A 72,089-nucleotide genomic window follows, 5' to 3' on the forward strand; every position below is an offset into this window, starting at 1 on the left:
AGCAGGCACTCTACAGTTGGGGTGCCGAATTGGCTCTTTTTTCATCAACTTGATGTTATGTTCTGTGATATTCGTTCGTCCTGGCTCTGCTTTAAACAGGTTTACCGGTATCACCCGCTTTACTTGCTCCTGCTGCTTCCAACTGAGGTGTGACACGTCAGGGGTTGTACTGTCTTCAGACTTTGTTGGAAAATATTGCTCTATGACCTCTTCTTCCTCTTGGATCGCTCGGACCCAGAACTGTGTTGTAGATTGTCTCTCCTCATGCCACCTTCGGAGCATATTAATGTGAAAGGTTTGCAGCTTTTTCCTTCTTTCAGGCATCTCAATCTCATATGTGGTATGACCCAGCCTTCGTTGCACCACATATGGCCCTTGCCATTTCGCTAGAATCCCTGTGTCAGATGTCGGAAGCAATATGAGTACTTTCTCTCCTGGTTGCAACTCTCTGTGCCTTGCTGTTTGGTCATACCACTGCTTTTGTCGGGCTTGTGCCTTCTCCATGTTTACGTGAACAGTGTCTGTGAGTTGTTTTAACTTATCTCTCATCTTCAGTACGTGTGATAAGATGTTGAGCTTTCTGGGTGGATTTTCGCCTTCCCATGCTTCTTTCAGCTCATCGAGTGGGCCTCTGACCTGTCTTCCAAACACAAGTTCGAAAGGAGAGAAGCCTGAAGACGACTGCGGCACTTCCCTGTATGTGAAGAGCAGATACGGCAGCCACTGGTCCCAATCTGACCCTGTATCGGACACATACTTCTTCAACATTGATTTCAAAGTCTTATTGAAGCGTTCGACCATGCCATCAGTCTGTGGGTGGTAAGGTGTGGTTCTAATACCTTTAATTCCTAATAAAGTGTACACGCCCTTGAGCTGCCTAGAAGTAAAGTTTGTGCCCTGATCTGTAAGAATCTCCTTTGGTATGCCCACCCTTGAAATGAGCTGTACAAGTGCATTCACTATTTGACGTGCTTTACACTTCTTTAACGGAAATGCTTCTGGGTATCGTGTTGCATAGTCACAAATGACTAAAATGTACCTATTTCCAGCCCGACTCCCCGGCAAAGGACCAATCATGTCCATCGCGATACGAGAAAACGGCACGTCGATTATGGGTAGGTTCACCGAAGGCACTCTATCTACTTTCTTAAGCGGGGCTGTTAATTGGCACTCTGGGCATGTTTTACAAAACTCTATTATATCTAGATGTTGTCTTGGCCAGTAAAACCTCATTGCTATTCTATTATGGGTTTTTGCTTGTCCCAAGTGACCTGCCCATGGGTCATAATGACCCAAGCGCATTACTTCATCCCTCAAGCACTTAGGGACTATCAGCTGTTCTACTCCCCCTTTTACTCTATACAGCTTATTTTCTTTTATTACTATGTGATTGTGGTTTCTAGCAAACTCTTCGTTAACAGCAAGTTTTTCAAAAAACGGTTGAAGAGTTGGGTCATCTATTTGCAACTGCTCAATGTTAGCTGGCAATTTTTTAAAGTCAACTGGAGGAAGAGGTAATTGTTCATCTACCTGTGTACCCTTAATTTTTTCCTGCCTTCTCTCAGTTTTGGTTTTATTTCTTTTAGTCTCTCCACTGAAAGGCATTTCAGCTAACAGGTTTTGCGTTTCCTCTACAGCTTTAATGTTTTTGGACTGCATTCTAGTAGTGACCATCACTTCAGCTGTACTTAGCTCATCCTTTAACAGATCTATTAAGATGGGAACATCTCTACCCAGGATAATTGGATATGGAGAGTTTTGGATAACGCCCACATTCAGTAAATAATCTTGTCCCTCGATCTCAATGTTTACTTCGACCATGGGGTACACTTGCTCATCGCCGTGGATACACCTGACGCGAACTTTGCCTGTATGGTTACTATTGTAATCTGGTAAATATCGCTCTGCTACCAAAGTTTGACTTGCTCCCATATCAATCAGAGCTAAACAAATTTTGTCAGCTATTTTTACTTGGATTGTTGTATCTTTGTTATAGTCACGAGCTATACCACTATCATTTGCTCTAGGTACATAACAAAGGCTATTAGAGCTGGACGCGAGTTTAGGGCATTCCCTAATTATATGACCGCTTTGACCACAATTGAAGCACTTTAACGGAGCATTTTCTCCCTGGCGTCTGCTAGAGTATTGAGTGGCTTTGCCTCTTACATTATTATTATGCCAGCGCCCCTGTGTGTTCACCTTGCCTAACTGTGTACTAGGACCAACACCAAACTTAGCCCCAGACTTACCGGCGGCACTGTTGTGCTCAGCTCCGCTGTCGCTTCTTCGGTACACCACCTCAGACTGCCTCGCTGCAACAAACGCTTCTGCCATGTCAACTGCTTGGAGCACCGATGTTGGACTTCTTTCGATGATCCAGCTTCTCACCTCCGGCTCAAGAACTTTCAGGTATTGTTCCATGATGATTGTTTGCCCGATCTCCTCTTTTGTTTTGTTTTGCGGTTTCATCCACTTCTCATATAGTCCTTTTAATCGCGTGTAGATCTCGCAAGGTGTCTCGTCTGCATACACTTCTCCGTTTCGGAAGCACTGCCGGTAAGTTTCCACGTTTATTTCATATTTCTTAAAGACAGCGTCCTTCACTTTGTCATAGTCGCACACCTCGGCACAGTCCATAGCAACATAAGCGGCTCGTGCTTTTCCTTCTAGCAGGGAGGCTAAATGCAATGCCCAATCTTCTTTCGGCCAGCGCGCCGTATGGGCAATACACTCGAATGTAGTTAAATAGTGTTCAATATCATCACTTTCTTTGAGCTGTGGCATTCTTAATGCTGACCATGACGTGTGTTGAACCGCTCGTGATTCAGGTGCAACAATCTCTCGGTGTGTACTCACCGGTCTCAAAACTTGAACATTAGATGTTAGTCTGTCTTCAGCCTCTTCTGTAACAGTTTGCAGTGGTACATCTCTCTCCCTATGGACCATTTCCTGTAGCAGTCCAAATTGATGATGCATTGAACGCCACCTTTGTTCTTGCCTTGTTACTTCTTTATGCATCTTTTCATCCTTCTCATTCTGCTGCTTCACAAAGCTCTTGAACATTTCATACAGGTTCTCAATGCTCGCTGTTGTACTACTGGTTGTTGTGTGAGAAGTTGTAGGCTGATTTTGCAGGCTTTCATCATCGCTCTCTTGTATTTCCTCTGTGTGAGTACTTTGTTGGACTGGCACTTTCTTTGGAGCCATGCTGTTAACTTGCCTTTGTCCTCAGGTTGCTTCTGTTGTTCCTCTAGTAGATTCCTCTCTGCAAAGCTTTTCCTTGATGTTGTTCTTTCCGCTGCCACCATTTGTAACATGAATTGTAGTATGTTGAGCCAAGCATAGGAGACCAAAGAGGACAAAAGCTCAAGAGTCCCAGTTCCAACACCTTTATTTGTCCACACACACCAGGGATATTTATTATTTTATTATTTTAAAAGAAAAAAAACCACAGCTGGTTCACACCGTAACTCCAGGCAGTTACTGGTGTTCTACATTTTAGGCCTCACGCCATCCTTTCTTCCCCCCTCCCCCCTTACTTCCTCCTGTTTTATCCAAAAGGTCCCTCCCCTCTAGGACCTAGCAGCCAATCCAGCTACAGCTGAAACTGGAGGGAACATTCTCAACTCATACCATTCCTAACAATTCAGATAGCCTTATTTACAATTTATTCTATGCTTTCTCTCTATTCAGGCACCCTCTACCCGGCAACGCCACGCATCATCCCCGACACCAGGATCATCCTCACCACGACAGGTAAGTATTTATTTATTTATACTATTTACCACATTAACTGGGTTAGCCCCTTTCCCCATTCATTACAACCAGACTTAGTGATGTGTAAGGTATTCTTACATCCTTACATCATCACAAAGTACTTTACTTACATATTATAGTATTCACAAATATTTTATTCATTCTTGTGTTTTGCATTACTACAAGCCCGAATCAGAAAAAGTTGGGACAGTATGGAAAATGCAAATACAATAAAAATGCAGTGTTCCATTTACTTTGACTTTTATTTAATTGCAGACAGTTTGAACCCAAGATATTTCATGTTCCAGACAAAAGATAAAAAGGACCATCCAGACTGTAATCAGCAACAAGTCCAGAAGTCAAGGTCTGACATGTTATGGGGCTGTGTCACTGCCCTTGGGAAAGGATTTACACTTCTGTGATGGCAGCATTAATGCAGAAAAGTACATTGAGATCTTAGAGCAACATATGCTGCCTTCAAGACATCATCTTTTCCATGGATGTTTATGCAAGACAACGTAAAAACACATTACAAAGGCTTGGCTACAGAAGAAGGAAATATGGGTACTAGACTGGCCTGCCTGCAGTTCTAACCTGCCCCCTATAGAGAATGTGTAGAGAATTTTGAATAAAAAAATGCGACAACAACCCCATACTGTTGCACACCCTAAGAAGTGTTTTCAGAAAGAATAACACCTTCTTATTTCCAAAGAAATAACACCTCATGACTTCATCTCTTTGTATTCTTTGCTGCCAAAACATCTTTAGGTGTTGTGAGAAGGAATGGCAACATTACAAAGTGGGAAATGCATTGCTGTTTCAGCTTTTTGAATGGTTTGCAGGTCTGAAATGCATAATTGGATGTATATTACAGTTTTCTCTGTCATATTGGTCACATTTTTTTCAAATCAAGATGAATATTTCAACTTGTTTAAAATCCTTAATCAATGTCCGAGAAGTATTTGTCAGTGAAGATATTAGTGTCAGTAAAATGCCAAGTTCTTGTGGCATTGATTATAAAGAAGATATAAAATGCTTTAGCCATGTTTTTAACATATCAGTATACTCTGTAAGTTCACTGCACTTCTTCTGTATGTAGCATCTATTTCAACAGTACAAAGAATTCCTCCCGATTCCTTGAATGGTTTAATAATATTATGCACTATACAAGGAGAAATATGCAAATCCCTTCCAACCTTTCTTTGAGGTACATTGTTTTTAAAAATTGCAATCATTTTCTCACAAATTTGTTGACAAACTGGAGATCTTCTGGCCATATTTGCTCATCTAAGTCTCAGCCTTTCCTGGATGCTTCTTTTGAACCAAACCATGATTACAATCACCTGTTGACATCACCTGTTTGGAATCACATTATTATTTAGTTTGTTCACCTCATTACTAGTCCTAAATTGCCCCTGTAACAATTTTTTTTTGAATGTGTTGCAGGCCTGAAATGCAGGAATGGAGGTTTATCAATAAATGAAATGATGTTGAGCAAACAAAACCTGAAATATCTTGGGTTGAAACTGTCTGCAATTAAATAAAAGTCAAAGTAAATGGAACACTGCATTTTTATTGTATTTGCATTTTCCATACTGTCCCAACTTTTTCTGATTTGGGTTTGTAGTAATGCAAAACACAAGAATGAATAAAATATTTGTGAATACTATAATATGTAAGTAAAGTACTATAATATAAAGTTTTATAGTAAGTATACAGTATTACATTACAGAATACATTGTTGGATTAGACATGTTTTCTTTATGATTTGTTTTTTCTTTATAAAAAGACACAGTTGTTCTCCCAATATTCAACTGCCTCCTTTGAACAGCGTCAGCCAGTGTAAAACCATGATTGATTACATGGTCCACAATTGTAACATGAACATACCAACAGCCTCTTCTGCCTCTTCCATTTTTTTCCTACTTACCCTTCCATCACACATTTTTACCTCTTCTTCTTTCTGGCTGTCAACTCTGATTATATCTTTGTTCTTCCATTGTTCCACCAGAAATTGTTTACATGTTCATGTTTACATGTTCAGCATTTAGCAGACGCCTTTATCCAAAGCGAATTACATTACAGTTACAGTATACAACCTGAGCAATTGAGGGTTAAGGGCCTTGCTCAAGGGCCCAACAGCAGCAACCTGGCAGTGGTGAGGCTTGAACCAGCGACCTTTTGATTACTAGTCCAGTACCCTAACCACTAGGCTACGGCTTGCCCGGAAATCGAAATTGTAACACTGTGTGGTGCTAGTTCATGAGATAGACACCTCTAAGCTAATGGACTGGTTGAGCATTGGTTAATCTTAAGTCCTTTAACACTTTGGGACAACTGGTTTAACAATTAAATGTAGTGACTTATGTTATAAGCTAATGCCCTCAAGTTTTTGGAAGGAAGAACAGTTCCACAGAGAAAAAGTATTACACAATTTGATTTACATGACAAAAGTAATTGATAATGAGGGAAATAGAAGACAATTGCATTTTATTTATTTATTTATTCGTACTGTCCCAACCTTTTCTGATTTTGGGTTGTAATTCATTAGTGGAAATTAGTAAATCACATTAGTGAGAAAGGATCCAGATTTCTCTGCTGTAGTTTTAATTATTTGATAACTGCATTTGTATTTTGTTAGTCATTTACTTGAATGTTAAAATAAACCATATTACCATTACTTCAGTAGGCCCATCCTCCAAAAATGTGCTTAACAACTGCGCATGACAGTGAATGTTGTATTGATGGTAGTTACCCACAGTTCACATGCCGAGTACATAAAAAGACATGAAAGACATGAGTTACTTTGATGAGAGCTAAATCATTATAGCCTACAGACTGGATTAAAGTATCTCCAAAACAGCAAGGGGTGCTCACACACAGCTGTAGTGAGTACCAACCAAGCATGGTTTAAGAAGGGGCAAGCCATGAACAACCAACAGGTTTTTGAGTAACTAATACTCAGTAATGCTAAAGGTGAATGCATAAAGGCTATGGCATCTAGTAGTGGTCAACAAAAGGGCTACATTGGTTCAAATTACTGTAACGAATTAGGGCTAAACGGGACAAGAGGGGCGGACACACGCAGAGATGGGTTTTTTTATGATTTTTATTTTATTTTATTTTTTCCTTTTTCTCCCCCTTTAGCCCATCCAATTGTTACATTTGCATCGAGCTTCCTCTCTGTCTATGCCGAACCCTGTTCTGACCGAGGAGATCGAAGCTAACCCATATCCCCTTCGAAACATGGGCAGGAGCCGGATGCATTTTTGCCACCCACACATTGATGAGTTTGGCACCACCTAGCGTTGCATGCGGAGAGACACACCCTAAGGGCACTCTTCCTCATCTCTGTGCAGGCTCCTCTAATCAGCCGGCAGAGGTCGTAATCGGGGCCAGTGATAGCTCAGTGGTTAAGGGGCCAGTGATAGCACAGTGGTTAAGGTACTGGACTAGTAAACAAAAGGTTGCCGGTTCAAGCCCCACCACCACCAAGTTGCCACTGTTGGGTCCCTGAGCAAGACCCTTAACCCTCAATTGCTCATCGTGTTCAGCTCATTGTGTAAGTTGCTTTGGATAAAAGCGTCTGCTAAATGCTGAAAATGTAAAATGTAAAATGTAATCGCATTCTGACAGAGAGAGACCCACATACGGTTCTTTGTCCCACCCCCCAACTAAGCAACCAGCCAATTGTTGCTCATACAGCCACTCAGCCACGAACCGGTGAGGCAGAGCTGGATTCGATACGAGGTACTCAGAATCCAGCTCTGGTTGCAGCGTGTCTTTTTACTGCTGCGCCACCTGAGCGGCTACGCAGAGATGTTATAACAAAGTGTTTAATAATAAAAAAGACAAAACAAGTGTACACAAGACAAGACATACAAACACACGACCTATGCTAAAGCTAACCTCAATGATAATGCTAATCGCTAAGCTAAACACACATGAACTAAGCTAAATGCTAAACCTAAACTATGGCTAAACACACATGAACAAAGCTTAACATGAACTAGACTAAGACAAACAGAAACAAGACAAAACAAGGCATAAACAGTAACAAACAGACAGTAACAAACAGACAGTAACAAACAGACAGTAACAAACAGACAAAAGCTAGACAGACGTGCACATAACAGGTGCTAACAGAACCAAACCAACATGAGCAAGGAACAAACTGACTTGACAGCATCAAACCAAAATAATCTCCAAAGACTGGTCCACCACTGCCTGTTTAAATCCTCTTAGCCCAGACAAGGTTCAGCTGTGGTTGATTAGCCAGAGACCAATCACAAAAGGGGCACTGGCTCCAGCATGTGCTCCTGGAGAGAGGGGCGGGACACCTACACCAACAAACTCCACATGCTCTGGGAGCACAGAGGGGCTGGGCTTGTGACAATTACATATCATTTTAATGTTGGTGATGAGAGTCACTGATCAGTCAAATTGTCCATGCTAATTTCTGTCCATCATCAAAATCACCTACAATGCAAACACGGAAACTCAACAATGTAGCAATGAAAGAATGTTGACTGGTCCAGTGAATCCTGTTTTCTCTACCAGTCTTGTGTGCATTGTTTACCCATGAAGAAGATGGCAACATGATGTAGAAAAATTCACCTCACAATGTACAGAAGTCGAGGGACCTGTAGTTCCTTTAGCAGCCTTTAGCAGGACCCCATATGCCAGCAGATTAGAGCATGAGTCCAGTCATGAAATTTCCTCGCTACTAAATATTCCACAGTCAACTGTCAGTGGTATTATAACAAAGTGAAAGTGATTGGGAACGACAGCAACTCAGCCACGAAGTGGTCGGCCACGTAAAATGACAGAGCGGGGTCAGTGGATGCTGAGGCGTATATTGCGCAGAGGTCGCCAACTTTCTGCAGAGTCAATCACTACAGACCTCCAAACTTCATGTGGCCTTCAGATTAGCTCAAGAACAGTGCGTAGAGAGCTTCATGGAATGGGTTTCCATGGCCAAGCAGCTGCATCCAAGCCCTACATCACCAAGCACAATACAAAGCGTCGGATGCAGTGGTGTAAAGCACGCCGTCACTGGACTCTACAGCAGTGGAGACGTGTTCTCTGGAGTGACGAATCATGCTTCTATGTCTGGCAATCTGATTGACGAGTCTGGGTTTGGTGGTTGCCAGGAGAACTGTACTTGTCTGACTGCATTGTGCCAAGTGTAAAGTTTGGTGGAGGGGGGATTATGGTGTGGGGTTGTTTTTCAGGAGTTGGGCTCGGCCCCTTAGTTCCAGTGAAAGGAACTCTTAATGTTTCAGCATACCAAGAGATTTTGGACAATTTCATGCTCCCAACTTTGAGGGAACAGTTTGGGGATGGCCCCTTCCTGTTCCAACATGACTGCATACCAGTGCACAAAGCAAGGTCCATAAAGACATAGATGAGCGAGTTTGGTGTGGAGGAACTTGACTGGCTTGAACTTGAGTCCTGACCTCAACCCAATAGAACACCTTTGGGATAAATTAGAGCGGAGACTGCGAGCCAGGCCTTCTCGTCCAACATCAGTGTCTGACCTCACAAATGCGCTTCTGGAAGAATGGATTAAGAATAGGATTTTACTCAAGTTCATATTCGTGTGAAGGCAGACGAGTGAATACTTTTGGCAATATAGTGTATGTTCTTGCCATTAAAAAATTAGTAGGGAGTGAAAAGACACTCTAAATGAAAGAACAAAAAATGACCTCATCACAGCAGGATGTTGATTCTAATTGCTCTGAATTCCAGGTAGCTTGCTAAAGTAAACTTCTATCCTGTCCTCAAAGTCAAATCTAAAACATTTTGTAAGCTGAAAGAGCACTAGATTAGCAGGATTGACAGGCCTTGGGGAAGTTTCCTCTACTCCTGAATCCTCTTCTGTGTCATCATAGATTAATCTTCAAAACATTTGAAGGCAAGCTAATTTTTCATCAGACAAACTCTGCTGGTTTTACCTCATGCCATGCTGCATACTGAGTGTCTGAAGAACCACTCTGTGCTACTGATGCAATTGACAACATGACCAAAGATAATGTGGCTAGAGTTTGGTCAAATGTGAAGTTCTTATTTCAAAATCAAACAGAGATCTGATGCTTCTGACATGATCAGAATAATTTTGCACACCAGGAATAACACAGTGGCTCGTTACTGCACAGCAGTTGGGCAGACCTTTATTTTCATCATGAGAAAAAACACAGAAGCCGAACATTCTGCTTGTGTTATGTATGTTTTGTAAAGTACTACTTAATACATGCTATCCCACTAGTGCTGAGTGCTGCACAGACTTATGATTGGCTGTATGTCTGTAGGGAAGGGAAAATGGCTAAAATAGGGATCCGGTGTCGCTGGTGCAGGTGCAGCCTCTGCAGTCCAGTCGAGGCGCTCTCCACATGTAATACTGCACTCTGTGAGACTCTGCCCTTGGCAGGTGAAGTGATGGCAGGTGAAGCTGCATGTGTATCGAAGGGGGGCTCATAAAAGTCTAGGCCCCCTCGGTCGGGGTCAGGTTGGCGTAGAGATGAGTGAGAGATAAGCTCTAATTAGCCATGCAAAAGGTAAAAAACAAGATGTATTTGATAGTTTGTATATATTAGGTGCTCAAACTATTTTATTAACTATGATATAATAAATGAACCAATAAATGTATATCCTAGATGTAAAAGTGTTTAATGTGTTTGTATGAATGTGTTTGATGCGATTTTATGAAGTTATGTTAAAGCAGTAAATTGCCATGGTGTGTTGCCAGTTCTGATGCAAGAAGGTCCTGGGTTCGATCCCCAGGCGGGGCGGTCCAGGTCCTTTCTGTGCGGAGTTTGCACATTCTCCCTGAGTCTGCGTGGGTTTCCTCCCACAGTCAAAAAAAATACAGTCAGGTTAATTGGAGACCCTGAATTGCCCTATAGGTGAATGGGTGTGTATGTGTGCCTGCCCTGCGATGGACTGGCGCCCCGTCCAGGGTGTTACTGTGTGCCTTGCACCTCCAAAAACACCCATCCCCCCCCTTTCGCAACCCTGATTGGATAAGCGGTTAAGAAAGTGAGTGAGTGAGTGTTTTAGTGATGTTTCAAGCTTTGGACATCATCGGTCATCATCAGAAGCTTGGGGCTGGTGTACGGGTGTGCTGGAGCCTATCCCAGCTTTTCAATGGGCGCACAGTAACACCCTGGACCATTGCAGGGCAGACACACATACACACACCCATTCACCTATAGGGTAATTCAGTGTCTCCAGTTAACCTGCCTGCATGTTTTTGGACTGTGGGAGGAAACCGGAGCTCCCGGAGGAAACCCATGCAGACACGGTGAGAACATGCAAACTCCGCACAGAAAGGACCCAGACCGCCCCACCTGGGGATCGAACCCAGGACCTTCTTGCTGTAAGGCAACAGTGCTACCCACCGAGCCATCGTGCTGCCAAGCGGAAAAGCACAAAAGCTATTTTGTCACTACTCTTGTGAATGCGCCTTTACTGAACAGAATACGGTATTAGAAAGCATAAGGAAACAAAAAAGAAGGAAAATGCAGGTTTTCATTTGTATTTCAATGTCTATTATATTATATTTGTGTTATTTTCAGTGTATAAGTGTCAAAAACAACCCCATTATTTTACATCAGCCAAAAATATATGAAGTTCCACAGACATATGGAACACATTAACAGGTTTCCCAAACATCCTTATGGGAAAAAAATACCTTGAAACTCAACACCTTTTAAACTCGACACCACTCCCAGAACAAACTGATGTTGAGTTTCAAGGTTTGTTTTTTTGTTTGTTTATTAGGAATATAATGTCATGTTTTACACTTTTGGTCACATTCATGACAGGAACTGTAGTTGCTCATTACACAAGGTTCATCATTTCACAAGGTTATATCGAACACAGTCTTGGACAATTTAGTGTCTCCAATTCACCTCACTTGCATGTCTTTGGACTTTGGGAGGAAACCGGAGCACTCGGAGGAAACCCACGCGGACACGGAGAGAACATGCAAACTCCACACAGAAAGGACCCGGACCGCCCCACCTGGGGCTTGAACCCAGGACCTTCTTGCTGTGAGGCGACAGAGCTACCCACTTAGCCACCGTGCCGCCCCGAGTTTCAAGGTACCACTGTAATAGCACAAGCAGGAATTTTACATTGCAACTATTCACATGAAATTGTGTCATTATGCACAACACTATACTCAGTGAAAAAACAGTGAGAAATGTTGTACTTAAAAACCTGTATGACATGAAATTATGATGAGTGCTCTTTGCAATAATTACACAATAAATAAGCTGTCCCACTAATGCAGTGTATACAACTTAAGACAGGCCTATTTAGATTTAGACAGGCCTGATTAATCAGTCTAATATCACATCTGTCAACACTAATCTGATTTACTTATGATAAGCTGAGAACAAAGACCTTACAGACACAATATTTACAATCTCCAAACACATATCACGGTTTATTAAATATTATTCATTCTCTTTTCTATTTTTAGCATAAAGTCTGTTGGCACTTGAAATGCAGAGAAAAACCTTGCAGCCTAAGTTTTCAATCTTAAAACAGCTTACAGGCTTTTTAATGTTACTTTTGATAGTCTGACAGTTTTTGTGTTTCTTTTTTTCTTTTAGCTTTTTTTGAGCTAGTTTTTATACACAACATTCCTCTGTGTACAGTATTGTTAATCATTCCACAGCCCTTCTGACACTTTCTGGTCAGGAATTGTTACATTATTTAAGCCTATACAATCCATGGTAATACTAATTAGTACAGCATATGGACAAATGTGACCGCAAACCCATTGTATATCCAATTAAAAAACATGGACATTAACAGGGAGATTGCCCCACTTAGCAACTTTAACAGTCTCCACTCTCTTGAAAAGGCTTTTCTCCAGATTTTAAAGTGGGCCTTTATAAATAAGTTTCCATTTAGACAAAAGACAGACACTGATGATGATAAGGCACCACAATCAATATTTCAATTTATCCCAAATATGTTCAGTGAACTTGTGGTTAAAGCTCTGTGTAGCCCACTGGAGTTCCTTGACACCAAACATGTCAAACCACGTCTTAATAAAACACTTTAATAATAATCTTAGGCCAGCTTCAGTTTTGTGGCAAAGATTCCACAAGGAGCTGGAAATATTCCCTTTTTTCCATATTGGTCCATGTAAACATGAAGGCATTACATAATTGCTACAGATCTGTACATACAGTGTATCACAAAAGTGAGTACACCCCTCACATTTCTGCAAATATTTCATTATATCTTTTCATGGGACAACACTATAGAACTAAAACTTGGATATAACTTAGAGTAGTCAGTGTACAACTTGTATAGCAGTGTAGATTTACTGTCTTCTGAAAATAACTCAACACACAGCCATTAATGTCTAAATGGCTGGCAACATAAGTGAGTACACCCCACAGTGAACATGTCCAAATTGTGCCCAAAGTGTCAATATTTTGTGTGACCACCATTATTATCCAGCACTGCCTTAACCCTCCTGGGCATGGAATTCACCAGAGCTGCACAGGTTGCTACTGGAATCCTCTTCCACTCCTCCATGATGACATGACGGAGCTGGTGGATGTTAGACACCTTGAACTCCTCCACCTTCCACTTGAGGATGCGCCACAGGTGCTCAATTGGGTTTAGTCCATCACCTTTACCTTCAGCTTCCTCAGCAAGGCAGTTGTCATCTTGGAGGTTGTGTTTGGGGTCGTTATCCTGTTGGAAAACTGCCATGAGGCCCAGTTTTCGAAGGGAGGGGATCATGCTCTGTTTCAGAATGTCACAGTACATGTTGGAATTCATGTTTCCCTCAATGAACTGCAGCTCCCCAGTGCCAGCAACACTCATGCAGCCCAAGACCATGATGCTACCACCACCATGCTTGACTGTAGGCAAGATACAGTTGTCTTGGTACCTCTCACCAGGGCGCCGCCACACATGCTGGACACCATCTGAGCCAAACAAGTTTATCTTGGTCTCGTCAGACCACAGGGCATTCCAGTAATCCATGTTCTTGGACTGCTTGTCTTCAGCAAACTGTTTGCTGGCTTTCTTGTGCGTCAGCTTCCTTCTGGGATGACGACCATGCAGACCGAGTTGATGCAGTGTGCGGCATATGGTCTGAGCACTGACAGGCTGACCTCCCACGTCTTCAACCTCTGCAGCAATGCTGGCAGCACTCATGTGTCTATTTTTTAAAGCCAACCTCTGGATATGATGTCGAACACGTGGACTCAACTTCTTTGGTCGACCCTGGCGAAGCCTGTTCCGAGTGGAACCTGTCCTGGAAAACCGCTGTATGACCTTGGCCACCATGCTGTAGCTCAGTTTCAGGGTGTTAGCAATCTTCTTATAGCCCAGGCCATCTTTGTGGAGAGCAACAATTCTATTTCTCACATCCTCAGAGAGTTCTTTGCCATGAGGTGCCATGTTGAATATCCAGTGGCCAGTATGAGAGAATTGTACCCAAAACACCAAATTTAACAGCCCTGCTCCCCATTTACACCTGGGACCTTGACACATGACACCATGGAGGGACAACGACACATTTGGACACAATTTGGACATGTTCACTGTGGGGTGTACTCACTTATGTTGCCAGCTATTCAGACATTAATGGCTGTGTGTTGAGTTATTTTCAGAAGACAGTAAATCTACACTGCTATACAAGCTGTACACTGACTACTCTAAGTTATATCCAAGTTTCATGTCTATAGTGTTGTCCCATGAAAAGATATAATGAAATATTTGCAGAAATGTGAGGGGTGTACTCACTTTTGTGATACACTGTACATGTATCTCATGAAATCATACCCTAAAGGAAGCAAATCATGGGAGGATTGTGCTCAGTGAAAGTGGTCAGCAAAAATACAATAGGCTATGGATTGATTTGCATGCAGGGCCTATCGCATACCAAAAAAATCCCATACTATTACACTACCAACACTAACCTGAACTGTGACACATGGATTTACATTGTTTATGCCAAATTCTGTGTTGACCATCTGCATGAGTTTCACTAGCCAGTATTGGTAAGCTTGTGCCCACTCTAGGGCTGCTCCCCAAATCACACACTTCCATACTGAACAGTAAGCAAAAGCAGTATGCAAGAGCGGGTAGTGTGTCCGAAAATGTAGTGTCCATTAAACAGTATGCGAAAAGTACCCGGATGACCTACTGCATCAGCAGCCATTTTTGGCTATACAAACAATGCACACTTGCAGTCCAATCATCTATCCCATAATTCAGCTGGAGCTGCAAAGGTGTTCGTAGCGAAGAAGAAAGATGGCGGAAAGCGGAGTAAGACAAACATTAAAAATGTTATGATTAGGCCGCTCAGGTGGCGCAGTGGTAAAACACGCTAGCACACCAGAGCTGGGATTTCGAATACATCATATCGAATCTCAGCTCTGCCATCCGGCTGGGTGGCTGCATAAACAACGATTGGCTGTTGTTCATAGGATAGGATGAGCTGGATTGGGTTCCTCATAACTGAGCGAATTACAACCTCTGCTAGCTGGCTGATGGTGTCTGCACAGAGTAGAGGGAGGGTGTGGCTCTCCGTGCACAAAGCTGATCTGCATATGAACTCGCCTTGTGTAGGTGAAAAAATGCAGTCGGCTACTGCGCGCAGGTCGGAGGGGGCGTGTGACAGTCTCGCACTCCTCTGGGCGGGGGTCAGCTCCAATGGAGAAGAAGCACAAAACAATTGGTTAAAATTGAACGTGCTAAAATCGGTAGAAAAAGGGAGATAATGCATTTTTTTAAAATGTTATGATTAAGTACAACCCTGAATAAGTATGAGTAGCTTTGTGGAGAATGACAGAATTAATTTTGTCTGATTTTAAAATTGTTATAACTGTGGCAATGTGACGTCATGCATCACGTGATGTTGGTATGATGGTGGACGTAGTACGTCTGAGGTTGCGTGCATACTGCACACTTGCGTACTGAAAGAGCGTACTGCTTTACCGGCCGAGCAGTGCGCACTGCCTCAAAACTAGTATGTACTGTTTAAGTATGCAATTTTGGACGCAGCCTCGGTTTAGACTGCTGTTTTTAGCTGAAGATGTCAAACTTTATAGGATCTTCTGTTGTTCTGCCAAAGCACCCTAGCCATCAACATGTTGTCCTGCTATGTCCTGCACAGTGGTTATTTAAGTAAACTCAGCCTTTTTGCTGGCTTAGGAAAGTTGCAATAGTTTTCTCAAAAAGTTCACAGAACTGCCAACTAATGAAAGTTTTTTTTATTTATTGTTGTAGTTTTTACCCAGTTCTGTATAAATTAAATAAATCTGTATGAACTCCAAGATCATGTGGGTGGCTGGGCATGTGTGTATCATTAAAAAGAAGAGAAGTCATCAGAATGCAATGCAGGACCATTCATCTTACAGCACACTGACACTGAATGAACTGCTGGTAATATCCTGATAGCAGATTCCATAGAACTCCTTCAGATTTCTTGTTGGTGGTTCTAATGTTTTGGTTCATTAATGTACTCATTCTCTATCTGTCTTTGTGAAGGTTCTCTAATGAACACTGGTTTTCTTCCTTCTCCAAAACATACAAAATAGTAAATTGGCTGTTTTAAATTAGCTCTATTTGTAGATGAGAATGTAAAAGTGTGTGTGTGTGTATTGTCCTGTGATATTGGTAAAACAAATAAATATTATACACCGATCAGGCATAACATTATGACCACCTTCCTAATAATGTGTTGGTCCCCCTTTTGCTGCCAAAACAGCCCTGACCCGTCAAGATATGGACTCCACTAGGACCCTGAATGTGTGCTGTGGTATCTGGCACCAAGATGTTACCAGCAGATCCTGTAAGTTGTGAGGTGGGGCCTGCATGGATCTGACTTGTTTGTCCAGCACATCCCACAGATGCTCGATTGGATCGAGATCTGGGGAATTTGGAGGCCAAGTCAACACCTCAAACTCGTTGTTGTGCTCCTCAAACCATTCCTGAACCATTTTTGTGGCAGGGCGCATTATCATGCTGACAGAGGCCACAGCAATCAGGGAATACTGTTTCCATGAAAGGGTGTACATGGTCGGCAACAACGCTTAGGTAGATGGTACGTGTCAAAGTAACATCCACATGGATGGCAGGACCCAAGGTTTCCCAGCAGAACATTGCCCAAAGCATCACATTGCCTCTGCCGCTGACTTCTTCAGCAATTTGAGCTACAGTAGCTTGTCTGTTGGACCACATGCCTTCGCTCTCCACGTGCATCAATGAGCCTTGGCCACCCATGACCCTGTCGCCAGGTTTACCACTGTTCCTTCCTTGGACCACTTTTGATAGATACTGACCACTGCAGACCGGGAACACCCCACAAGAGCTGCAGTCTTGGAGATGCTCTGACCCAGTTGTCTAGCCATCACAATTTGGTCCTTGTCAAACTCGCTCAAATCTTTATGCCTGCCCATTTTTCCTGCTTCTAACACATCAACTTTGAGGATAAAATGTTTACTTGCTGTCTAATATATTCCACCCACTAACAGGTGCATTGATGAAGAGATAATCAGTGTTATTCACTTCACCTGTCAATGGTCATAATGTTATGCCTTGTCGGTATTAAGCAGACAATAAATCTGGTTTTGTAATGTTTATGGTAATCATAAAATTATTTAAAAAGGGAAAGAAAATCCATGACCTCTGTAGGGGTTGATCAAATATACTCCTGGCCACTAATGAGCCATGAGGCACTGTTCTAGATTTTTTTAAATAAATTAACAATTAATTTACTTGGTACATATAACAATATTGAAACAAATAAATGGTTTGTTCTGTGCTCAGACATTTTCATAGTGATTTGCTTTATTTAACTTTAGAGTTCCAAAGCTAAAAATCTCAGTTGGTGATCCTCACATTAAGGTTCAAAATGGTGCATGCATGTTATTTTTGTCCTTGTGTTTTCTCATTGCTTCTCTCACATCTGCTGTGATTTATGGCTTGTTTATCATTACCAAGTAAAAGAGATGCAGGCAGCGAGTTCTTATATTAAGTCTTCAAGTGTGCCATCACATCAATAACACACACAAATCATTTTAAATCTCAAAATACTCCTGCAGTTTGCATATATTTTCTTTGTAAATGACTAGGGTTCCACAGAGATGCTGAGGGAATGTGTTTCAAATTGACCTATATTAATCAGCATGTGATGGATTAGGGACCATCAGAGTCATAGCTGAATGGATACATAGATGGAAGGCATTAAAGAATAATTAGTGTCATTCAGAGTGAAAGATTTGTGGAAGCCCATTTTGCAGATGCTCATGGGGAGATGTATACACTAATGTAGGTCTATTGTTTGTTTCTTTCCCATATGGGTTGCCCTTCTTCTGCTCCAGTAGTCAGATATTTCTATACTAATTTTGTTGAATTAAAATGTTTGTAATTATTTGGTCACTGATTTGATCACCAACAATTGGACATACTCACACACTATATATATATATACAGTATATATACTGTATATATATATATATACAGTATATATACAACCACAAGTCAGAAAAAGTTGGGACAGTATAGAAAATGCAAATACAATAAAACATTACATTACCTTACATTTACTTTAAATGTTATTTGACTGCAGACAGTCTGAACCCAAGATATTTTATGTTTTATCTGCTCAACTTTATTTCGTTTGTTAATATACCTCCATTCCTGCATTTTAGGCCTGCAACACATTCCAAAAAAAGGTGGGACGGGGGCAAGTATTGAGGTGAAAAAACTAAATAATTATGTGATTCCAAACAGGTGATGTCAACAGGTGATTGTAATCATGGTTTGGTACAAAAGCAGCATCCAGGAGAGGCTGAGTCTTTGATGAGCAAAGACGGCCAAAGGATCTCCAGTTTGTCAGCAAATGCATGAGCATATTTCTCCCTCTACAGTGCATAATTTTATTAAATGATTCAAGTAATCGGGAGGAATTTCAGTGCATAAAGGCCAAGGGCTCAAGCTTAAGCTGAACGCCCGTGATCTTCAATCCCTCAGACGGCACTGCATCAAGAACCGCCACTCAACAATAGCTGATATAACCACATGGGTGAGGGATTACTTTGGCAAACCTTTGTTAAGCACTACAATACGAAGTTACATGCACAAATGCCTCTTAAAACTTTACTGTGAAAAATATAAGCCTTATGTTAACCATGTCCAAAAGCGGCGTCGACTTCTCTGGGCTCTGAAGCATCTAGGATGGATCATCACACAGTGGTAACGTGTATTGTGGTCAGATGAATCAGCATACCAGGTATTTTTTGGAAAAAATAGACGCCGTGTGCTCTGCAAGGATGAAAAGGACCATCCAGACTGTTATCAGTAACAAGTCCAAAAGCCAGGGTCTGTCATGGTAGGGGCTGTGTCAGTGCCCTTGGCAAAGGTCATTATCACTTCTGTGATGGCAGCATTAACGCAGAAAAGTACATTAATGATGGGAATTCCGGCTCTTTTTAGAGAGCCGGCTCTTTCGGCTCCCAAGTGGCTCCTTAGATTTTTTTGTTGCTTAAATTAATTTATTACCAAATTACATGTAAAATGAATTACTAATGTAAAAACATTGTATCAAATGTTTATTATTTAAATGGCTTTATCTATATACTCAACATGGAGTGCTACAACAATAAATTATAAAAAACAAAGACCCATCTCAATTAGACAAAAAGGTCTGATTGTGTATATTATTTGTAAATTTGCATCTAGAGTGAAACAACACAACATCAACAAAGCATCACAACACATTATAAATGAAAATGTGCAAAACAAAAAGAAAAAGCAGCATTCAGGTGACAGTATTTGTATTTAGTGAAAATTAGCATTCAGAAAAACCAAGGAGCTCATCTTTGAGGGGTTAATCCTGTTTCTCCTTTCTGTTATGATCTGCCCCGTTTTGGAAAAGATTCTCTCAGGCAGATGTTGCTACAATACACAGTCTATGTGCCATCACATGTGTAAGATGTGGGTAGACTGAACACTTGGTCTCCCACCAGCTCAGTGGGCCTGCACTTCTCTGTAAAAGGGGCTTCTCGTGTCCAAACTTTACTGTTTCCTGTCACTCATTTTCCTCACCTTTCCAGCGTGTAATGTCTGGCTGTGTAAAGCGCTATGTAAAACTTCATCAAGTTCTCTCTCTCTCTGCCTCCTGTTCGTGTGCTCACTTTGTGTGTCTGTAACCCCTCCCCTCCTGCTCAGTTTAAACACACAAACGCCACCACGCATCTTGACCAATCACGTGCGGCTTTAACAGAAAAAAAAAAGAAAAAAAACCCCGAATCGGCTCCCAATCAGGAGCCGGATCCCGTCGTTCACTTTAAAGAGCCGGCTCTTAGAGCCGGATCGTTCGCAACCGACCCATCACTAAAGTACATTGAGATCTTAGAGCAACATATGCTGCCTTCAGGACATCATGTTTTCCAGGGACGTCCATGCATTTTTCAATAAGTCAATGCAAAACCACATGCTGCACACATTATAAAGGCATGGCTACAGAAGAAGAGGGTACAGGCACTGGACTGGCCTGCCTGCAGTCCTGACCTGTCCCCAGTAAAGAATGTGTGGAGAATTTTGAAATGAAAAATGCGACAATGACGACCCCGTACTGTTACACATCTTAAGACGTGTTTGCAGGAAGAATGGGACAAAATAAAACTTGAAACACTAAATTACTTGGTATCCTCGGTGCCAAAATGTCTTTTAAGTGTGGTGAAAAGGAATGACAACATTACAAAGTGGTAAATGCTTTACTGTCCCAACTTTTTTGGAATGTGTTGCAGGCCTGAAATGCAGGAATGGATGTTTATTAATAAATGAAATGAAATGTAAGTAAATTCAAGAAACTCTTTTTTTATTTGCATTTTCCATGCTGTCCCAACTTTTTCTGATTTGGAGTTGTATATATTTTTTTTCCTTTAGGAGCCTCAGAAAGTAGAGTCGTTGCTGTGCTATTGCAGTGGTATTGGTGGTCCAGAAACCTGAAAGACCCTTTCTACACTGTTCTCGTGGATGTACAGTGGGTCAGGGTCTGAATTATGTTTCCTAAAGTCTATAACAAGTTCTTTTGTTTTAGGGGAGTTTAGGATAAGTTTTTAAGCACCACCCTGCCAGTTTTCGTACTTCATCTCTATAAGCTGTCTCACCTGCTCTGGCGATAAATCTCACCACAGTCGTGTCATCCACAAACTTAAAGGTGTTTGTGGAATGTGTTGGGGCACAGTCATAGGTGTGAAGAGCATAGAGAAGGGGACTCAGCACACAGCCCAGTGATGCACCAGTGTTGACCGTCAGGTTGGAGGAGATGTGGGGGCCTATTTTGTCCGTGAGCGGTTGGTCAAAAAGTCCTTTATCTAAAGGCATATATTTTGTGATAGTCCCAAGTCATTGAGTTTAGAGACCAGTCTCCCTGGTATGCCTGGTAAAAGCACACCTGAAGTCTACAAAGAGTACCCTTATGTAGCTCCTCTGGTTTTTAAGGTGGGGGAGTACAGTGTGAAAAACAGTGGCCATGACATAATCTGTAAACCTATTTGCTCTGTAGACAAACTGGTGTGGGTCAAAGGTGGGTGGGAGATGTGCTGTAGGACCAGCACATGTAGTGCTTTCATTATGACTGTAGTTATTGCCACTAGACAGTAATCATTGAGGCCGCCGATGGTAGTCATTTTTGGCAGTGTATTGCTTGTAGCAGACTTCAGGCAAGGTGCCTTTTATACAGGAACAGCTTAAAGGTCTTTGTGAAGACTTCTGAGAGCTGTTCTGTACATTTTTTCAACACTCTTCCCAACAATGACTCACACTAGGTGTAGAAAACACCTTCTTGTAGTTGGTGAGGTGTTGGGTACCCTGCTACACTTAGTGTGAGTCATTGGTAAAGATGTTTTCAATATTTCTCTTGTAGGCCACTTTAGCCTCCTTTGTGCCTTTCTTCTGGCTATGGTAGTGCTTTACAGGTCTCTGTTACTGTATCTGAAGGTGGTGTTATGAGCTTTGAGGAGAGTTTTGACCTCTTTCGTCATCCAGGGCTTCTGCTTTGGATACACCCTGATGTGTTTTTCGACAGTGACATTGTCAACACAGTTTTGTATGTAACACAGTACAGAAGATGTGTTAATATCCCAGTCCTGATCCTCAAGGATGTCCCACTTGTTCCTTTCAAATCATTCCTGCAGCTATGAGGAGGCTTCTTCAGACCAAACCTTAACAATCTTTATGGTGGGTTTATCTTTTCTTCTGTGAGTGTAGTGTATGCTGGGATTAAGAGAATTGATCTGTGATTCGACTGGCCCAAGTGTGGTAGTGGAGTTGTCCTAAAGTAGTTTTTAATGTTTGAAAACCATTATCTAGTATATTTTCCCGTTTGGTAGCACATCTGATAAACTGTTCAAATTTTGGGAGAACTTCCTTAAAGTGTTTATGACAAAATCACCAGCGATTACATGGGCTGCTTCTACATGGTACAATGTTGTGTGTATATAGAACTGAGTAGGTAGCCTTAAACTGTTCTAGTAGTAGCATTTGGTGAAATGCAAACAACTGTTACTATAACAATGGATAATGTGCGAGAAAGGTGAGATGGCCTGCATCTGACAGTCAGGTACTCCAAATTTTGGTATTGGTGCACCATTTGTTTTGTACATACGTATATGCACACACACCCTCCCTTGCCCTTACCGAAGTATTGGTTTCTGTCCCAGCAAAATGCTGTGTAGCCCGCTAGCTCAATGGCTTGGTCCAGGATAGGTGAGTAAGATCACGTCTTTGGTATTAAGAGAATGCAACAGTTTTCTTTAAGTTTTTTACTTGAGATAAGTAGCTGCAATTCATCTATTTTGTTTGTGATGGATCTGGCATTTGTCAGAAAAATCCTATATAGCGGTGGTTTGTGTTGTTGTCTCTTTAGCATTGCCAGTAGCCCGGACTGGCATTCACTCTTACTCTATCTCTTCCACTCTTATGTCTTACTTTATCTCCTTCACCTCAGCCGCTTGCCTGAGCCAATGATAACCCATAAAGAGCCCAGTGTTTTGGCTATCTTCTCTGGTATGTTGTGTGAGTGTAGGAATTTGCCCAAAATAGCCAGTTTACTCTGGATTCCAATGATCAGAAGATCTTGACAATCAGAAGTGGGATTCTCACTAGTAAACTTAGCATTGACAGTCAGACATATAAACAAAACACATAAAAAAACATCAAATGCCACCATATTGCATAAGTATTTACCGGGAGGATGAACACAGGGACCCACCACAAGGGTAATACTGGACCCAAGTGCAGAAGGTGAACTGAATCAGAACTAAGGCAGCCAAAGTCAAATATCACAAAAAGTGTGATTAAAGAAAAAAGTGAGCAAGAATGAAAGAATGGAATTATCTGGGTGTCTTTTTGGGGGACTGGAACCCAGGAACAACCCAGTCAGTTAGGTACCAGGTTCTATTTTTGTCTGACAAAGCTCCATGGAGTAAAATGCCAACCTAGAGATGTGATGTTTTCGATTTTCTGAACTGTCCTTACAGTATATGTAATAATCTGGCTATTTGTCCCCATCTGAATGGATCACAAGCAGGTAATTCTTAAACTTTTGCTCACCAGGACACTGGAGGAACGGTGGAGGCAAGGGAACAACCATCTTGTTACCAGTTTGTAAGGTTATAGAATAAGAATAAAACAACTTTGCCAGTTTAACACAACTCTTTTTACTAGAGCAATACTGCATACACAAAAAGAGTATCTCTAAAGTTTTGTTTCTTTCTCTTCTCCAACACTTACTTGTATAGTGCCCTAAAGAGAACATACAGTTTTGTTAGAAAGGCCAATGAAAAGGCCTTGCAGTAGTCTAAACAGGAAGAAACTAATGCATGAACCAGAATTTCAGCATCTTTCTGTGAGAGCATAGGGCAAAGGTGAGCGTTGTTGCAGAGGTGTGAAAAAAACCAAGACCCAAATATGAAGTTTGAACAAGAGGAAAGAGTGAAAAAGTGCACTCAGGTTGCAAATCTCTGGTGAAGATTTTACAGCCACGCCATCAAAGTTAAGGGTAATATCTGAAAATGTTGTTTATGTAGACTATGGGCCAATAAGCAAAACTTCAGTTTTCTTTGTTGAGTTAAAAAAATTAGCAGGCCTCCAGTGTCTAAATCTAAAATGCAGGATATAAGGGCAGAGGGTGGCAGAGTGGAGGTAGTTTTAGTTATCACATAGATCTGTGTGGAAATTAAAACCTAACTGTGAATGATCTGACAAAAAAGTAGAATATAAATGATTAACTGAAGAGGGCCTAAGACAAAGCCCTGGGGAACTCCTTGTGTGACAGCTATGGGGGAGAAATTGGGCTTGCCTGAAGTGACAAAGTGAAATGTAATGATGAGGTATGCAATAAACCAGGAAAGAGCAGTGTCAGTAAAGCCAGTAGCTGAGCCAGTACATAACTATGTTGTGATCGGAATACAGCATTTAAACAACACTTAAATTTACAACCCCAAATCAGAAAAGGTTGGGACAGCATAGTAAATGCAAATAATAATAAAAAACTTCTTACATTTCTTTGTTTCTTACATTTACTTTGACTTTTATTACCACTTTGTAATGTTGCCATTCCTTTTCACCACACTTAAAAGACGTTTTGGCACCGAGGATACCAAGTGATTTAGTGTTTCAGCTTTTATTTTGTCCTATTCTTCCTGCAAACACGTCTTAAGATGTGTAACAGTACGGGGTAGTCGTTGTCGCATTTTTCGTTTCAAAATTCTCCACACATTCTCTATAGTGATAGCTGATAGGGAAGTGATAGCTCAGTGGTTAAGGTACTGGACTAGTAAACAGAAGGTTGCCGGTTCAAGCCCCGCCACCACCAAGTTGCCACTGTTGGGTCCCTGAGCAAGGCCCTTAACCCTCAGTTGCTGATTGTGTAAGTCGCTTTGGATAAAAGCGTATGCTAAATGCTGAAAATGAAAATGTAAATGTATAGTGGACAGGTCAAGACTGCAGGCAGGCCAGTCCAGTGCCTGTGCCTGTATCCTCTTCTTCCACAGCCATGCCTTTGTAATGTGTGCAGCATGTGGTTTTGCATTGACTTGTTGAAAAATGCAAGGACGTCCCTGGAAAAGATGACGTCTTGAAGGCTGCACATGTTGCTCTAAGATCTCAATGTACTTTTTTGCATTAATGCTGCCATCACAGAAGTGTAAATGACCTTTCCCAAGGGCACTGACACGACCCCATACCATGACAGACCCTGGCTTTTGGACTTGTTGCTGATAACAGTCTGGATGGTCCTTTTCGTCTTTGGTCCGGAGCACACGGCGTCCATATTTTTCCAAATACCTGGTATGCTGATTCATCTGACCACAATACACGTTTCCACTGTGTGATGGTCCATTCTAGATGCCTCCAAGCCCAGAGAAGTCGACACCGCTTCTGGACACGGTTAACATAAGGCTTCTTTTTTGCACAGTAAATTTTTAAGAGGCATTTGTGCATGTAACTCTGTATTGTAGTGCTTGACAAAGGTTTGCCAAAGTAATCCCTCACCCATGTGGTTATATCAGCTATTGTTGAGTGGTGGTTCTTGATACAGTGTAGTTCAGCTTAAGCTTGCGCCCTTGGCCTTTGCTTGCTGAAATTCCTCCTGATTCTTTGAATCGTTTAATAATAAGAAGAAATATGCACATTTTTCTTTAAAGTACATTGTTTTTAACATTTCAGTAATTTTCTCATGCATTTGTTAACAAACTGGAGATCCTTTCAGCCTTTCCTGGATGCTGCTGCTACCAAACCATGATTACAATCACCTGTTGACATCACCTGTTTGGAATCACATTATTATTTACTTTTTTCACCTCATTACTAGCCCTAAATTGTCCCTGTCCCAAATTTTTTTGGAAGGTGTTGCAGGCCTGAATTGCAGGAATAGATGTTTATTAATAAATGAAATGAAGTTGAGCAGACAAAACATAAAATATATTGGGTTTAAACTGTCTGCAATCAAATAAAAGTCAAAGTAAATGTAAGGAACACTGCATTTTTATTTTATTTGCATTTTCCATACTGAATCAGTATCGAGTAGAAGTTTGTTTAAAACCCACAGAAGGACTGTCTCAGTACTGTGCATTGTATGAAATAGACTGAAAAGGCTTAAAAAGACCATTGTTTATCAGATACACCTGCAATTGAGTGGCCACCACCCTTTCTAACAGTTTAGCTAAACAGGAAAGGTTAGATGGTAGATGTTTTAGGGCCCATATAGACATGACCTAAAGCAAGAGATAATACAATTAAAAAGTTGTTTTTAAAACATTTGAAGCTGTGTTGTGGCAGCATTGAGGAGACCGGTACAAGCATTGGATTTAGATATTAGCTCAGAGATAAAGAATGGCTCAATGGGAGAGAAAGTAGACAAAGGTTTGTGGTTTGGGTTTAAACGATTGTTACTATAATCAGGCAAAAAAAAAAGCTAATGGAAACTGAAGGTAGATTTATTATTTTGTTATTAAAATCTATGAAAAACTTCCCATTGCCCAGCAGTGTTAGAGTAATCGTTCATCTGGGGCTTAATGAGTTTATGAATAGTAGCGAAAAGTATTTTGTGCTTGTTTCTAGAACAATTAATAACAGAAGAGTTGCATGCAGATGGGTAGATTTTATAGCAGCACTATAAATAATCATGTGGTCTGTATATGCTAATAAATAGGGAGCATTTATAAACCTGTATATGCTGATAAATGAGGAGCAGCCAACATGAACCAAGACCAGAGGAACAGATTAAGTCCATTGTGTGGCCATGTGAATGTGTAGGAAAGTCAAAATACAGTAACCTGTTAAATAGGTCTTGTTCTTATCTGGGGCTGTCAGAGATCCTAGTTCATGTAGGGCAAGGCCAGAAAGCACTGTTGAATGTGCATGACCTTTGAGCTCTCAGATGGTTCTGCATGGGAAATCTTGTTAAAAGTGGATTTGTGAACTGCATTTTTGAGTTAAATAAACATTCAAGAGAAATAAATGTCCCAATTTTTCTTAAAATAGGGTTTGTAGATTTGTTGGTGGGTTTTGTGCCGCAGTGGAAGCACCAGTGTGGGGCTGCTCCGGCACGTCCTAATTATCAAAATGCTTTTGAAAGCTCTTCTGCCTGCTCTTGAGGTTTCACCATTTATTTAACAACCACACTGAGAGGGTGAACCAGCATCTGAAGTGGACGCTCCTGTGCTGGGTCTCCACCAACCTCATGGGCCTCCTCATGGGCCTAACACTTACTATGGATGAAGTATGACCATGTGACACTCTTCAGTAGGCAGGTCTCCATTCGAGTGTCAGTTTGCTGGTGAATTGAAAATAAACATATAGTACATCTAATATTTGGTTATTTTCCTGATGTTGACAAAGCCAACCACTATTCAGTGTCCTTTAGCTTGTATTTAATTGTTTTATAGATGGTATTGGTTGCTACTTGTGAAAGTCTATCATTTAATTTCTAATATCTGTATAAAGTTTTCTTTACTTTTGCATTATAATCTCTCACTGTAGTCAGTCATAATCACTTTAAACAACTTCAAAAGCCGTAAAATTAGAAACATTTCCTTAAAAGTTGCTAAACAATAAGAAGTCAAATTTATGGCAAAGATTATGGGAATACTCATCCTAATTTATAAATTAAGATGTTTCAGTCACAATCATTGCTAAAAGATGTATACAATCAATCATATAAAATACACTGCTCAAAAAAATGAAGGGAACACTTAAATCCCACATCTTGATGAACGAAATATTCAAGTTGAAAATCTTTACTGATATAAATTGTGTAATTAGTTAAGAACAAAATGACATAACAACAGTCAATGAAAACCAAAATCATCAACTCATGGAGGGCTGGACTCAAATCGGACTCATACCGAAAATTTAAGTACAACATTGAAATCAAAGGCTCATCCAATTTAAGTGAATTTCATCACGGCAACTCATAATATTACTCAGTAGTGTGTATGCCCCTAAGTGCCTGTATGCACTAACAGCAACGTCTGGGCATGCTTCTGATAAGACAGCGGATGGTGTCCTGAGGGATGTCCTCCCAGACCTGGATCAGGGCATCAGTGAGCTGCTGGACAGTCTGTGGCGTGACTTTGCAACATCGGATGCACTGATACATAAAGTCCCAAAGGTTCTCAATTAGATTCAGGTCTGGGGAACATAAGGGCCAGTCAATAGCATCAATGCCTTCTTCGTCCAGGAACTGCCTACACACTCTGGCCACATGAGGCCGGGCATTGTCCTGCACCAGAAGGAACCCAGGGCCCACTGCACCAGCGTAAGGTCTGACAATGGCTCATCTCGGTACCTAACAGCATTCAGGATACCGTTGGCTATCACGTGGAGGTTTGTGCGACCCTCCAAGGAGACCATCAGTGACCCACCACCAAACCGGTCATGCTGGATGATGTGGCAGACAGCATAACGTTTACTACGGCTACCACACTAGCAAAATGCAAAACTAGAGAAGAATCAGTCAGGAAGGATAAGGAGAGAGTATCTGTCTGTGGCCACCACCTACAAAACCATTCCCTTTTTAGGGCTTGTCTTGCTGTTGCCTCTCCGGTGCACCTGTTGTCACTTTTATTTGCACCAAAGCAGGTGAAATTGATTCACAATCTCTTAATTTTTTTGAGCAGTGTCTCTTGGCCTAAATCTTAACACCTTTAGAATAAATTGGAAAATTATTTGCAACCTAAGCCTTTTTGTCTAACCTCAGTGCCAAACTACCTTTAAAATCTATTGGAAAGCCTTTCCAAATAAGTGAAAGATACTGATCTGCCATAACATTAAAACCACCTTGTTTCTACACTCACTGTCAATTTTATCAGCTCCACTTACCATTTAGGAGCACTTTGTAGTTCTAGCCTGCTTTCATCCTGTTCTTCAATGATCAGGACCCCCACAAGACAGCAATGCTGATATATATACAGTGTATCACAAAAGTGAGTACACCCCTCACATTTCTGCAAATATTTCATTATATCTTTTCATGGGACAACACTATAGACATGAAACTTGGATATAACTTAGAGTAGTCAGTGTACAGTCACTATAGACATGAAACTTGGATATAACTTAGAGTAGTCAGTGTACAGCTTGTATAGCAGTGTAGATTTACTGTCTTCTGAAAATAACTCAACACACAGCCATTAATGTCTAAATAGCTGGCAACATAAGTGAGTACACCCCACAGTGAACATGTCCAAATTGTGCCCAAATGTGTCGTTGTCCCTCCCTGGTGTCATGTGTCAAGGTCCCAGGTGTAAATGGGGAGCAGGGCTGTTAAATTTGGGGTTTTGGGTACAATTCTCTCATACTGGCCACTGGATATTCAACATGGCACCTCATGGCAAAGCACTCTCTGAGGATGTGAGAAATAGAATTGTTGCTCTCCACAAAGATGGCCTGGGCTATAAGAAGATTGCTAACACCCTGAAACTGAGCTACAGCATGGTGGCCAAGGTCATACAGCGGTTTTCCAGGACAGGTTCCACTCGGAACAGGCTTCGCCAGGGTCGACCAAAGAAGTTGAGTCCACGTGTTCGGCGTCATATCCAAAGGTTGGCTTTAAATAATAGACACATGAGTGCTGCCAGCATTGCTGCAGAGGTTGAAGACGTGGGAGGTCAGCCTGTCAGTGCTCAGACCATACGCCGCACACTGCATCAACTCGGTCTGCATGGTCGTCATCCCAGAAGGAAGCTGACGCACAAGAAAGCCCGCAAACAGTTTGCTGAAGACAAGCAGTCCAAGAACATGGATTACTGGAATGCCCTGTGGTCTGACGAGACCAAGATAAACTTGTTTGGCTCAGTTGGTGTCCAGCATGTGTGGCGGCGCCCTGGTGAGAAGTACCAAGACAACTGTATCTTGCCTACAGTCAAGCATGGTGGTGGTAGCATCATGGTCTTGGGCTGCATGAGTGTTGCTGGAACTGGGGAGCTGCAGTTCATTGAGGGAAACATGAATTCCAACATGTACTGTGACATTCTGAAACAGAGCATGATCCCCTCCCTTCGAAAACTGGGCCTCATGGCAGTTTTCCAACAGGATAACGACCCCAAACACAACCTCCAAGATGACAACTGCCTTGCTGAGGAAGCTGAAGGTAAAGGTGATGGACTAAACCCAATTGAGCACCTGTGGCGCATCCTCAAGTGGAAGGTGGAGGAGTTCAAGGTGTCTAACATCCACCAGCTCCGTGATGTCATCATGGAGGAGTGGAAGAGGATTCCAGTAGCAACCTGTGCAGCTCTGGTGAATTCCATGCCCAGGAGGGTTAAGGCAGTGCTGGATAATAATGGTGGTCACACAAAGTATTGACACTTTGGGCACAATTTGGACATGTTCACTGTGGGGTGTACTCACTTATGTTGCCAGCCATTTAGACATTAATGGCTGTGTGTTGAGTTATTTTCAGAAGACAGTAAATCTACACTGCTATACAAGCTGTACACTGACTACTCTAAGTTATATCCAAGTTTTATTTCTATAGTGTTGTCCCATGAAAAGATATAATAAAATATTTGCAGAAATGTGAGGGGTGTACTCACTTTTGTGATACACTGTATATATATATACAGTGTATCACAAAAGTGAGTACACCCCTCACATTTCTGCAGATATTTAAGTATATCTTTTCATGGGACAACACTGACAAAATGACACTTTGACACAATGAAAAGTAGTCTGTGTGCAGCTTATATAACAGTGTAAATTTATTCTTCCCTCAAAATAACTCAATATACAGCCATTAATGTCTAAACCACCGGCAACAAAAGTGAGTACACCCCTTAGTGAAAGTTCCTGAAGTGTCAATATTTTGTGTGGCCATCATTATTTTCCAGAACTGCCTTAACTCTCCTGGGCATGGAGTTTACCAGAGCTTCACAGGTTGCCACTGGAATGCTTTTCCACTCCTCCATGACGACATCACGGAGCTGGCGGATATTCGAGACTTTGCGCTCCTCCACCTTCCGCTTGAGGATGCCCCAAAGATGTTCTATTGGGTTTAGGTCTGGAGACATGCTTGGCCAGTCCATCACCTTTACCCTCAGCCTCTTCAATAAAGCAGTGGTCGTCTTAGAGGTGTGTTTGGGGTCATTATCATGCTGGAACACTGCCCTGCGACCCAGTTTCCGGAGGGAGGGGATCATGCTCTGCTTCAGTATTTCACAGTACATATTGGAGTTCATGTGTCCCTCAATGAAATGTAACTCCCCAACACCTGCTGCACTCATGCAGCCCCAGACCATGGCATTCCCACCACCATGCTTGACTGTAGGCATGACACACTTATCTTTGTACTCCTCACCTGATTGCCGCCACACATGCTTGAGACCATCTGAACCAAACAAATTAATCTTGGTCTCATCAGACCATAGGACATGGTTCCAGTAATCCATGTCCTTTGTTGACATGTCTTCAGCAAACTGTTTGCGGGCTTTCTTGTGTAGAGACTTCAGAAGAGGCTTCCTTCTGGGGTGACAGCCATGCAAACCAATTTGATGTAGTGTGCGGCGTATGGTCTGAGCACTGACAGGCTGACCCCCCACCTTTTCAATCTCTGCAGCAATGCTGACAGCACTCCTGCGCCTATCTTTCAAAGACAGCAGTTGGATGTGACGCTGAGCACGTGCACTCAGCTTCTTTGGACGACCAACTCGAGGTCTGTTCTGAGTGGACCCTGCTCTTTTAAAACGCTGGATGATCTTAACCACTGTGCTGCAGCCCAGTTTCAGGGTGTTGGCAATCTTCTTGTAGCCTTGGCCATCTTCATGTAGCGCAACAATTCGTCTTTTAGGATCCTCAGAGAGTTCTTTGCCATGAGGTGCCATGTTGGAACTTTCAATGACCAGTATGAGAGAGTGTGAGAGCTGTACTACTAAATTGAACACACCTGCTCCCTATGCACACCTGAGACCTAGTAACACTAACAAATCACATGACATTTTGGAGGGAAAATGACAAGCAGTGCTCAATTTGGACATTTAGGGGTGTAGTCTCTTAGGGGTGTACTCACTTTTGTTGCCGGTGGTTTAGACATTAATGGCTGTATATTGAGTTATTTTGAGGGAAGAATAAATTTACACTGTTATATAAGCTGCACACAGACTACTTTTCATTGTGTCAAAGTGTCATTTTGTCAGTGTTGTCCCATGAAAAGATATACTTAAATATCTGCAGAAATGTGAGGGGTGTACTCACTTTTGTGATACACTGTATATATATATATATATGTGTGTGTGTGTGTGTGTGTGTGTGTGTGTGTGTCCACATACTTTTGGCCATGCATCCACTCTTGTTAATGGAAAACAACATTTTCCATATAAAGAATAGCATGTAATGGTATGTAGTATGAAAACTTTTGATCTTAGCTGTATTTCCTATTGAAAAAACGTTTTTTTCTATTACAGAAGAGAAGCAGAGAAGAAGAGTTAGATCTGTACTTAATGTTCTGTCCTCAAAAACATGGGTGTACTCTCTATAGTGCAACAAAAAGGCTAAAAAAAAACATGATAAATCACCATGATTCCTCTAAGCCTGATTCTGTTAAGTTATTTAACATTTAGTCTGGTGTGGGTTTAGCCAGTTTGGGTGTTTGAATCTTTTTAAAGTCCACTAACAACCGAGTGCCTGGATCTGAAAAACGAATGTCCTCTTCTTGGGCTGATTGTCCTCTGCCACCGTATTTGTTCTGATTCTGGGTGTGATTCTTCTTTGTCAAAATAAAGAGTTCTTTTGATCAGGGATTTTTCCTGCTTTGAGTGTTAAAGCCAATTTCCACCTCTATCCAGAGGTCATCATTTATTTTGATATGACACAAAATTGAATTACACATTTCACTAGGATTCATTAACAAATTACATTTCCATATTTTCATAAAGATGTCCTGAAATGGGCAGCTGGGCATATAAAGCCAGAGACAAAAAGTACAAAGAGCATATAGAAAAGGATCAGTGACCTTGAGTGACCTGAACATAGTGAAGAAGTGAGAGATAGACTTTAGGAGATAGATAGATAGACTGTTCTTGAACCTAACTGCGCTTATATGGCATTTTTTTCAATATCCCCTGTGTCATTCTTTTCCTCTCAAGCTCAAACACTGCACAGGAAATTAACTCTGGAGAAGAAAAGAAAGACCTTTTCTTGGATTTTTGTACCCACGCTGCATTGCACAAAAGAATTTAGGCCCTGTGTTTTATCAGTATTCTGGGTTTACATCAGTAGGCATTATTAAAGCTAGGCACAATATTCGTTTTGCTTCACAGCAAACAAGTTATTCATGTGAATCCTTGCATAAATGATTAATCATTAATGAACTATACTGCTGTTGTTTAATTATCAGCTGGATCTAACAACAGACAGCAAGCAGCAACAAGAAAGCACTGCTAACATGACTAAGACTTTATCATGTTCATAAACAAGCAACAACTTAAAAAAAACTAACAGGCCTCAATCTAAAAAGACGAAAAGAAAAAGTAAGTCATTGTAATACATTATTTTTTCAGCTAGGTTAACAACATAACAACACAAAGACCTCTTTGGTATTTGCCAAAAAAAAAAAAAAAAAACATCTAGGTGACCACCAAGACTTTTGGCATAATTTTCTGTGGAAATTGTTTTATATCTGGCTTAAACCTAACACTGCATTCCACATCTATACCATGAGTTAAATATGGTGGAGACAATGGATGTGTTCGAAAACCTAGTGAGCTGCCTTGCTGTCTTACTGCCTACATAGGCAGCTGCCTAAGTAAAGAGGATTCTAATAAGTCATTGACTTATAAGTCAGGTTATTCAAACGCGACAGCGACTCCATCAGTTTTCGCTAACTAAGCTAACACAGTTAGCCTCATGCCATTCAAACCAATGGGATGGGGTGGCACAATGTGCTAGCATGTCAACTAACATCTCCCTCCGTGTACCGAAAACGGTTAAATTAGCTGACAAGCCTGAATTTGCAAATAAATGAGACTTGTGCAAGTTCATACAAAATAAAAATCAGTGATTATTTATTTATGTTTGAAAAGAACACCGTTCATTTCTCTACACCGTCCGCCATTTTTTTAATTTTTCTGTGAGAAAAGTTGTGCCGCACTGAATGCTGGGATGCCCTTCACCACTAAGGCAGCATTGGATGTTCACTCGTTCTTGAGTCAAAATACCATTGAAATTTTAAGATACCTTACTAGTGAGCATATTAAGGCATCTAGGATTTCAAACTGCCTCCTTCTCAAGAGCGCGCGTAGGATGATGTAAAATGCTGTCTATGTAGAGAGCTCACTCGGTTTTTGAAGACACCGAGTGTAATGGTCTGCAGTTGCTTTGCATCTGCAGGACCTGGACGACTTGTCATAATTGATGGAACTATTAAGCCTTTAATACAGTCTGATAAAAAGGGGTTGTTCCTGACAAGTCCATTTGTTTTAGGTTTAAAACAAAGAGCTCCTTCCCATTACCCAGCTTTTTTACTCGGAGTAGAAGTGCACAAGCTGTGTCCCTCCACAGTGGTCATTGTCCATTTAGGACATTTTAAGCTGACTGTAGTCAAACCGTTTTGATTCTGCAATTCAACTTAATGATCCCCTGACCCCCCTCCAGATAAAGTACAGATGCATGAGTCCAGTGTTGTCCTGTAGAGAAAAAGTTCTCTTTTGCATTTCTGTGACCAGTCTGGAGAATCCAAGACTGTAAATTTGTGCCATAGTCTGGAGGCTATTAGGTTATTTGCGACAATAACTCTTCCTCTGTATGAAATCTGGGTAAGGACCCATTTCCACCTTGCCAGCTCAGCACATAGCCTTTTTAACAGACCATCTCAGTTTTTGTTTTGATATTCTGGGCTTCTGAGGAACACACCAGGCTCAGACTCAGTTTTTAAACACCTCACTGTCACTGCTGGACTGAGAATAGTCCACCAACCAAAATATCCAGCCAACAGTTTCCCATGGGCAGCATCCTGTGACCACTGATGAAGGTCTAGAAGATGACCAACTTAAACAGAAGCAATAGATGAGCAATCGTCTCTGACTTTACATCAACAAGGTGGACCAACTAGGTAGGAGTGTCTAATAGAGTGGACAGTGAGTGGACGCGGTATTTAAAAACTCCAGCAGCGCTGCTGTGTCTGATCCACTCATACCAGCACAACACACACTAACACACCACCACCATGTCAGTGTCATTGCAGTGCTGAGAATGATCCACCACCTAAATGATACTTACTCTGTGGTGGTCCTGTGGGGGTCCTGACCATTGAAGAACAAGGTGAAAGCAGGCTAAAAAAAAAAGTATGTAGAGAAATAGATGGACTACAGTCAGTAATTGTAGAACTACAAAGTGCTTCTATATGGTAAGTGGAGCTGATAAAATGGACGTGTGTGTAGTAAGTGTAGAAACAAGGAGGTGGTTTTAATGTTATGGCTGATCAATGTATATGGCAGATCTGTGTAAGATTGCTTGGACATTCTCATCTTTTTTTTTTTTTTATAAAAAATGTCATGTCATTAGCATAGGTTGATATACTTTACCTGTCAGTGGTCATAATGTTATGCCTTGTCGGTATATATCCATATCACCATGTAAATACTCTATATTTCATATAATTTTAACTTATTTTGTGTTGTTCCGAGGCATGTATTTTTTTATATATTTTTTATATTTCTAATTGTATTTTATTACTTGCTCTGGTCTCACTAAGAGCTACCAAACAAAGTCTATCTTATCTTTTTGTAAATTAAAAAAGAAAGAACTTGGAGCAACAATGTCTTTAATGTTTATCATCTTTGCCCTAATTAGAGCACTCTTTGCTTGCTCCTTTCTCTTATTTTCCAGTTTTATCTTGGCGCTTGTATTATTTTTTGATAAGTTTATTCTCCAGCTTTAGCAGCTCTCCTTTTATATTTTTGATGGAAGTGTTTATTAGTGCTTTTGAGTGTGCAGTGAACTTTTTGTAGAAGACTTTTTATTATGTTTTTCATTCTTCCCACCCAGAGGTCAGACTGTTAAATCCTCTTTTCTTCATTTTTCCTTAAATTAATGCAGAACATCTCGTCTTGTAATAGCTTGAATGTCAAAACGCCATTAATGAATGGGAGGTCTTTTTCTATTATGCAAACATTTAAAATGACCAGGTAGTGTTTCGAGAAACCACTAGGGTGGATTAAAATCTTAAAATCTATATAAACTATAAACTATGTGTATATATATATATATATATATATATATATATATATATATATATATATATATATATATATATATATATCCTGATCAGCCATAACATTAAACCACCTCCTTGTTTCTGTCCATTTTATCAGCTCCACTTACCATATAGAAGCACTTTGTAGTACTACAATTACTGCACGTAGTCCATCTGTTTCTCTACATACTTTTTAAACCTGCTACTACTCTGTTCTTCAATGGTCAGGACCACCACAGAGCATGTATTATTTGGGTGTTGGATCATTCTCAGCACTGCAGTGATACTGACATGGTGGTGGTGTGTTAGTGTGTGTTGTGCTGGTATGAGTGGATCAGACACAGCAGCGCTGCTGGAGTTTTTAAATACCGTGTCCACTTACTGTCCACTCTATTAGACACTCTTACCTAGTTGGTCCACCCTGTAGATGTAAAGTCAGAGACGATCGCTCATCTATTGCTTCTGTTTGTTGGTCATCTTCTAGACCTTCATCAGTGGTCACAGGACGCTGCCCATGGGGCACTGTTGGTTGGATGTATTTTTGGTTGGTGGACTATTCTCAGTCCAGCAGTGAAAGCAAGGTGTTTAAAAACTCCATCAGCATTGCTGTGTCTTATCCACTCATACCAGCACAACACACACTAACACACCACCACCATGTTAGTGTCACAGCAGTGCAGAGAATGATTCACCACCTAAATAATACCTGCTCTGTGGTGGTCCTGGGAGAGTCCTGACCATTAAAGAACAGCATGAAAGCAGGCTAACAAAGCATGCTGAGAAACAGATAAACTACAGTCGGTAATTGTAGAACTACAAAGTGCTTCTATATGGTAAGTGGAGCTGATAAAATGGACAGTGAGTGTAGAAACAAGAAGGTGGTTTTATTGGGGGCACAGAAATTTACAAATGTGAGCAAAGGCTTTGACTATTAGGACTTGTATTATTTCTTAATGTCTATATGGAATAGGATTTATCTTTCTGAGAAGAGTATGTTCCACTCCTGCACTGACATTTGACCCATGGCTTAGAAAGGAGCTCACCTCCCACCACATTTTTATTTCTGTTTCATTTTTTTGTCACTGTGGGTTTCTTGTTACATCAGTATATTTTTTGTTTAATTGTTTTCATTATTAGTGTTCTCCTGATTCTGTTCCTGTCTTGGTTAATGTTTAGTGTCTCAGCTCTTAGTACCCTTATTAGAAGGAAAAGAGTAGAAAATAGACAGAAAAGAGAAATAGACCAGTGATACAGATAGCTCTTTTGTGCCATATTCTTTATTCTATATTTTGTACCTATTTAACTTTTTCATAGTGGTTTTCCCCTCTATAATTTTGTGATCAGCTTGTTCAGCCTAAACCTTTTTTGGTTAATTTAGCTTATTAATTGCTTACTAATGAGCTTAGTTGTCGTTTTTCTTGTCGTCTAAAGCTAAGAATTGATTTGTGTCTGGGAAGAAACTGGCCACTTCCACAGACTTTCCAAAAGTTTCGTCTAGGAAATCATTTATTTCTTGGAGAGTACAGAGCTGCTGATCTCCTCCAGTTTGAGACTCAATCTCCGAAATATCAGAGAAGGTATCATCATCTCTGTTATTTTAAATTTCTCTAACCTGAGAGGTTAACATAGCTAGAGATTCCCCTACGATCCTAGTGCTGCTCCTAGCATCCTTACTGACTCCACGCTTATTGTTTCCATTTTTCATGGTTATTTCATTGTTCTCCACATTCTGTTCCATATTACTTACTTCACCTGATTTTACCACCAGTGTTTGTTCCTTCTCCAGACTTTACAACATTATCAGGGACTTTATCATCAGTAATTACCTTAGTTCCTCATTAGGTGTTTGTAAGGGCTGTGACAGGGTTAAACAATCACACCTCTCCAGAACATTTCCCTCTAGATTTAAATTGCCTTCATTATGCTTTGGCTCAGGCTGACTTCTCCTCTTCTTCAGGCTTCTGTCTTGTTAGTTGTTGGATTGGCAGCAACCTGATTTTCTTTTCAGAAAAGTAACTCGATTCTGCTTCATCCAGCTGCTGTTTTTTAATGTCCCTGAACTCGCAATACCTCATGTTTGTGGTGCTGGCATAGATCATATTTCCCCTCGTGTAATCCTGAAGGAGATCTCAATTGTGGGTTCATTAAGAAACATTTTTACAGTTTAGTGAAATCCTGTTTAATTTACTCGATATTTTACCAAAACATGATAGTTCTTGCTTAATATCCTCTTAATGAATAAACAAAGAAACGATTGAGATTATGACTGTTGAGCTGTTACTGACACCAGTGGTAGGACTGGGAAAAACTGATCACTTACCTCGATTCCATTCTCAATGAAACGGGTAAACAGTTCCCTCTCCTTTACAAACACCATCATGGCTTTATTCATCCTGGACGCGGACACAATTTTTTCACACCTGATCTGTGCTCCCACTGCCATTAGCACTTTTTCTACCGACACCTCTGGGAGTGAGAGTGGCTGGGCACCACCATCTCCACCCAGAAAGACATCTTTGGGAGCCATCATCTCTACCCACGCCCGGAGGTAAGCAGTTCTTACTCTGAAAAACCAAAAAGATCAGAAAGACGAAAAAACAGAAAGTACATATTCACTAAACAACAACTTTATTTATCTGTGCTTATAGAAAGCTTAAAAATAATGAAAACAGAATCAATCTCAGACCATGCTCAAACACACATTTTACCCCGCATTAATGTAAAAATATCAAAATTGTTTAGTTGTAGTCATTCTTGCCAAAGGTGGGGACCCGTTAGGATAAGGGGCCACTTACATTTTTTTTCTAAAAAGGGTAATAACCCTTAGATGTATAAGTAAAATGTAAGTAAATGTAATTAAGTAAAAAATGAAAGTTACATCAACTCTTTAGAAAATTGTGTAATCTATACAATTCCTCTAAAGCAGACCTGGGCGTTGTACGCATGAGGTCAGTGGCAATTACAAATCAGACGTAAATAAATGCACATCACCAGTGATGGCATAGTTACCTTGAAAAAGTAATCTGATTACTGATTACTGATTACTGATTACTCCTTTAAAAAGTAACTTAGTTACTTTATGGATTACTTGATTTTAAAAGTAACTAAGTTAGATTACAAGTTACTTTATTAGTTATATAATGCGGAATATTTCAAAGATATTCCTTTGCAATACTTTATCATTTGGCTGCCAACTTGTGTGTACTGATGAGACTCAATTGAATCCCAGAACATGCTAGTGTGAATGCATGGAAAACAAATTTAAATTTTCTTTCAAGAATATGATACAGACTGACCAACACTATTACGCTAAATCAGCATTGAAAATTGACTTTACTTTTAATAGCCTTCTACAATGCTGGAGCTTCTTAAAACGGAAGATTTTCTTTTAAATATAAGTGTTATTTACTTGCTATTAAATTGTTTTCCAACAAAATCCGCCCAATTTGGCGGATAATCGCCCAATCTGGCAACACTGGAATGCGCAGAGCCAGCTGGCGCTTTTACTCGTAGCGCGCCACGAATACTACTAAATAGTACTACTTCTGTAATTGTGTTGGTGGTTGACATTTATGTTGAGTGTATTACTGCACTGTTTTGGTGAAGAACTATTCATCTGAGGTGCGCTGCTCCTGCCTGCAGAAATGCTTCCGCAAAAAATTTGCCGGCAAAGCGGTGGTGGGGGGGCCAGAGGGGTGGCCGAAGATTACTTTATGGTGGCCATGGCAACCACTGGCCACCCCCAGGCTCCGCCCCTGCCAAGAAGAAAGCAAAAATATCTTTTCACTAAGGAAAATGACAAAAATAGTAACGCACAGTAACTTGGATAAGTAACTTTAATCTGATTACTGGATTGGAAATAGTAACGTAGGAAATAGTAAATTAGATTACTCGTTACTGAAAAATTTGGTCAGATTAGAGTAACGCGTTACTAAGTAACGCGTTACAGACCATCAGTGCACATCACACATGCCATATAACAGGATTGTTTTATTTTTACAGGAGCGCTATTTCTTTACATTTCCGCAAGTTTCGATTTACGTGTGTGAGACAAGTGTATCCAGCTTCACCGTAATGTGTCGGCGAACAGAACTGAGCGCGACTGACAGAGACGATAGAGTTTTCAACAAGACATGAACTTCAAAAGTCAGATGTAAAGCTGTTTAAGGATCACAATTTGTACAAGAAGTACAAGAACTTGAACGATGCAGAGCGTCGCTAACTAAACTGCAAACTAACATGGACTTTTTATAAAGTTTTACACATCCAGGACTGGAGCAGTTAAGATCAGCTTTGTGAGCTTTAAACAGCAGTAGCACATTGTGTAAATTTACTGCACATTTTGTTCACATTTGTTTTCAAGAAATTCGATTAAATAGTGAAACAATGTTGATGTTTTTACTCTGCCTGCTTTTCATTTTTTGATTGTAACATCTACTCTTAGCAGTAACAGCTTATCAGAACTGTAAAATTTAGGCAATAAAAAGAAATCTTATTAATATTGAGCAGAAATAAGTTCACCCTATTGGTTTGGCCCTTCACAACAGTAACAGTTTCCTATGTGGCCCCTAGGAAAATTTTATTTCCCACCCCTGCTTTAAAGTCTCATTCATCATTAAAACGTATTGTAATTTCAGAAGTCTTTCAGTGTAATAAAGGAACAGTCTTTCATTTAACAAAGGAACAGTCTTTCATATAATAAAGGAAACCATCTCTTTCAATTTGTTCATCTTCATTGAACTTTAGCTCTTTGAGTTAATGTATGAAAATCCCGTAGGCAGTTTTTCTTGGGTGTGAAACATAAGTGCACTCCGCATTTTCACACATTACTCTGGTTTGAGCTGTGCAGTCCACATCTTGCATCGACCTTGCTTGTCTGAATAATATGTCCAGTGTGCAATGTCGTCTTTCCTGACCATTTGTTGTGGCAGTGATTCCCTCTTTCTTTGCCATATCATGTCAGACTCCACAGAGCTGGGTCGGCCATGTTTCAGCTGACTGCTTGTCCCTTGCTTGCAGAGCACTTTGGCCACTGATGACTTAAACTCTCTCAGACCAAGCTCTTCTTTGCCTTTTTAGATGCATGCTTGATGGTCTTTGCGGTAGAGAAGCCATGCATTTATGCAAAGCATGTCCATGAGATGGAAAAAAATTTGCATGTACCACTTTGGAGATCTTATCTTTGTACGGTACAGGGCAATCAATGAATCTATCAAGTCCACCCATCCCATGTTCTTATTGTAAATCACAACAGAGGATGGACATTGCACATCCGTGACTGCACTCAGCTTCCTGTCCCATCTCTGCACAGTGCAAGTTGGATAGACCCTTGCAAATGTGCTCATCAGTGTTACTGTGCGGTTGTCATGCCACTTGCTTGCAATGAGCTGCCCACCCTTATAAGCCGCTACTCTTTCATCAATAGCTCCATGACCCATTTTCCTCAGATCCCTGTCACTTTTTAATGAACAACCATTTAGTCTGTTGGCCTGCACTGTGCCAAGGCAGTAGATCTTGTTCTTTGCCATTTCTATTTCACGGACTGTGCTTGTGAACCAGTTGTCATGATATAGGTTGAAGTTTTGCTTTTGTGGTATGATGGATGCCACTCTTAGGACTATGTTGCTGCTGGCACCAAGGTCAGGCATTCCACTGACTGGTTGGATCTTGCCTGTATGAAGTTATATGCAATGCCCTTGGAGTCACAGCGCATGTACACCTTATAACCCCACTTATGGGGCTTGGTTGAGTTGTACAATTTCAGGCGACTCTTTCCTTTGTAAGGAATTATTTGCTCATCTACACAGAGATGTTCATCCATTGGAATGTTGTTCATACTGGCAGAAACAGAACAGAGCAAGGGCCTCATTTTGAACAGTGAATCTTTTGTCAATGTGTGTGCCAGCCTGCCAGCACATTCGAGTTGCTGGAATCCCATAGATGGACATATGAAAGGCGATCCCAATAAACTGCTCTAACTCCTTCTCAGAACAATTCAGAGGTGAGTTAATGTCATTTGGCATAGAGTGAAGGTTAGATTGTTCAACGATGAGCTGAAGACACTCAGGGGTGGAAAGTGGACACGAGCATGAGTCTTCCATAGCAACCTACGACTTGCTGTCTCTGACTGACCTTCATCTTCTGCCTCACTTTCTTCACTTGCAGTACTGTATATCTGATCCTGTTCCATCGTTGCATTTACTATAATCTCATCATCTAAGCTGCCCTCACTGTCTTCTCTACCCTCAGGAATAGGTAGAGAATGTTTTCTCTTTTTTCCATAAAATGTTCTGGTATCCTAAAAACATACAACTGTTTATTGCATATGACTGTAGTAGCTGTAATGGTACCACATTGAAGTAAAATTGTATTCCTTAATGGCACATTGTTAGTTCTGCATGACATGCGTTTTTTCAGTCAAAAAGAACATTTAATTTTAATAAACTACTGTTAAAATTGCTAAACACTTTAGTAAACATATTAAGCTACATGCCTGATTTTTTTTGGAAGGGATCTAATTATATTATTTACCTCAACATTAACTAACCACAGTGTGGCCCAAAGCAAGGCACTGTCTCACTTACTCCCACTAGATATCAAAATGTTTGGTCACATGATGAAACTCTTAATTTTCATTGAAGAGTTTCATCATGTGACCATGATGAAACGTGCCAAAAACGTCATCCCCGCGCTAAAATCACAGTAACGTACGGCCTCTCGTGGCTTATTGCTTTAATAATGTGATTCCAAACAGGTAAAGTCAACAGGTGATTGTAATCATGGTAATCATGGTACAAAAACAGTATCTAGGAAAGGCTGAGTCTTTGATGAGCAAAGATGACCAGAGGATCTCCAGTTTGTCAACAAATGTGTGAGAAAATGATTGAAATGTTTAAAAACAATGAACCTCAAAGAAAGATTGGAAGGGATTTGAATATTTCTCCCTCTACAGTGCACAATATCATTGAACGATTCAAGGAATCGTGAGGAAAAACCAAGGGCGCAAGCTTAAGCTTAACAGCCGTGATCTTCGATTTCTGAGATGACACTACATCAAGAACCGCCACTCAACAATAGCTGATATAGCCACATGGGTGAGGGATTACTTTGGCAAACCTTTGTCAAGCACTACAATACAGAGTTACATGCACAAATAAAAACTTAAAACTTTACTGTGCAAAAAAGAAGCCCTATGTTAACCATGTTCAGAAGCGGCGTCGACTTCTCTGGGCTCGGAGGCATCCAGGATGGACCATCACACAGTGGAAATGTGTATTGTGGTCAGATGAATCAGCATTCCAGGTCTTTTTTGGAAAAAATGGACAAAAGACAAAAAGGACCATCCAGACTGTTTTCAGCAACAAGTCCAAATGCCAGGGTCTGTCATGGTATGTGTCAATGCCCTTGGCAAAGGTTATTTACACTTCTATGATGGCTGCATTAATGCAGAAAAGTACATTGAGATCTTAGAGCAACATATGCTGCCTTCAAGACGTCATCTTTTCTAGGGATGTTCATGCATTTTTCAACAATGCAAAGCCACATGCTGCACACATTACAAAGGCATGGCACCACAAACTGTGGTGAAAAGGAAGGGCAACATTACAAAGTGGTAAATGCTTTACTGTCCCAAATTGTTTTGGAATGTGTTGCAGGGGGGTTGTAAGATACAAACAGATAATACAGGCAATAAGCGCACAAAATTTAAAACTAAAAGAAAGTCATTATTTAGTGTGACCTCCTTGGCACTAAGCACATCTTGAACTCTTTTGAACTTTCTTGGGGAGACTGTACTTTCTTAAGTTTTCTGCAGTAATATTCACTAATATATAATACCAGGCTTCTTTCGGCCCTTTCCAGAGTTCTTCTTTAGATTTAGTCTTTTATTTATTTATCTGTCCATGTGATACCACACCGCCTCTGGCCAGTCCATGACTGTCAGTGTTTTATCAGCTGTTTTTTTCTTTCCAAATATGATTTCACTGTATTAGCAAAGTGCTTGGTATTGGTATTATGTTAAAAAATAAAACCATTCCCAATCGACTGCTTTCCAGAAGAAATGGCATTATGAATTAAAACCTGTCTGTACTTTTTAGCATTCATGATCACATAAATTCAGACAATGTTGTCTAAACCACTGGCAGAAATGCAGCCCCAAACCAGGACAGACCCTCCACCATATTCCAATAAAGGCTTCAAGCACTTGCATCTCTCTCTAACTCTTTTGCTTACATATTGTCGGACTATAAGGTCCTTGCTGGTTTTTGTCTGGCAAGGACCTTGTTTCTGTCACTCTACTTCTAAGAAAGAAGTAGAAGTAATCACATTTTCCAATAAAACCAACTGAGGTCTAGATGCCATGGTCCAGATGGTTGGCCCCTACACCTGCAACTACCAAAAACAAAGGTGGCCCATGGTGCTGTGGTGCAACCTCTGACATAACCACTTTAAAGGCGTACACCTCTTTACAGCTCAGCACCCTAAATCCCATAGTTACAGCACAAATGAACAATGGCTCTTTCTCAATGACCTCTTAATCTTGTCACTCAAAGAAGATACTCTGAGAAACCTTTTATCAGGTTAAGAAGGTTTTCTTGGCCTACCGGGTTGGTAGGCCAAGAAAACCTTCTAAATCTGATAAAAGGTTTCTCAGAGTATCTTCTTTGAGTGACAAGTTCTTTTTGTTCTTGATTTTTGTTCTTGATTTCTCCTGATTCTTCAGATTTCTTCATAACAGCTTGATTACCACATTTTGAGTATCAAGTTTGTTGCTGATTTCTCCTTGAGAAAGGCCTTGCTGAAAAAATATGATTTTATGTCTGCCAAACACTGTGATCTTTGGCATTTTTATGTGACTGAAAGTTGGTCTTGTACATATTAACAAGCTTCCAATGTAAATTCATTCAACATGGTGTTTGTGATGCTCAAGCATGTCTTGCACAAACCTAATGTAATAGACCGTTTTAACAGCAGCCAAATACATCAGGTGTTAGCAATGACATTAATTAGGGTTCCATTCCATTTAGTTTTAAGAGAGCCAGGTTTCCACTATTTTAAGGGTAAATCACATTAAATACCTGCTTATTTCGCCTATAGAAGCTGTTTTTCTGGAGTTTTTTTTCTGTTTTTTAATACTGCATTAACATTTTACTCTATTTTCTGGTTTTATTCCAAATACTCTAATAGAGACTAATATTATAGGAATAATACTCATTTACGTACTCCTTCCTTGATCGTGTCCATAGCACCTTAATCACTTTAACCTGCATAGCACCTTAATATGTATATTGTTTTTAGCTACATATCTTGTTTATAGTATAGTTTACAGATCCTGTTCATACCACAGCTATTTACCCACTGTAAATAATGTATATCATTGCAGCCCTCTTGCTAGGCAGAAGAGGGGGGTGTTGTAACCTGGGCTCGTGGGTGTGGTTCTCACCTGTTGAGCTAATGGTAACCACCATATAACCCAACTACCCATACAAACTTGGTACTACATTAACCTCAATACTTATTTATACAATATCCAGTGAGTGGAGACAGACTCAAGCTTTAACACTGCGAAGGTTTATTTTATCCAATTAAAATAAAATAATGTTTTTCTCTTAGTTCGCACTGTCCTTTAAACAAAAGTAAAACACCTTATTCGGTTATAAAAATAAATAAATAAAATATAAAACAGAGGTCTGTATAATTAGGTAATTCCCTAAAATATATCAATATTATTACTTAAAATAAAACTCTCATTACGACACAAATGTAATGAACTGATACAGCTTTGTTTTCCTTATACAGTAATGACCTCACTCAGTAAAGTATTTAACGCAAATAAATCACTGGAATTCAAAAATCAGTCAATCAATAACTTCCCCAATACATATATGCAGATTAAACACTATTAATATTATACCCCATGCAGCAGTAAATCAATCCGTAAAAATACCTGGAACTAACTGAGTGCAGAATATTAACTGTTATCTACCACACACAGTACCTATCTACTGAGATGACCGGTCACTCTCTAACCACACCAAAGTTAATTTAGAAAAGTTGGCCAACATATAAACAAAAATAATAAAAGTTGCAGGCCTGTTATCCTACAGTCCAGAGCAAACGGGCTCCGTAACCCCGGATGAAAAGGACTCACAGTCTTCGATTCCACAACACGCAATTCCTGAACAGTTCACCGCTTCTCTCCCCGGATGGCACAAATGCGGGGATGACCGATGGCTAACCTGGGGAACCTCGAGCGTTCCGGTAGCTCGAGGCGCTACCGAGCAGCGTCACGTCCCACGTAGGCAGTACTGAGGAACCCTGAACGTTCCGGTAGCTCAGGGCGCTATCAGACTGCTTCGAATGTCACCTGGACTGTTTGTTGTCACTCAAACTACACAGATACTGGGTCAGTTTGGCGATAGCTAATGGCTAACGCTAATAATATAACCTGATAACTCTAGTAGCAGCTACGGGCTAACGCTACCGACTCACCCGTGTTGCGGTATGCAGTAACGGGGTATTTATCTCTCACGCTCACTTCTAACTGTTTTATATAAGTTCTCTGGCACAACTGAAGTTTACCACAGTATTATAAGGCTATGCAAGCTGCACAGTCTTTTTCTGTTGTCTCCTCTCATTTCCCTCCCTGTTCTCCCGCTCACCTCACTTTTTTCCCCCTTGGTCCCTCCCTCTCCCTAATCTCATCAGAGGAAATGAATGATTGGCACTTAATGGACCCTATACCATTTTAGTGTTTACTGTCTAAAGGCTAGGCTTTACCATCACATGGACTCCCATTGCTTTTCAGTCAAACTCTGCATATTAAGTCCTATTCTCCTATGCATGCTTAAATGCACATTAAATACTAAGACATGGGTTATGACTCAACCCGGGGCTACATCCCGCCCTTTCTAAAGGTCTAGATGTCCTCATCAGACTAATGTCTCCCGAGGCCGGAACACTCTATCCGGATTGGGGGACACCCAGTGTCTATTTCTGGTACTAGCCCTAATTGGCAAGATCTGTATTCTCAAACCCCTATGCACTATTTCTATGGGTTGGTCAATGGATTGTCCCAGCTCATCATAGCTCAATCTAATTACGGGCTTGACTGTCCGCTTCCCTTTAGGGGTAACTGGAGATAACCCCTCTACTGGGGGTTCTTCTTCTGAGAGCTCATCACAAGCATTGTGTGACTCTTCATCACTGCTTTCATCTAAGACCATTACACCTTGGCTGTTCGGTCCTGCCTCAGGAATACTCTCTGTCGCAGCACAGTCATCCTCCCCTCCGATCACCATACTACCATCCTCTTTAGGAAGATCTGATAACTCATTTTCCTCACACTGATCACTGGAAATGTCAGACATAGCGGATGCTCTCTGTCTCGAGAGTACTGTCTGGAGCTGGGGCAATTCATTGCTCCCGGAATCCCGATGCCGGCTGAAAAGGCTCGGTTCTTCACATTCGCTGCTGTGGGCACTACTGGTCTCTGCCCTAGGACATTCCCCACCACTCCTAATCCGCCTCTCATGACGGGTACGTGGTGCTCGCCCTCGTGTAGCAGAACGGTCATCATGACCATCATCTGTCCCAGGCAAACGAATCAGGCTCCCTATAGGGAGTAAGTGATCTCTGTGAAGGGTCTTAATCACTTTCTTACCTCCCTCTGGCTGTAAGCGGTATACAGGTAGATTAGGTAGCTTTTGCAGTATGACATAGGGATTCGACCCCCACTTGTCTTTGAGCTTTCCCTTGGTGCGATCTCCAAATGCACGGATCAGTACTCTCCTTCCTCCAAATTCTGAGGTCGAACACAGGCATCATACCGCTGTTTGTTTCTCTGATGTATTCGATCAGAATTCTCTACGGCCAATTGATAAGCACGTTTCAAGTCGCTCCTTAATCTCTCCACATACTGGTAATGTTGGACATCGTCCTCCGCCTGTAGAGGAGTCTCAAAACACAGGTCAATAGGAAGACGAGCCTCCCTTCCAAACATCAAAAAGTAAGGGGAAAAAGATGTTGAGTCATTACGTGTGCAGTTGTACGCATGTACCATTAATGCCACTTGCTGGCTCCACTGGCACTTCTGGCTTGGCTGTAGAGTCCCCAGCATGGACAGAAGGGTCCTGTTAAAATGCTCAGGTTGAGGGTCTCCTTGAGGGTGATAGGGCGTGGTATGAGATTTTTTCACCCCGAGTAACTGAAGTAGTTCCTTTACCAACCTACTCTCAAAATCCCTTCCTTGGTCGGAATGAATTCGTGCAGGCAGACCATAATGGACAAAGAACTTTTCTACCAAGACTTTGGCCACAGTCGAGGCCTTCTGGTTACGTGTAGGATACGCCTGATCGGTAACCACTAGAATGTTGGAAATACCACTGGAATCAGGCTCTAAAGATAGAAAATCGATACAGACCAAATCCAGAGGTCCATTACTAGAGATCTGCTGCAAAGGAGATGCTTTGTGAGGATTAGTCTTTCTGACCACACATCTGCCACAATTCCTAATGTAAGTGGTAATATCGACAAGCATCTTTGGCCAATAGAAACGGTCTCGAACCAGGGCTAGGGTTCGTTCAATGCCCAAATGACCTGATTCATCGTGTAGGGATCTCAGAACTCTTCCCCGATACTGCTCTGGAAGAACCAACTGGAAGACAGTGTCTCCTCCCAACCTACTAGTCTTCCTATACATTAGACCATCCAGCATCATAAGCTTTTTCTCCTCTTTCCGCAACAAGGCCAAAGTCAGGTCATTACCCGTTCTGCTAGAGGGCCATTCTCCATGTAACATTGCTTTTATCGCTTTTCCGATCACTGGGTCATTATCTTGGGCCTCTCTAAGTTCCTTGGCACTAACTTGATCAGACAAACTGTTGATAAGCTTAGTGGGGTTTGCATAGACTTCCGGTACTGCGTGCGGGGGCGCACCCAGACTTTCAATATACCTGGACGTCTGGGAGGACTTACTGAAGCTTACTTGTTTACACACAGCCTTCACGCTCTGTGGTGATATCCATCCATTGTGTTCAGTCACATTGCGGGACAACAAATCTGCATCCACATTCTCTCGGCCAGGCCTGTATTGGATCCCAAAATCATAGGTGGACAAGGCCGCTAGCCACCTATGGCCAGTGGCACTCAGCTTAGCGGAGGTTAGGATGTATGTGAGCGGATTATTATCCGTTCTCACGCTGAACTTGGCTCCATACAGGTAATCATGGAATTTATCAACCACCGCCCACTTTAAAGCAAGGAACTCAAGTTGATGGACTGGGTAGTTGAGCTCAGAATGACTGAGTTTTCGACTGGCATAGGCTACGGGGCGTAAACCCTTCGGATACTGCTAGTTCAATACAGCCCCCAAACCCGCAAAACTGTCATCCACATGGAGTATGTATGGCTTGTTTGGATCAGCAAATGCTAGTACAGGCGCATGAGTAAGGCAATACTTGATCTTCTCAAAAGCCTCCGTGCATTCAGAAGTCCACCGTTCGTTGAAAGGTTCAGATTTCCTGAGGTAAGATTTGTCCTTTCCCAAAGCCTTTCCCTTCTGGGTTGGGGCGTAACCCCTGGTGAGGTCAGTCAGTGGTCGAATAATAGCAGAGTAATTGGCAATGAACCTCCTGTAATACCCACAAAACCCGAGAAAGGATTGCAAAGACTTCAGGTCGGTCGGTTGTCTCCACTGTGACACTGCCTGGACTTTTTTAGGGTCTGTAGCGATTCCTGCAGCAGAAACTATATGCCCCACATATGTTACTTGTGTCTGGCAAAATTGGCACTTATCAATAGAGACTTTCAGGCCATACTCCTCTAATCGATCCAGGACTTTGAGCAATCGTTCTTCATGCTCTTCAAGTGTCCGCCCAAACACAATGAGATCGTCCAAATAGACCAAGCACTGTAGCAGGTTCATGTCCCCCACAACCCGCTCCATCAATCTCTGAAACGTAGCCGGAGCTCCAGTGATGCCCTGAGGCATACGTTCAAACTGATAGAAACCTAAGGCAAATAAAAGCTGTTTTTTCCTTATCTTGGTCGGCCATCGCTATCTGATAGTACCCACTCCTCAGATCAAGGACAGAGAACCATTTACTTCTGGACAAGCAGTCCAGAGCATCGTCCACTCTGGGTACGGTGTACTGGTCTGGGACAGTCCGAGCATTTAGTGTACGATAATCAATGCACATTCGAATTCGGCCACTTGTCTTCCTGGCTACTACTATTGCTGAAGCATAGGGACTCCCAGACTCTTTAATAATTCTGGCAGCCAGTAATTCCTGTAGGTGACGTCGAACATCATCAAGGTCAGCCAGGGCAAGTCTACGGGACCGTTCTCTAAACGGGCGTGCATCACCCAGTCGGATTTCATGCTCTACTCCCTTGGCAAGACCCACCTCCCACTCATCTATGGAAAATACTTTAGTTCGTCGAGTCAAATGCCGTAATAACCTCTCCTTCCAGGCTGGAGGAATTGGAGAGTCTCCAAAACAGAAAAGTTTAGGATCAAGCCGACCCTTAGTGCCGGCCTCGGCCTTGACCTCAGTCACTACATCGGCCCGGTAGACGTGTGCAATTATAAAGCCTTTCGGAATTTCTCGGTCTTTCACAGTCTCATTCTTCAGCCACAATGAAACAGTTTCCCGCTCTATGTCCGAGGGGAGGAGTACACAGGGCGGTAGGGTAACACCCTCTGGTAACATACTAAGTGGGTCTATGACCAGGATGCTTGGTTTTTCTCCACTGTCTACCACAGCTTTGCAAACAGCTTGGCGGGATTCACCAGCAGGTATTATAAGGGGGCCTGGTCCTACCCACTTTACATGCCCAGTACATTCATCCACAGGCATGTCATGCAAATCAGGCTTTCCCCCGTTTGAGTGTGACACGTTCACTCTCCAGCTCTGAGCTCGATTGTTGCGTTCTCCTTTCTGAGACTTGGTATTTGGCCCATGACCAAAAGATCTTGCATTGGTACCAATTATGACAGGCACCTGATCGGGTCCTGGAGGGTCTGGGCACACCAGTGCCAGTATGGGCTTAGTCTGTAAACAGTCCCCATCTTCCGGAAACCTTACTGTGACAGCCACATAACCTTGATAAGGATAGCTGGCATCTCCTAACCCCCAAAGGGCAAGGTTGGAAATGGGGTGTAGGGGTATATGCTGCAGATACTGGTTGTACCACCGCTCAAAGATAATGGTTACCGTGGAACCGCTGTCCATCAGAGCATTACAACTCTGACCTTCAATGATCACTCGATTTAATGAAGAGTTTCCCACTAGACCTTCAGGGAGACATGGAAGCCCAGGGGTACACACTGTGCTAGTCTAGACTTTGCAATGTCTCTCTAGAGGTTTATCATGGTCGAATGAAATATCACCATGGCTTTGTTTCTTTAGGGCACGAATCAGTTTGGAAATGACCTTGCTGGGGTCTTCAGGAGCCATACACCTCCGAGCTACATGACCATCTTCTCCACATCTATAACAAAAGAAGGGGTCTCTTTGATTTACTTCAACAGTTGTCTTACGGTTGTCCTCTCTACTCCTTCCAGCTTTAGATGAGGTGTTTTTAAGAGTGACTGCCATGGCCTGAAGTTGGTGCTGCAGGTCACTTACTTGTTTCTGGATGCTCTGAAACGCATCACTCTCTTCCATGCGTGCCCGTTTCTTGGACTGGTTAAATTCTTCTTCCACACTGACGGGTGGGTCATTCACTTTTTTAGTTGACAATTTAGAAATTCTTGTCTTTAACTCGTCAATCTCTGATCGTAATTTTGCTGTATCCGATGCATCGGAAGTGGTGCCCTCGGTGGCATTCAACTGCCGCACAGTGGCTTTGACTCCACTAGGGGCATGTTTACATCACACTACCTGTCTGTCTTCCTCCTCTCGTATTTCATTTAAGAGCTTAAGAAACAGCGGGGGGCGCTCTCTGCGCTCTCTTAGGCGTAACTGCACCAACATCAATTCAGACTCAATGGCTCCTCGTAGAAGTTGTTCCACACGAGCCCTGTCTCTCTGAGCCGGCTGAAGTACACCTTTCTGCACTACCTTGGTCAAGGTACGCTCGACTCGCCTCAAGAAATCTGACAGTCTCTCTCTCGAACGCTGTTGCATGGATCTAAAGGCCATGTACACATCTTCTCCAGTCTCTGTTGATCCAAAAGCTTTCTCCAAGGCTGTAATATAATCATTAGGGGTCGCTTCCGAATTATTAATTCGGACAGCTTGGGCTATATCAAAAGCTGGACCTTTTAAACTCTCATCTATCCTCTTTCTCTTTTCACGATCAGGAATTTTGCATTCATCTACCATAAGTCGGGCTTGCTCCAACCAGATATCAAGGCTCTCTTCACCATCAGGTGTAGGGACTATGCCTGAGAAAACCCGTAGTCTTCTGAACACATGACTTTCATAAGAAGGTTTCATTGACCTTTCCATAATATTTTCCACCACTTGGCAAAAGGTGTCAAAAGGAATTGAGGAGGGAGTCTTAAGAGCTGGCTCTGGGTCGGGGTTGCCCTTAGTGGGGCTTGGCAACGGGTTGGGGGTGACAGAGGGAGTGTCTCCTGTTCCTATGACCAGCGAAGTGGCATCATTAGGCCCAACGAGTGCCCAGGGCTCACCTCCTGCTAGAGGTGGTATCTCACGAGGTAAAGACTCTGCCCTGACCTCATTTTTGCACTCACATAACACCATCAGCTTCTGGGTATGGGGATCAAACAAGCGTCCCCTTACCCGCACCCGCTGCAACACTTTAATGCCCTGAAGAGTATCTTCTATCTCTCCTACTTCTGTGACATCAGGGACATCACTAACTACAAGGGCATGGTTGGGGTCTATTCCCTCCCCCTTACACCAGTTTCTCAGCAATGACATCTTAAAGCTATCCAACACTCCTGACCAAAGAGCAGTAACTAGGGATTTATGAGGCCCTAAATATCTACAGTATGTCCACTCACAGGATATATACATATAAAAAACCAAGCAATAGTGGTAATACTTGTTATCTTATTCAAATCTAGACCAACAATAAGTATAAAAATGTGTCCAGATAGACTTACTATAATTATAATCCCAGCGGTGCCTCTATTTTATGTAGCCCTCTTACTAGGCAGAAGAGGGGGGTGTTGTAACCTGGGCTCGTGGGTGTGGTTCTCACCTGTTGAGCTAATGGTAACCACCATATAACCCAACTACCCATACAAACTTGGTACTACATTAACCTCAATACTTATTTATACAATATCCAGTGAGTGGAGACAGACTCAAGCTTTAACACTGCGAAGGTTTATTTTATCCAATTAAAATAAAATAATGTTTTTCTCTTAGTTCGCACTGTCCTTTAAACAAAAGTAAAACACCTTATTCGGTGATAAAAATAAATAAATAAAATATAAAACAGAGGTCTGTATAATTAGGTAATTCCCTAAAATATATCAATATTATTACTAAGTAAATAAATAAAACTCTCATTACGACACAAATGTAATGAACTGTTACAGCTTTGTTTTCCTTATACAGTAATGACCTCACTCAGTAAAGTATTTAACACAAATAAATCACTGGAATTCAAAAATCAGTCAATCAATAACTTCCCCAATACATATATGCAGATTAAACACTATTAATATTATACCCCATGCAGCAGTAAATCAATCCGTAAAAATACCTGGAACTAACTGAGTGCAGAATATTAACTGTTATCTACCACACACAGTACCTATCTACTGAGATGACCGGTCACTCTCTAACCACACCAAAGTTAATTTAGAAAAGTTGGCCAACATATAAACAAAAATAATAAAAGTTGCAGGCCTGTTATCCTACAGTCCAGAGCAAACGGGCTCCGTAACCCCGGATGAAAAGGACTCACAGTCTTCGATTCCACAACACGCAATTCCTGAACAGTTCACCGCTTCTCTCCCCGGATGGCACAAATGCGGGGATGACCGATGGCTAACCCGGGGAACCTCGAGCGTTCCGGTAGCTCGAGGCGCTACCGAGCAGCGTCACGTCCCACGTAGGCAGTACTGAGGAACCCTGAACGTTCCGGTAGCTCAGGGCGCTATCAGACTGCTTCGAATGTCACCTGGACTGTTTGTTGTCACTCAAACTACACAGATACTGGGTCAGTTTGGCGATAGCTAATGGCTAACGCTAATAATATAACCCGATAACTCTAGTAGCAGCTACGGGCTAACGCTACCGACTCACCCGTGTTGCGGTATGCAGTAACGGGGTATTTATCTCTCACGCTCACTTCTAACTATTTTATATAAGTTCTCTGGCACAACTGAAGTTTACCACAGTATTATAAGGCTATGCAAGCTGCACAGTCTTTTTCTGTTGTCTCCTCTCATTTCCCTCCCTGTTCTCCCGCTCACCTCACTTTTTTCCCCCTTGGTCCCTCCCTCTCCCTAATCTCATCAGAGGAAATGAATGATTGGCACTTAATGGACCCTATACCATTTTAGTGTTTACTGTCTAAAGGCTAGGCTTTACCATCACATGGACTCCCATTGCTTTTCAGTCAAACTCTGCATATTAAGTCCTATTCTCCTATGCATGCTCAAATGCACATTAAATACTAAGACATGGGTTATGACTCAACCCGGGGCTACATCATAAATACTGTATATCCTGCACTTTCTGCTTATTGCACTTCTGGTTAGATGCTAAACTGCATTTCGTTGCCTTGGACTTGTACATGTGTAATGACAATAAAGTTGAATCTAATCTAATCTAATAATAATATAAGGTCATTATACCATTGCTAAAACAACAAATCTAATGGCAGTCTAAGACTTTTGCACAGTACTGTATATATTGCACTATTTGAAGTGTCTCTATAATTCAGAAAACAACAAAACTGTTCTTTTATGACAATGGGTTCGAAAACCTAGTGAGCTCTCTACATAGACAGCATTATACGTTGTCCAATGTGCACTCCAGAGAAGGAGCCTGTTCAAATTCTAAGATGCCTTAAAATGCTGTCTAGTAAGGCACCTTAAATTGAAACAGTATTTTGACTGAATAACAAGGCAGCACCCGAAGCTGCCTTAATGGTGAAGGCAATCCCAGCATTCAGTGCGGCACAACCTTTCTTACAAAAATGGCGGACGGATGCGGAGCAATGAACAGAGTTATTTTCAAACGTAAATAAATTATCATTGATTTGTATAAACGTCATTTATTTGTAAATTCGGGCTTGTCAGCAAATTTAACCATTTTCGGTAAAACACGGAGAGAGACGTTAGTTGACATGCTTGCATGTTGTGCCACCTCATCCCATTGGTTTGAATGGCATGAGGCTAACTGTGTTAGCTTAGTAAGCAAAAAACTGATGGAATCGCTGTCTAAGCAGTGCGTTCAAATAATCTGACTTATAAGTTGATGACTTATTAGAATCCTCTCTACTTAGGCAGCTGTTTATGTAGGCAGTAAGACAGCAAGGCAGCTCACTAGGTTTTTGAACAGACCCAATGACTGGCTAGTCAGAAGGGTGGAAATGCAGAGAAAGAGGGATTAATCATAACTGCTGCTGTTATGGCTAGCTGCTAGCTGACCAATGGAGTCTGCACAGAGATGAGGAATAATGTGATCAGTGCATGATACAGATCTCCATATGAGATCGCCTTGTGCAGGTGAAAAAGAAGTGGTTGGCTGCAGCACACCGATCGGAGGGGGCATGTGTTGGTGCAAATTTAATTAATATTAAATGTATTAATTAAACTAATAACAAACTTGAGCATTTTAAACTCGATGGACAGCAGTTTGTTCTGTTTTCCTGAGGCCTGGCTGCACATTGATATCCTGGACTCGTGTGTGTCTGTCCCCGACTTATAGACAGTGAGAGGAGCCAGAGATGTGAATCTGAGAGGTAAAAAGAAAGGATAAGGAGTTGCACTCATGGCAAATAACAGATGATACAATCCTGTACATATTACTGTGTAGGAACATCACTGTTGCCCAAACTATAAGCTGTTAGCTTTTATCAGAGGTGGGCAATTACATTTTCCAAGGGGCCACATAAGAAACTGGGACTGTTGTAGAGGGCTGAACCAATGAGGTGAACTTAATTCTGCTCAATATTTATTTATCTCTTTATAAAAATCAGTAAATTGTACAGGTTTGTTAAGCTGTTACTGGAAGAACAGATGTTACCATCAGGCAATGAAAATAAGAAGAAAAGTGAAAATATCAACATTATTTAACTATTTAATCAACTTTCACGAAAACAGATGTGAACAAAATGAGCAGGTTGTAATTTAACTATACACAAAGTGCTTGGAGTGTAATTACCTCATTTGCTGTTTTTCAGTCCTTTGTTATTGTTGGACATTCTTTTTGAAAATCACAAAGCTGGTCTTGACTGCTCCAGTTCTGGATGTGTAAAACGTAATAAAAAAGTCCATGTTGCTTTTGCATTTTAGCTAGCAAAGCTTCAGATGTGACACTCTGCATTGTTTAAGTTCTTGTGTTTTTCTGTGTGTTTAGTACCGTAACAGTGATTCAAACCCTAGATTTAAATTGTGATCCTTAAACAGCTTTATATCTGACTTTAGTAAATTAACACTTAGAAGTCCTTGTCTCATTAAAAAACTCTATCAGTCTCTATGAATTGCACCCAGTTCTGTTCGCCCAACACATTATGGTGAAGCTGGATACACTTGCACACATGTAAATTAAAACTTACGTAAATAACAGTCCCTTCAAAATAAAAACATCCTGTTGTATTGCATGTATGATGTGCATTTATTTACGTCTGATTTTTAATTGGCACTGACCACATGAGGGCCGATTGGGGACAGCCAAAGGGCCGGATATTATCTGCCGAGGAAGTTTGTGGTCACCATCACAGACATGGTGTGTGACATCATACTCTTGGCTGTCTTACTATTACAGGAGATTCTCATTAGGCTTTACTCTCCACTACACTATCAAAGGTTGTTGGTTGTGCAACCAGGAAGACTAGAGTGCAAAGGAAGTGTGTGATGGCATGAAGCCATCATCAGCTTCAAGTCTAAACAATTAACTGTTGGGGGCATTTTGGACCGAGCCAACAAACTGAATATGATTTAGTTTTTTTTTTACTTGGACAGTAACAACAATCACCTTCTTTGATTTCTCAAGTGCATTTAATATAATTCAACCTCATTTGCACAAGCAAAAGAGTACAAGTATGCAAGTGGACAAGTCTATGATTGCTTGGGTCACAGACTACCTGTCGGACTGACCTAGTATGTTAGGCTGGGTTCCTGTCTGAGTGTTTGGTGAGCAGCACCAGAGCATCACAGGGATCTGTGCTCTTGCCCTTTCTTTTTCCTTTGTACACCACTAATTTTCAGTACAGGTCTGATTTTAATAACCATCAGAAATGTTTTTAATAACCCTGTAGTGGTGGTTTGTTTGAGAAATGGAGATGATAGTGGATTGATGAAACAAGACCAATTACCATCAGAGGTCATGATGTTAAGCTGGTAGATACCTACAAATAATTTGGTGTTCTCAACAACAGACTGGACTGGAAGGTTAACCCAGAGTCTGTATATAAGCAGGGGGTGTGCAGACTTTACCTTCTGAGGAAGCTCAGCTCCTTTAATGTGTGCAGTAAAATGCTGGAGATCTTTTACCAGTCTGCTGCAGTCTGCTGGAAGGGCAGCATCAGAATTAGGACTAACTTAAAACAAGACTTTTAAACATGAACATTAGCAAACAAACAGGAGCTAACAGACAGGAGCTAACAGACAGGAGCAAGGTCAAAAACTAAACCAAATCAAAATAGTCTCCGATGCTGGATCCACAGCTACCTCTTAAATGCCCTAAGCATTACCTCTCAATCTAGGTGCAGCTGTGGATACTTAGCATGGGACCAATTATAGAGTGGAGTGTTGGCTTCAAACTTAAACGAAAACACCTCTAACATGTGCTCTTGGAGAGAGGGGCGTGGCACGTAAACATGGCTCCAGGAGCTCAAAGAGACTGGATTCGTGACATCTCTACATAACTGCATAATATTTATGCTACTGACTGCACATTTAGTTTTATTATTTTAATGTTTTATGCAAATTTAAGCACAATGCATTGTTTTTTTACTCTTTTCTCATGGTATTCATTGTATTGGATTAATCTATCTATCTATCTGTCTAAATCCAAATGATCTACTGTGTATGGGTTTTCTGAATGTCTGTACTGGCTGAAATATTACAAAGATACTCATGTCTGCTAAACACGAGAGTCACTGACAAAGCCAATGAAAAAAAAAAAAAAAGCTATGACATCAGATCCATTTCTAAGGTTTTAAATTGGCATCATGCAATATATGCGATATACAACAAATGTATTCAAGCATACTCTTCTTCAAATTAATTGCTAGCATTCATCAGCTAACAAGTTTTCCAGCAGTTTTCCAGGGAGAAAAAAATAGGTAAGGGGTAAAGAGACTTTTTGTACCATCTTAAATTACCTTTTTCTCAACTCATTGCAGAAGTCTCAACAATTCCTCCTTATCTCACTTCTGCAAAGTGTTTCTTTCAAACTCATGAATATTTTGAAAGCCTGATAAATAGAGATACATGAGCCGCTTGTGGAGATTTCAATTTCTAAGGTCCTAGCACAAATAAGCCCAGTGTGGCCCAATACATGAATACGGAACCATTCCTGAAGCAGAATAGGACACAAAAGCACTATGCCAAATTTCATGGCAATCGGACAATCTCTGCATAAGATTATCTTGTATGTTATCATGCCACCTAGCACTGCAGGTACACCATATTTTTTTCCTGGCCTACAAGCCTCCCGTGCTCTGTGCCTCTGATGTTAGGTGGCAATCAATGTAATGCTATCTGAGTTAGAGTAGTATATGTGTGTTTTATGGTTGACTTGCTCTGTGTTTTTGATTGGCATCTGGCAATGACACTGTAAAGAAAATTCCAAGTTCAGGTGTTTAGGGTTATTTTAAACCACATTTGTGTATGTAAGGTAAAAATCTAGACTAGGTCACGCTCAAAAATGTGTGTGATTTTTATCAGGGGAAGAAATTTTATCTGCATCATACAGGGTAGGGAAGATGTAGACTATGGAGGTTTGACACTATGCTACAGTGCCACCATCAGGGAAACTACTATGTGTTGACCAAGTCTTGTGTATGTACGACTTACGGTTTGGTCTGTGCAGTGGTCAAATACTTACTGCTATCTAATCATGGTGGCTGCCATGATTTTTCAGATATGATGTCAGGAGCAGAGAACGTGGAGGAGTGGCTACATGTGGCTATATTTAATGCAGTGACATAATGGCTTCTCATGCAATGCCATCTGATCCCTCAAAAGTCATGCACATTCAGCGGTAGTTTCCAGTCTTGCCCTAAATCAGGGGTGTCAGACTCATTTTCACAGAGGACCACATCTGCATTATGGTGGCCCTCAAAAGGCCTATTGTAACGTACCCTGCTGTGATTGCAGTCTGCCTTTTAAGTCTTGGAGAATTTGTTTTTCTTGGAAGCTTAATTCTGTGTTTGGTGTCAAAATGTCAAATTTATACTATATATTTATAATGTACAGTGTATCACAAAAGTGAGTACACCCCTCACATTATATCTTTTCATGGGACAACACTATAGACATGAAACTTGGATATAACTTAGAGTAGTCAGTGTACAACTTGTATAGCAGTGTAGATTTACTGTCTTCTGAAAATAACTTAACACACAGCCATTAATGTCTAAATAGCTGGCAACATAAGTGAGTACACCCCACAGTGAACATGTCCAAATTGTGCCCAAATGTGTCGTTGTCCCTCCCTGGTGTCATGTGTCAAGGTCCCAGGTGTAAATGGGGAGCAGGGCTGTTAAATTTGGTGTTTTGGGTACAATTCTCTCATACTGGCCACTGGATATTCAACATGGCACCTCATGGCAAAGAACTCTCTGAGGATGTGAGAAATAGAATTGTTGCTCTCCACAAAGATGGCCTGGGCTATAAGAAGTTAGCTAACACCCTGAAACAAAGCTACAGCATGGTGGCCAAGGTCATACAGCGGTTTTCCAGGACAGGTTCCACTCGGAACAGGCTTCGCCAGGGTCGACCAAAGAAGTTGAGTCCACGTGTTCGGCGTCATATCCAGAGGTTGGCTTTAAAAAATAGACACATGAGTGCTGCCAGCATTGCTGCAGAGGTTGAAGACGTGGGAGGTCAGCCTGTCAGTGCTCAGACCATACGCCGCACACTGCATCAACTCAGTCTGCATGGTCGTCATCCCAGAAGGAAGCTGACGCACAAGAAAGCCAGCAAACAGTTTGCTGAAAACAAGCAGTCCAAGAACATGGATTACTGGAATGCCCTGTGGTCTGACGAGACCAAGATAAACTTGTTTGGCTCAGATGGTGTCCAGCATGTGTGGCGGCGCCCTGGTGAGAAGTACCAAGACAACTGTATCTTGCCTACAGTCAAGCATGGTGGTGGTAGCATCATCGTCTTGGGCTGCATGAGTGTTGCTGGAACTGGGGAGCTGCAGTTCATTGAGGGAAACATGAATTCCAACATGTACTGTGACATTCTGAAACAGAGCATGATCCCCTCCCTTCGAAAACTGGGCCTCATGGCAGTTTTCCAACAGGATAACGACCCCAAACACAACCTCCAAGATGACAACTGCCTTGCTGAGGAAGCTGAAGGTAAAGGTGATGGACTAAACCCAATTGAGCACCTGTGGCGCATCCTCAAGTGGAAGGTGGAGGAGTTCAAGGTGTCTAACATCCACCAGCTCCATGATGTCATCATGGAGGAGTGGAAGAGGATTCCAGTAGCAAACTGTGCAGCTCTGGTGAATTCCATGCCCAGGAGGGTTAAGGCAGTGCTGGATAATAATGGTGGTCACACAAAATATTGACACATTGGGCACAATTTGGACATGTTCACTGTGGGGTGTACTCACTTATGTTGCCAGCTATTTAGACATTAATGGCTGTGTGTTGAGTTATTTTCAGAAGACAGTAAATCTACACTGCTATACAAGTTGTACACTGACTACTCTAAGTTATATCCAAGTTTTATTTCTATAGTGTTGTCCCATGAAAAGATATAATAAAATATTTGCAGAAATGTGAGGGGTGTACTCACTTTTGTGATACACTGTATATCTACATTTATATTTACTCCTTTACCACAGACACGGCCTCATAACACAAGAGACGTAACGTTTTTTTTTTTCCTGAAGCACAAACTTGTATTCACTTTCCCATATTTCATTAAATTACCCCCTTCTCTTCTTGTACATGTTGGGATTATTTGTAAATAGTTCTTAACATCATCTAGTGGAGGGATGCGGTCACTTTGCGGGTCACGAAAATCGGCATGCATTGTGGGAGATGCAGTTTATGTATGATTTTACAGTGTATTTAAAGACAATTGTTCTGCCCTCGCTAAGAGTTTTTCCCCCTTTTTCAGCTAGACAGACAGACAGCTCCCTCCAAAATACAGTTCATTGGTTTTATTTGCTTTCCAACTGTACACTGTGTGCATCAGAATGGAGTAAAACTACAAAATACAAACAATAAAAACAATAAAAAACTTACAGTACATGCACATAGCTGTAGTTAAGTTTACATCTAGTACAATATGAAATTTAACCAAACGTAAAACAGCGTTAACGAGTTAATACTAATACTAATTGCTATAGTAACGGTAACAACCGTATTTAATTACAGAATTATGGTAAATTTATAACTGAAACGCTGTAACATACTCTCTAAACATTTACAAACACCTGAGAATATAAATGTCTACTACTTACAGACGATGCTTCTGTATTGGATTGCAAGAGAATTAACTTCTGTTTAATATTTTTTACGCTCCTGACTTTACCCCACGTTCTTTTGCCGCTAAAACGTAAATGTGACATGGCTTCTTAGCAAAGGTCAAAGTTAGTTGCCATGAATACGATGTCAATGGTTGCCTTAAAGGTGCAGGTGTCCCAATAAATTATTAGAGAGTCTCTGTAACTACTCGAACCATCACAACAATCATACGTCTTTAAGCTCTCGCGGGCCACATAAAATATCGTGGCGGGCCGGATTTCGACATTTCTGGTTTTCCTAAATCACTGAACTACACTATGGCACATGGTGAAATGAGTTTTAAGAAGTTTTAAGTACATTTAAGAAGAGTGTGTTGCATATAGTTCAAGGAAGAGTTCAAGACAGTTTTTATTGTCATTTCAGCTATATACAAGTACATATTGAAATGAAACATTGTTCCTCCAGGACCAGGGTGTAACAAAGAACAAAAGTGCAAGACATAATAGTACACAGTGCAGATAAACAACTGTTCAATAAATACAAAGACCTACCATAAATACATATCTAAGCTAAGGTAATTGAGGGAGACAAGACTAGAGACAAGAGAAGTGTTGATCAGTACATGATACTGAGTAAATAATAAGTGTCTAAAGTAACAAAATAACTAAAGTAACTACACAGTCGAGTTACATTATTATGACCACTTCCTACTTTCAACAGCGGCAGCACATAGCTCATGAAGGAAGTCACGTTTTGTGAGCTGGCTCTGTGGGTACATAAGGCGTGTGATAGGCTGTCTGCACATATATCCCTCGCTGCTGTCATGGGTAAAAGTACCATGGGTAAAATTGTCTTCCATGAGGCAGATGGGATCTTCCAGCAAGACAATGTGACATGTCACACGGCTAGAAATGTCCGACATTGGTTGGAAGAGCATGACCAAGACTTCCAAGTACTAAGTACTATGTAAATTTTTGGACAATGTTTACAAACTGTGCATTTTCGGACAATGTTTACAAAGGGTAATGTGCAATTTAAATTACAAGGGTAATGTGCAATTTTTGGGCAATTTACAATGTTTACTAAGGGTAATGTGCAAATTTTCCACCAGCTTGTTACTGACAGGAAGTCTATTTTTGTGTGTTAATGTTATTGTTTTATTGTAAATTCTGTTAATTTTTGTAAATGCAAATTTTGGTATTTTGTAAATTCTAGTTTTTCTTTAAATTTATTGCTTATAACACTAGAGAGTATTACACCTTAATTTCGTTATACTTGGTATAATGACAATAAAGATATTCTGATTCTGATACTACCCTGGCCTCTCTAATTCCCCAGACTTGAACTTAATTGAGCATCTGTGGGACCACCTCGATCGTCATGTTTGCTCTATGAATCCTCCCCCATGTACCCTCCCGCGGCTGTGGGATACACGCACGGCTCCAGATACCTGTGACAAACTACCAGGACCTTATTGAGTCACTCCCAGCCTGTCTAGCTGCTGTCCGTGCTGCACACAGCGGTTACTCTGGATATTAGCTATGGATTATAATAATGTGACTCGACTGTGTATAACTAAAATCTCAAATAGGCATGAACTTTGGAAAAGTTGACAATTTATGTTGATATAATTAAAAAAACACCTAAACCAGTAATAAATCTCTAGTGCAGTTCTTACAGCACAGGTCCAGGCTGCAGAAATAGGTATAAAATGCTGTGTTTCAAACCATAAGTCAAGCACTTTCATCCACTAGCTCTTTAATTTTCCATGCTGCTACACTTGGATTTATACAGACAGGTTTAAACATTATGTTCTTATTGTACAAGAGAAAAAAACACTTTGTCCCAACCTGTAAAACAAAGTCTGGAGTCATTTCCTGTACCAATATGTACTCACACCTCTAACCACACGGCCATGCTGTGGCCACAGCATGACAAAAAAAAAAAACATCCTGTTTTAGCTGTGGAACAAAGAGCTTTCCAGTTTCTCACTTGACTGTACACATGCCCACCCACATGCACTCCTGAAACTCACTTTTCCATTTAGAAAGGAAATGCATTTTTTTATACCCTGGCCTGCTCAACACTGTCGCACCCTGGCTACTTCATCCACCCCCCCAAAAAACATTGTCATCCCAACAACAGCGATACCCACAGTCTACAACAGGACCAGTAAGAACACTTTGACCCATTGCTACTGGTTCCATTGGCCTTAGATTAAGGCAGATTAAGGGCTAGAGTATTTAGGTGCATTTTTTTTTTGGTTTTTGGGATATCCCCTGAGCTTCAAAAAAATGGTGGGCTTCAAAAAGATGCTGTGGGCTTAAGAGTGTTCCATCATCTGGGCCCCCCTCAAGAACCTTAGATGAATACCTTGTAAGCATCTCTTTAAACAGTAGTACAATAAATTCCTCCTCCGAACTGGAACAGGTTGTGTAAAGATCATCAGATTCTGGGCCTAATGAATTCAGTTCTATGCAACAATTTTACCTCTCCATTACCCTAATTGGTTTAACCATATACACTATATTGCCAAAAGTATTCACTCACCCATCCAAATCATTGAATTCAGGTGTTCAAATCACTTCCATGGCAACAGGTGTATAAAACCAAGCACCTAGGCTTGCACTGCTTCTACAAACATTTGTGAAAGAATGGGTCGCTCTCAGGAGCTTAGTGAATTCCAGTGTGGTACCGTGATAGGATGCCACCTGTGCAACAAGTCCAGTCGTGAAATTTCCTCGCTACTAAATATTCCACAGTCAACTGTCAGTGGTATTATAACCAAGTGGAAGCGATTTGAAATGACAGCAACTCAGCCACGTAAAATGACAGAGCGGGGTCAGCGGATGCTGAGGCGCATAGTGCGCAGAGGTCACCAAATTTCTGCAGAGTCAGTCGCTACAGAACTCCAACTTAATGTGGCCTCCAGATTACCTCAAGAACAGTGCGTAGAGAGCTTCATGGAATGCAGTAGAATTCGTCAGATGCAGTGGTGTAAAGCACGCCGGGGGACGTTTGGCGATGGCCCCTTCCTGTTCCAAAATGACTGCGCACCAGTGCACAAAGCAAGGTCCATAAAGACATGGATGAGCGAGTTTGGTGTGGAAGAACTTGACTGGCGTGCACAGAGTCCTGACCTCAACCTGATAGAACACCTTTGGGATAAATTAGAGTGGAGACTGCGAGCCAGGCCTTCTCGTCCAAAATCAGTGTCTGACCTCACAAATGCACTTCTGGAAAAATAAAACACACTCCTAAACTTTGTGAAAAGCCTTCCCAGAGAAGTTGAAGCTGTTATGGCTGCAAAGGGTGGGCCGACATCATATTAAACCCTATGGATTAAGAATGTCACTCAAGTTTATATGCGTGTGAAGGCAGACGAGTGAATACTTTTGGCAATATAGTGTATATCACACCATTTACACAATATTTCCACAATTTCATATACAGTGTATCACAAAAGTGAGTACACCCCTCACATTTCTGCAAATATTTCATTATATCTTTTCATGGGACAACACTATAGACATGAAACTTGGATATAAATAAAGAGTAGTCAGTGTACAGCTTGTATAGCAGTGTAGATTTACTGTCTTCTGAAAATAACAACACACAGCCATTAATGTCTAAATAGCTGGCAACATAAGTGAGTACACCCCACAGTGAACATGTCCAAATTGTGCCCAAATGTGTCGTTGTCCCTCCCTGGTGTCATGTGTCAAGGTCCCAGGTGTAAATGGGGAGCAGGGCTGTTAAATTTGGTGTTTTGGGTACAATTCTCTCATACTGGCCACTGGATATTCAACATGGCACCTCATGGCAAAGAACTCTCTGAGGATGTGAGAAATAGAATTGTTGCTCTCCACAAAGATGGCCTGGGCTATAAGAAGATTGCTAACACCCTGAAACTGAGCTACAGCATGGTGGCCAAGGTCATACAGCGGTTTTCCAGGACAGGTTCCACTCGGAACAGACTTCGCCAGGGTCGACCAAAGAAGTTGAGTCCACGTGTTCGGCGTCATATCCAGAGGTTGGCTTTAAATAATAGACACATGAGTGCTGCCAGCATTGCTGCAGAGGTTGAAGACGTGGGAGGTCAGCCTGTCAGTGCTCAGACCATACGCCGCACACTGCATCAACTCGGTCTGCATGGTCGTCATCCCAGAAGGAAGCTGACGCACAAGAAAGCCAGCAAACAGTTTGCTGAAGACAAGCAGTCCAAGAACATGGATTACTGGAATGCCCTGTGGACTGACGAGACCAAGATAAACTTGTTTGGCTCAGATGGTGTCCAGCATGTGTGGCGGCGCCCTGGTGAGAAGTACCAAGACAACTGTATCTTGCCTACAGTCAAGCATGGTGGTGGTAGCATCATGGTCTTGGGCTGCATGAGTGTTGCTGGCACTGGGGAGCTGCAGTTCATTGAGGGAAACATGAATTCCAACATGTACTGTGACTGTGACTGAAACAGAGCATGATCCCCTCCCTTCGAAAACTGGGCCTCATGGCAGTTTTCCAACAGGATAATGACCCCAAACATAACCTCCAAGATGACAACTGCCTTGCTGAGGAAGCTGAAGGTAAAGGTGATGGACTAAACCCAATTGAGCACCTGTGGCGCATCCTCAAGTGGAAGGTGGAGGAGTTCAAGGTGTCTAACATCCACCAGCTCCGTGATGTCATCATGGAGGAGTGGAAGAGGATTCCAGTAGCAAACTGTGCAGCTCTGGTGAATTCCATGCCCAGGAGGGTTAAGGCAGTGCTGGATAATAATGGTGGTCACACAAAATATTGACACTTTGGGCACAATTTGGACATGTTCACTGTGGGGTGTACTCACTTATGTTGCCAGCTATTTAGACATTAATGGCTGTGTGTTGAGTTATTTTCAGAAGACAGTAAATCTACACTGCTATACAAGTTGTACACTGACTACTCTAAGTTATATCCAAGTTTTATTTCTATAGTGTTGTCCCATGAAAAGATATAATAAAATATTTGCAGAAATGTGAGGGGTGTACTCACTTTTGTGATACACTGTACATCAGGATCCACACACATCCTGGATCTTATACAAATATACAAATTGCCCCACTAGCTGTGTATTTTATGTGTCTGCTATCCTTTCTAGATCATTTGAGCAGTTGCATGTGCTGTCTGAAGGTTTTCCTGAAGCATTTGTATCCATTCATCCTGAGAGAGGTTCTTTGATTTCTTAAGATCGTTTGTTTGTTTGTTTGTTTATTAGGATTTTAACGTCATGTTTTACACCTTGGTTACATTCATGACAGGAACTGTAGTTACTCATTACACAAGATTCATCACTTCACAAGGTTATATCGAACACAGTCCTGGACAATCTCCAATTCACCTCACGTGCATGTCTTTAAACTGTGGTAGGAAACCGGAGCACCCGGAGGAAACCCACGCGCGTGGACACGGGGAGTTAGCCATCTTGGAGTCATGTTCTTCTACAATGTAATTTTTGGCCAACAGAGGGGGCATGAAGGCGCAGATGATTAATTTGTCTGTTCCTTTTAATTGACAGTCATCTGTGCCTCAGAAGTGTTAATTTGCTTCAGGTAGGGTTATTTCTATTTATCACATTATTCTTTCACAGATTTGCCAGCTCCCTGTCTGGCAAACCTGCTTTTTTCTGCTACTGTGATGTTGGGCTCAGTCTGGTCCTGTATTCTGCTAGTGTTTAAGGCCGTCACTACTATCTTTTTCTGGGAACTCAAATAGTGTTGTGTCATTTCATAGGCCTCACCTTCTTGGGAAAGCTAATTGCCCCAAATGTGGTGTGAGTGCAGAAGAGCAGTGCCTTGTTGTATGGTATACCCAAAGCAGTTGTTGTAAGTACTCAGGCTAGTTATGCTTTATTACTTACAATTAGCACAGTCTCTCTTTCATTCAAGGCTGGTTCAGGAAGGATGAAGTCAATTGTAAGTATTTCAAAAGTCCTACTAATGCTATAAAGGTTTGAACAGAAGGCACAACTGCCTTTGAAGTATACTCTGTTTACAAGTTTTACAATATTCTTCGATTTTACATCCTATCCTACACAAAACACAGCACTGCTTACCAGCTCTTTTGTCCTGTTCATTAGTGGTGGTAAATTCGGTTCATTTTATGGATTAAACCATTTTATGGTTAATCTGAGTCACTCAGTAATGTGATCCGGGTTCACTTGGGTCAGTTGAGTCACTTGTACTGACATTCTGATTGTGATTGATTTACTGCATGGAAATGCGTCCAAATATCACTTGTCTTCTGTGCCCTCATCTTCTGTAAATAAATCCTTCTCTCCTAATTCTCTTGGCACCTCACACTTCTCGTCAGTGACAAGTTGACACTTTTTTCTAAGTTGAATCTTGATCATGCGGGAGAGGGGGGTGGACTCACCTACCAAATCAGATGGGTATATTAACGGGTTAAGGGTTTAAAATTACCATGGGGACTATGATACTCCTCAAGTGGTACAGTCCTAAAGTAGCCTGTAAGCATTTGCATTTTAATAATAACATAACTATATTTTGTTGTTGTTTTCCTTACAAGAAAATATGCTGCTTTACTAATCTATACAACTACTACTGATAATAATAATAGAATGTGCATAAAATTAGCCACATAAACACCAATGAGTTTAACTGCTTGTTTATTGGAATATTTAACTTATTACTTAGATTCACTGACTGGAGTGAAGTCGGTTCAGCCAAATCATCTGAGTCCGCGGTGTTTCCAGGGAGCTGCTCACTCGCCTTGTGTACTTAGCAGCAGCCAGTCAGAGGACTCATAGGATCCGGGTTAATTGAGATTTCGGACTCGTGATTCCTGATTCAGTACAAAGATTCTAATCATTAACCCGGGTGATTCAGGAACCGCCCAGCTCTACTGTTCATCCCTTGATGACTATGATAGTCATGAAGGGTTTGTACAACCCTAAATCAGAAAAAAGATGGGACAGTATGAAACAATTTTACCAAATCATGATTACAATCACCTGTTGACATCACCTGTTTAAAATCACAAAATCACATCACATTATTTAGTTGTATTAACTAATTTCTTTCCCTAAATTGCAACTTTTTGAATTGTGTTGCAGGCCTAAAATGCAAGAATGTATGTATATTAATAAATGAAATTAATGAAATAAAGTTGACCAGACAAAACATTAAACTGCTATTAAACAAAAGGCAAAGTAAATTGTGTATTTTTTAAGGCTAAAAAAAATTTGCATTCTCCAAACTTTCTTATTTGTGTTGTAGAACCTCCCAATTCACACTACTTTGTAACAGTTGATAGATCTCACCCTCACTATTTTGGCTCTTGGTCAAATGGTAAATCACCCTGTCTTACTCCTGAATCTATTACCATTGGTGCAACCATTGCAACACCTTTGCAGGTAGACCAAGATGCTCATCTTAAATAGGCCTCTGTTGCTTTTGCCAAAGAGAAATATAATAAAGTGGCAATAACTCTTCCTTCCGAGTAGTTAAAGCTGGTACTCCAGCTGGTACATGTCTCCCTCTCACTAAGCATGGACAAGGCTGGGAGTCAGGATAGAACATTGACATTTGTATTGCTCCAAGTTGTATTGCTTCAAAAAAAGTAAAATTAAAGGACGCTAGTTCAGCAGACCATCACTATTCCACTTAACCCAACTTGGCAGTATGCAGATATTTAATCTACTTTAGTAAATTTACAATCAAACAATCAAAAGTAAAACCTAAGAATAAGTTACATGATTGGCTACATAATGTGTGGCTATATAATTCAATAAAATTAAGTGAACATCAGCGCCGACCTCCCACAATGTCAACAAACCTGAGTGCTTGCATGAAAAAGGCATAAAAAAGCAGCCAAACATCCATAATCACCACAAACTCCAAAACTATGTGCAAAATGCAAAAAGTGTGTGCTGTACTAGGTAACAGTCTATGAAAGATGACAGTCTAAATTGCAATATAGTTTATGAATGGGTAAAGTGACTGTGCAAGGATGTGCAAAATATGCAGAAATTGCAAGATGACAGTCTATGAGGGGTGGGGTAATCAGTCAGTGAGGTGTGATGGAAGCCACAGCTCTTGGGAAGAAGCTGTTTTTCCGCCTGCCAGATGGTAACAAAGCAAATAGGTAGTTTCCAGGGTGTGTTGCGTCTTCGCTAATGCTGCCAGCTTTATGTTCTAATCAGCTATCATACACTTTCCAAGTTGGGGAGTTTAGCCCTGATCCATTCTGCCCCTTTTACCATGCAATGCAGATCCTCTTCCTCTCTAAGACTTCGAAGCTAAAGTACTACACAATTATGCAGTGGGAGAAGATGCTCTCAGTGGTGCTGTGGTAGAAGTTCCAGAAGTTCCCCAGGAGTCTTTGAGGAAGCTGAGCTTGTTTTAACTTCCTCAGGAAATACAGTGTTGAGTGGTTGGTTATATGGACTCCAAGGAATTTCACATTCTCCACATGTTCCACTACTTTTCCAGAAATTTGGATATTATTTGTAATATTATACAAATAATATCCTCTAATATGTGTTTGGTTGTTCCAGACTTGTCAATGCCATGTAAAGTGCCATTGAGACTGCATCTTCCGTGGACAGGTTTGTTCTGTATGCAAACTGATGTTGGTCCAGATCTGGGGGACCAACTTTATGACTACCAATGTTAGTGCCACTGGTCGATAGTCATTTAGACATTTCACTGCAGACTTTTTTGGGACTGGGATGACTGTGGAGGTTTTAAAGCATGTTTAGAAAGCAGCTTGTTTCAGCAAGAGGTTAAATATGTTTGTGAAGACCTCCACAATTTGTTTGGCATGGACCTTCAATGCCCTTTCAGAAACCCCATCTGGACCCGCTGCTTTGTTGGGATCCACTCTCTGCAGGGTGGTTTTTACCTGATAAGACTTTAGAACCATTTTCCAATAGGTGGTGTGATGTAAGAGGCTTTGCTGTTTTGGTTATCAAAGCAGACGAAGAACTGGATTAGAACATCAGATAGACTGGTATCATCACTGGCCTGCAGAGTGTTGGTCTTGTAGTCCATGAGTGCTTTCATTCAATTTCACAAGCTGTGGAAGTTGTTGTTCTCAAAGTGTTCCTGAATTGTGCTTCTGCACCTTTTGCCTGTCTGCCTCCCGCCCTGAAGACTGCAGCATTGAGGTTGTTTCCTTAGTCTATACCCATACAGTTTTGACAGTTGGCCCAGTCTAGCAGATCAGAGGGTTATACACTGGGGTCAGGTTCAGTGAAATGTGATCTGATAGTCTGAAGTGTGCAGAGGTTTTTACTTTGTATGCCTGCAGAATGTTTGTGTACATCTGATCCAGAATGTTTCTCTCCCTTGTGGGAAAATGTAAGTTCTTGTAAAACTTCAGCATGACCGATTTCAGGTCTGCATGGTTAAAGTCCCCTGCCACAATAACAACTCCATCTGGATGTTCAGCTGATTGTTTACGTAAAGCCTGCTCAGCACTTGCAACATGGGCCGTGCCGACTAAAAGAAGGAGCCAAAAATGTACACACTCTTCAACAAATAATTATAACAAACAACAAATTACAAATAAAATGACTAATTATTGACAGTGGACAATAAAAAAAAACAGTTCTGGCAAAGTTAGCCCTCTCTCATATAGGTAGTCAGAAACATGAAAACATTAATAGTAGATTCATGAATGCAGATAAATTATGGAATTTATTTTGCACATTTATACTCACATGCACATAAAGGGTTTCTAGTAGTGGTGTGCGATACTGCAGAATTTGGTATCGATCCGATACGAAGTAAATACAGGGCTAGTATCGCCGATATCAATCCGATAGCGATACTTTTTAATAATTAAGGTAGATGCATCATCAAATTGCTAAATCTGAATGAATTTTCATGACCTTTAAGTGTATTATTGTAATTCATAATTTTTTGTAAGTAGCTGCTCTCAGTAGGGTTGTAAATAAATTTAGATGTTTAAAGCGGTTCGATTTCTTGTTTCTGGTGCTTTACTTTCTCACAACGTTACCACCATAGCGTATCACCACCAAGCGGCTAACTCATAGTTGTGTTTGCTGGGTGAATACATTAGTAAATTTGACCGAATATATGTGTCCTTGTTAATTTAAAATAAAAAATCGATGCTATTTTGTTGACATTTATAAGCACAAAGTCAAAAGATCAGAGCTCTCATTCACCAAAACACGGAATAAGAGGCTCACTACATGCTCCGATTCATTTGCGTGGGGTGCGCAAAGTGCGTAAGTTGTGTCCGTACTTTACATATA

Source organism: Trichomycterus rosablanca, chromosome 8, assembly GCF_030014385.1.
Source record: "Trichomycterus rosablanca isolate fTriRos1 chromosome 8, fTriRos1.hap1, whole genome shotgun sequence".
NCBI lineage: Eukaryota > Metazoa > Chordata > Actinopteri > Siluriformes > Trichomycteridae > Trichomycterus > Trichomycterus rosablanca.